This window comes from Salarias fasciatus (assembly GCF_902148845.1).
Source record: "Salarias fasciatus chromosome 23 unlocalized genomic scaffold, fSalaFa1.1 super_scaffold_20, whole genome shotgun sequence".
Classification (NCBI taxonomy): domain Eukaryota; kingdom Metazoa; phylum Chordata; class Actinopteri; order Blenniiformes; family Blenniidae; genus Salarias; species Salarias fasciatus.
Window position 1 is genome coordinate 7,502,909 of NW_021941230.1, and position 70,639 is coordinate 7,573,547.

At 44.9% G+C, this 70,639-nt stretch overlaps 1 protein-coding gene and 1 pseudogene across 1 annotated transcript; both read right to left on the reverse strand.

Moving 5' to 3' along the window:
- Positions 1–893: 893 nt before the first annotated feature.
- Positions 894–43,713, reverse strand: LOC115383663 (complement C3-like). Its single transcript, XM_030085799.1, has 43 exons — positions 43,637–43,713; positions 37,758–37,953; positions 37,521–37,683; positions 37,092–37,186; positions 36,717–36,805; positions 35,830–35,912; positions 35,662–35,749; positions 35,373–35,475; positions 34,977–35,097; positions 34,761–34,876; positions 26,603–26,749; positions 25,995–26,094; positions 25,812–25,906; positions 25,547–25,735; positions 25,294–25,449; positions 15,542–15,671; positions 15,214–15,288; positions 14,882–15,082; positions 14,704–14,821; positions 14,520–14,608; positions 14,287–14,426; positions 13,642–13,854; positions 13,243–13,294; positions 13,070–13,159; positions 6,901–7,107; positions 6,695–6,770; positions 5,713–5,872; positions 5,489–5,584; positions 5,054–5,204; positions 4,618–4,703; positions 4,306–4,383; positions 4,052–4,207; positions 3,827–3,889; positions 3,657–3,738; positions 3,523–3,571; positions 3,328–3,418; positions 2,375–2,464; positions 2,186–2,288; positions 2,017–2,109; positions 1,805–1,897; positions 1,616–1,699; positions 1,135–1,279; positions 894–1,035 (listed from the first exon to the last, which is right to left on the reverse strand). The coding sequence occupies exons 1-43, from the start codon at positions 43,711–43,713 to the stop codon at positions 894–896; spliced, it is 4,971 nt and encodes a 1,656-aa protein (XP_029941659.1).
- Positions 43,714–48,413: 4,700 nt separating this feature from the next.
- LOC115383620 (complement C3-like) lies at positions 48,414–58,486 on the reverse strand (annotated as a pseudogene).
- Between the last annotated feature and the right edge of the window lie 12,153 nt (positions 58,487–70,639).

Below are 70,639 nucleotides of genomic sequence, written 5' to 3' on the forward strand. Positions count from 1 at the left end.
TTGAATAAATGTTCAAACGGCCCTACTGCTGGCGATGTTTCCACGACTCCCCTCCTGGAATATTGTCTGAACTTCCCGTAACACTCCAAAAACTCACCTTGGCCCCGCCCTTCTTCCTCCTGTCTGCTCCTTCAGAAAGGTGCGCGCCCACCGCTGTTTCACCTGTCTGACCTCAGACGGCGCAGTCCATTGTTCGGACCCTGTAGGGGTGTGCTGTTTATGTATGTGGTTCTATACATACTTTTGGGGAACTATTAAAAGGTTATACAAAAAAAAGGCGTTGTATATATTTATGAACTGTTCTTATTTATTTTATCTACATCTAGTTATGTCCTTCGTGAATGTAATATTCTTCGTTTCAAACACCCCTCGGGTTTTGGTTTAGCCCAGCCAGTAACGATGGCCCAATTGAGGCACAGGTGCTGATCCTGTGCATTTTGGGGGGGATTTTTCGTATTTTATATAAATTAATCTATAAGACAGCCACATCCTTAGTTGAGGTGACTTTTCAGTCCTTCACAAATACAAATATAACAATATAATTTTTAAAAAAAATCTAAAATAAAGGAACATTTAATCAAGATTCACAAAACAATGGAAAAATATTGAAAAGAAAAATATTAAATGAGGATATAAACAAATGTTCTTGAAAAGGGGAAGAGAATTACAAAAACACCAAGAATTTTTTGGAAGTTGACACAAGGTCAGATTGGACCTCCAGAACCTCAATGAGGGCCGGCCGGCCAAATTATGAAGTTTACAAGGACTGGCAAAGAGAATTGAAATGAAAAACACCAAATTTTAAGGACAACATACTTTATTCTCCCATGCAATGTTGCATAGAAAACACATTAGATGGATGAAAAATAAAGATTACAGTTCCTTGGACTTCGTCATTGTCGACATGAAAAGACTTGAAACTGATCCACCATGTGTTCCAAGCCCGAACAGGACGGTCGGTGTTCATCTGTCTGACACTCTTCTGTTGTGGGCCAGTACTCAACCCAGGTCTTCTCATCAAGCATGTACCAAAACCTGAAGAGTGGAAAACAACGAGCCAGAAACACAGGAGCTCATGATGAACTGATGTGAGAATAGATTATATATAGAGCAGAAAAGTCTGACTGCACGTACGTCTGTTCTTGGTCATCTCTGCGGATGTCTTGGGACGAGCCCATGATGAGATACGTTTTACCCTTTTGAAGACCTACAGCCCCTCTGCAGTGCTGATGGCTGAGGAACGAGCGCAGTTTACCCATAGGACCAACATCAGTGTTTCCTGCCATGATGACAGCACAGACCACTTCTTTTAATTCCATTTTAGAGACACGTAATGCCTTCCTGTTGGCACTACAGTCAATCGTTTGAGGAACTGCAGTTATGTCACCATAAGTCAACGGCTTTTTGCTTGACTAACTTAACAAAGGCTCGTGTGATGAGCTGCAAGAAGTGACTCGTGGAGAGATTTTAGGATTACTAACAGGAGATTTATTAAGATCCTCTCTCTTACACATGTAAAATAGATCCGTGGATAAAACTGGAGGTATAAAGACTGTTTGGCCTTTAAAAGACTAAAAATGTAAATAAAAAGGTATTGAAAGTTAAAGATACTCACCTTCTTTGATGACGTCCAGTATCCTCATAGCGTAAGTGTCTGTGGACAGATCAGCTACTGTCTCCTCCAGTTGTACTTTGTATGCTGTGTAAAAAGTGAGAGACTGATTTGTTGTGATATGTTCTTTCCCACATAGAGAGACACTTTCATAATTGGAGAGAAACAATTTTTTTTTGTTTGTTTTTTTACCAAACTCTGTTTTGTTGGTCAGTGTAGCCTCACAAATCTTAGCGCTTCGCTCATCATTGCTGATTTTGCCCTTCTTCTGCAGACTGCAGCTCCCTGGAAGCAAAAACATGAAGACGACGTGTGAATGTTCAGGTCTTCTGAGGTCAAAAAAGACAACCAGACAATGTTTTACTCTTCAGCTCACATCATCCAAACTGCTGAATCTCATTCACCTTTGGCGACGCATGTGCATTCACCACCTCTGCAGAACCACAGAGGCTGTCCGGCTCTCCTGTCTGGATGGTACAACTTCACGCATTTTGTTTCTGCTTCAAGAAAGAAAGCTCATAAGGGATAGCTTTGCGCTACTGAACCATGGCGACTCGTGACCCGGAGACTCACCATTATAGTATTCATAGACAGACACAGCCGCCGGCTGTAAGACGCCCACTTTGAGTGTCTGTCTGACCCTAAAACTGATTTCCTCCGGTCGTATGTGAGAAACCTGTGGAGCGACGGGGGAACCGGATGTTATTGAAGCAACACCGTGGTGAGGAGGGGAGATGAGGACGGTGACAAAGATGGCCGCACCTTGTCAAGATAGATGATGAGCGAGCCTCTTTCTGACAGCACGGTGTTCATCTCATATTTTGCAATGGTGTAGGCTCGTCCTTGAGACAACTGTGTGCACACACACATTTCTGCAGTTTTTATCTTGCGTCTATAAGATTATATGTCCTACATCCATTAAAGTAACACTAAGGAACTTTCAGTTTCCGTTGATTTTGGCGGCGCCAGTGGACAAAAGCGGTAGTGTTTTGCCTAAAGGAATACTACAGTTCCCATGAGGACTAGTGCGTGACGTCGTAAAATGCTGCTCCCGTGGCATGCTGTCAGACTGAACTCGCCTACATTTGTTTCCAATGGCTGTGTGAAGGACGGACAGCGACGAGGTAATGAATCTAATGGTGGCTAAACAATATTATATCATAATTTGACGCATGCCGTGTGCTGGGTTCCTACCACCCTCCTCACAGTTTCTTAGTCCAATTGAAAGCAATACTGACGCCCTCAGCCCGTGACAGAGGGGTCATTCAACCCGTTGTAAGTCGATGTATCATCACAAAAGATATTAAAATGTTTTATTAAGGTTGAAAAGTTCCTTAGTGTCGCTTTAACGCTCACAAACCTATACAAATTATGATTGCTCTGAATGTAAGCTGCAGAGTGAATCCACGTAGCGTAAAGCAGTGTGAGGCAGCCCTGCAGAGGACCTCTTTGGGGACGTGATCACAAATGGGGTCCAAGAGTTGGTCTGAGATTATAAAAACTTAGCAAGTACAATCTGGAGTTTGATTGGAGAAACTGGCTGAGAGAGTGGAGGGTCTGCAGTGTTTGGCTTCACTATAAACTTTTGACCATTCCACAGGCAATCTGGGGGGGAAGCAGATACTGACAGATATCCCAACAGTGTTGCACAGTGCAGCATTCAATACGCCAACTTTTAAACTTTACTCAATGTGGATGTTTTTGAAATTTCTCACCAGGTTCAAGTCGTCTGTATCCACAGTGAAGCCAGGCAATAATCCAATGTCCAAGATTGTCAAAGTGGAATCGCGCTCTTTGTCATTGTGCCTGTATAAAATGAAAAATAAGAGAGGAACTACAAAAAGTCAAACATGCTCACTTATCAATAGACTGATTTCAAACAAGCAGGACAAGAGGTGAGCTTCACTTACAAGACCTCTATTCTCAGCTGGAATACCTTCTCCTCAACATCCATTTTCTCTGAGAAAGGAAAGCAACAGATAACCGAAAACATCATAAACACAGGTAGGTTAACATATAGCAGAAACGGAAAGCAGCAGGTTACCTGGGATGAGCTCCACTGACATGTTGAACCTCTGACAGTCACTCTGTTTTTCTTGAGGCAGAGCATAGTACACGGACACCATCTGAAACAGATGGAAGAATAATGTAAATATTAACAACGTTCACAAAAGCTGGAAATTATATTGAGGAAACACAAAGCTGATATCTCACTTTTACTATAGCTGCTCCTGATCCTGTGGCTCTCACTGTCATGTTGTGGTTTATACCATTACTCTGTTGAGAATTTTAGATGTACACACACACACACACACACACACACACACACACACACACACACACACACACACACACACACACACACACACACACACAAAGAAAGGTTAGACGGCATCACAGGCATGTTTTCTGAGTGTGAATGGAGGAGTGTCCTTCCACCTTCAATGTTCTTGTGAGGTGGTGGTTTTCTCTGTTCACGTTGAACTTGTAAGGCTTCGGCTTGCCCGGCATAAAAATGTCCACGTTCAGGTGGTACTCTGGTTTTTCAGCATTGATCCAGTACTCTGATAGAGCCTGGTACACCATGAGTGTCGCCTGGAGAGAAAACAAGGAGGAAGAAAATGTGAGGCGAAGGCGATGAGTAAACAAAGAAAGTCCACTGAGGACAAAGAGTAGAGGAAGTTTTGTTGTACCTGGGTTGATCCATAGCCTCCGCCCACAAACTGCTGCTGGGTGAACCATCTCACTACAGGCCTGGCATCTTCAAAAGCCTTCATGAACAGAAGAGTAAAATTCAGGTTCCTCAGGTTTGGAACCACTGGTATAGAAGACAAATGAACAAGTGCAGCATTCATTTTGAACCGCGGCTCTGCCTGGCTCTCTGGGACTTTCTCCCGGTACTCTTCACCCTCGAGCGTGACAAAAACTCCAATATCCCCAAAAACCATTCACCATCAAACTCTGAGCTCAGGTTCGTTGCCTTCTCAGCCTATTGGTTTGCTTACCCGGGTCTTGACCAGAGCCAGGAGAGCGTACGCTGTGGCCTCCAGTGTGTATTGATGTCCCTTAGGTACAGGCCAGTGAGACAAATCTGAAAGACAAAAACACTGTAAACACTGTGCTCGACATGAAAGACGCCTCATCCAGCAGACTGATACACACTGTTCATGCATCAGTCTTTAAAAATGTTTTACCAAATTTAGCTATGATTTTAGGTCTAAAGTGGTGCGCTGATGTTTCATGCTTTTGTATTTGCTTATATTTAATACATCTGCAGCACTTACTGTGTTAATCCATTCACTAAATGATATTCTTGAAGAATTTCTATCCGACATGAAATCATCATTGAGAAATCATTGAGAACACAAAGAATACTATGACAAAGAAATGTTTGCAGGTTGTGTGTGAATATCTGCTTGGTACATTCCACTGTGAACACACCTGGGGAAACAAAACTGTAGAGCACCTCCCGGTTGAGTTTGCCTTCGTTGGCCAGCGCGTAGGAAGTCATGGCGACGGCGTAAGGATTGGTGAGGCTGTCCAGGCGCCTCTCCAGGTAACTCACTGCTTTGTCTATACTGCCTGACAGACTCTGGAAAGATGGAGAAAGCAGTATAGACACGAGGTATTAAACACAAGCGTAGGGAAACAGGCAACAGGGTTGCGGGTTTGACCTCTTTCTCTCGTTTTGTCCATCTGAGAAGCGTAGCTGAGATTTATCATGAAATATTTGGGGTGGGGGATTTTATGTGTCTGTTTTCATCATATCTAAAAATGCATAAATAACTGCAATTTACAAGTTTAATGGAAATAGATGAAGTAAGTTAATAAAATAAAAATATAAGAGAAGAGAGCGCATGCTGGTGGCATCCTCACGTTGACGGTGGCAGCACATAGCGGCCGTGATTCCTGCATGGCGATCAGTTTGAAGGCCGTCATGGAGGCTTCTGTATCACTTCCCTTTACGTCTCCCTACGCAGACAGAATCCCAGTCATATTTACGATGCCCACATCAATGTGACTTTAAAAGATGAATCTGTTCTAGCTTTGTTATTCATCTCAGAGGGAAAATTTAAAGGATTCACAATAATTTCACTCACAGTCATTTCTGCGTGGAGCACGGTTCCAACTTCTCTAAACATGCCGTCGGGCTGCTGCGTGTTGAGGATTAAATACTTGATGGCATCACAGATCACTTCTTCCTGCACCGCCACCAGACTATGGGCCATGGTAAACACCTTAGCAACATAGGCTGTCAGCCTTAAAGAGGAGAGAATGTCTTATTTTATTTAATTTGGAATTACGTGTGTTCAGTATATTTGTGTAATGGAGGTGCACAGGTCAAGGTTTTGAATGAAAGATGGAGATATGGAAGTCTCACTGTGGTGTGTTTAAGTCACATCGAGATGACGTCATGCCGTCAGTTTTGAAGGCGCTGTTCTTGCTTTATGTATGCCAAATAAAATGGGTGATCATCGGCTTCCTCTCCTCCCTGTTTGCCTGCTGGGGTGTACCTGACACCAACACCATGGATAACAGCTGATTTTGCAGCTTTCATGGCAGGGAGGGGGATAAAACACATCAGAACTGTGATGTACCACGCTCCAATCTGCACTGCTGCAGGTCACATCACATCTAAGACCGGTCACTTTTCGCCTGAACGACGGTTCACGCTGGCATGCCAGTTGCCTCCGACGGGTGGCGTCACCATCACCGTCTGATCAGCTGACTGTCTCGGATTCCCTCAACACCGATAAGGTCTGGGACCCTCCATGAGCACAGGTGGAGACTTCAGTGAGGCAATCCTGTGAGTTGGCCGTGCCGCCTGAGCCTGTGCATCCAGGACCTCAATGACTATATCACTGACTTTTAAACCTAAGCTTAGTTTAATGGCCAGTGAATAGGAACCAGAATAATCCACAGGGTAACCGGAAGGTAAATCGGTAGTCTGGTCCCGTTTTTTTTTTTTTTTTGTTCATGCACCAAATTGTTATTGCACTTTATTGTTCATATGTGTGTTCAGACATTTTCAAAGGGGGAGGGTAAACGTGGTGTGATCACTATTCTGGATATAATTCTCACCAGGAGCTGCTCGGACGATTCGCCCAGGAGACAAAAGACCCATCCTTTTTACGGTAAGTCAACTCCCGATAGTAGCCTGGACAAAAAGAAATGCAGCTTTTTCAATATCTCTTATCAAATGTGTGTAGTTTTACTTCTACGGCGGCATAGTTACAGTCATTTGCATGCTGCGTGATTTATAATGTATGTGTGCTAGACTGAGTTACCAGTTTTGATGTATTTGAGGGCTTCATCACGTTTGTGAAAGCCGACAGCTTCCCACTGGTTAGTTCTGTCCAGATATATGGTTGCACTGACAGGATAAGTCATGTGGATCATGTTTGGCTCTCCAGGGCCCGAGGGCTGGTAGATCAGTGCGCCCATTTGCTTCCCACTGACGACGCTCTCCACAAGAGCTGAAACATCTTCTCTTCCTGCACAAACACATTAGCCACCTTTTATCAATGTTGCACAGACATGAGAGGAGATCAGACTGCCAATCTCACCGCATGACAGAACACAAGTACGATTTAGGAAACCTTCGTATCTGACCGGTATCAGCATACGAATGAGCGGCTATGATAAATACTTTGGCTGAAATGGATCAACATTGACATGCCACACCCTGATACATTCATGGTTCAGAGGCCCACTGAGGTCAAGCAGAGAGGAGACGGAACGAGTGAGCACTGTCCCGGCTGCTACCCCCACCCCCGCCCCCACGTGCAGAGAGCGTCCCACTCCCGTTTATTTTTTTTATGCTCGTCACACAAAGGTTTTTTTCTGTCTTTTTGCTTCTGCCATCCATGAGCACCTAGGCGTTGCTAAAGGCCTATTCATACTCCACAAGAACAAGAACAAAGTTCGGCAAGGGAGGCGGTGCGAGAACAAAATGACGTCATTTTGTTCTCGCACCGCCTCCTTGCCGAACAAATTTCGGCAGCCTCGCGCCCTCCTCCTGTCAGAACTTTGTTCGGCTGGGTGAACGAGAAGTCTTCTCTGATTGGTCAGATTTTCCTGCTTCACCTCGACACTCCCACTTATTGTCACAGCGGAGCTGAATGAAGAGACGGTATTGAACGGAGCAGAAAGCTCCAAGTTTTTCAACAATCCCTCATAAAGTCAGCTGATTTCGTCTTTAGAATGATTTAACTGTCCAGGTATATGATTACATTACTTGTACCTCTTTCTGTTTAACAAAATGTTACCACTGTTCAACGGAGAACTACATTGAAAATTATTCTGGACTCAGATCATGTTTAAACTGATTTTATTTAATGACTGAAGTGAACACATTTCCAAAAGATGGATTTCACGACTCTGATAATCTTCAACCATAATGGCTTTATTATATATTGCCAATTAAGAACCACAAACACATTTCTCCGGGAAAAAAAATAAACACAACTTGCATAGTCCTCACATCTCTCCCAAAAAAATTTGAACCAGAATTTAAAAAACCGATATATTTCTGAATGAAACATTTTTAAAAGACATGTCAGAAATTATTCACATCGATTGCTGTATTTTTTTGTGTTTATTGTAATTAAAAAAATAACACAAAAATATACATAAAAGAAAATAATACAATACAAGAATGAATGAAAAAGGAGCAGAAAGAAGAAAAACTTGTAATGTCTGCCCCTTCTTTCATCATATCATATTTTCCCAATATTTACAAACACCGTCATCTTTTTCACCTGATTTTACACTAGTTACATTTATTTAAATATTTTTGTTGGATTCTTGATTTTAAAATGAATTAATAACAGCCCCTATAATTCCCTCCTGCCAGGCTCCCGTCCTGGAGGAGTCTGGAAAACTCCAGAAAGTCATTTCTTGAGATGATCAGAGTCCCGACAGTTTCTCTCTGGTCCTGGAGGTTGCTGGTTCCTCCACCCTCTGATTCCTACACCTTGTACACTGCCACAGGAGCAGCAGTGCAGGTGGAGTTGGTGGATGTATCTCATGGGTGGTGCAGCAGCTGCATCTGTACAGATCATGAAAAAAATCATTTTCAATGCCTTGTCTGTTAAAGAGCCTTTTCTTCAGCGTGCCACTGGATCTAGAGGATCAATAAAACACAAGTTGTCTTAATACCTGATGATTTGATGGTCAAAGCAGGAGCAAAAAATCTTGTAGAAATTGAAATATAGTCAGAATTATTTTTATAATGATGTATAAATGACATGATGTAAATATATATATATATATATATATATATATATATATATATATATATATATATATATATATATATATATATATATATATATATATATATATATATACAGGACTGTCTCAGAAAATTAGAATATTGTGATAAAGTTCTTTATTTTCTGAAATGCAATTAAAAAAACAAAAATGTCATACATTCTGGATTCATTACAAATCAACTGAAATATTTCAAGCCTTTTTTTATTTTAATATTGCTGATTATGATGATGTAAAAATAAAATGATACAAAAATTCATATATATATATATATATATATATATATATATATATATATATATATATATATATATGTATATATATGTGTATGTGTGTGTGTATATATGTGTATATATATATATATATATATATATATATATATATATATATATATATATATATATATATATATGAGTATAAATTAATATTGGTGGAGCAGCGCGTATGTGTCCGCTATTGTAACAAGTGTGGCTCCTCAACAGACTCTGAAAAACAGTTTAGACACTTATTACTTCTATTAAGTTTTTTTTTTTTTTTTTTTTTTTGGGGGGGGGCAAAATTATTACTGGCAAAATAGATGAAAATTGAAATATTTAATGATGAAAGAACAACAGAGAAACTGATGAAGCTCTCACGATCAAATCTGCAGCTCTCTGATCTGTTTACCATCCAACAACCTGCCTTGCCTGCAGCCAAAAATAAATAAATAAACTTTTACAGCTTTTGCAGAACAAAATGGGCTTATTTCTATTTATTTTATGTACAAACAAGGGAGTAATTGATCAACAATACCTGAATGAGGACGGTGAAGTGGTGAATTCTGTTGAACCAGGAGTCTGGAGTCCTCTTTTCTTCATCTGCTCATGGAAGGCAAGCTTCAATAAGTAATCCTTCACCAATTCTTCCATAAAAACGCCACTGTTACACTATCCAGCCATGGAGAGTTGCTGGAAAAAGTTGCTGGAGAAGCAGAGCCAGCACTGAGGGGGGCGTGGCCTCAGAGGGGCGTGGCCTTTGAGTTCTTGCTTCTGCTGGAGTATGAAATGTCACCAGGCAGCCGAACTTTCTTCGGCAGCTTGATGACGTCATCCTGCCGAACTTTGTTCTTGTTCTTGTGGAGTATGTAGGGGCCTTAACGCTAGCGAGGGTTTCATGTTTATTTTACGCGCTTTTATACTTGTACTCTCATATGAGTGCCGTAAAGCAGGTTTGTTCTCGAGAGAGGTACTCGGGTCCGCTCCTCTGAAAGTTGCAAGTGCTGTTTTCAGAACACAAACACCGGGGGGAGTGGAGGCACCGGTGAATCACCATGCCAAGAGCGATCAAAGAGGCCTTTCCCAGACATAGATCTGTGGAGACTGTTGTACCAGGTAATGATCAGCAGTTTTCAAAACAACTGTTCAGTTTGCCAAGCACAGTCAGTTCACTCACACCATGAACAGCCCATGTTACCCACAAGCCAACGAGGAAGCTGAACGTGCGGTTCATACCATTAAAGATTTGTGGAAAAAAGACAAGGGCCACAGCTGAGCGCTGCTTGCATACAGAGCCACTCCACTGGAGCACGAGTTCTCTCTAGGGAGAAACCCACGCAGCTCCCGTCCCCAAATAACATCCAAACTGGATCCGAAATGGTCAGATCTTCAGTTTTTTCACAAGAAGGATGAGGAAGGAAGGCGTCAGCAGGCAAAACACGACAATGGGAGACACCGCTACAGACCCCTCCCAGAACTCACATCTGAACAGAAAGTTTGGATTACCACAGACAGATCTGTAGGGTCAGTCATCGAGCCTGCAAATGCTCCAAGATCATATGTGGTGGAGACTGAAAGAGTTCTTCTTCGGAGAAACAGGAATCATCTTCGGCCTACAGGGACTGTTACCGGCTCCTGTGCACCAGCTAACTGAGTTCTCTGCTCTGAGTTCTCCGACCCACTCATGACGCCAACCCCGGACTGCTTCCTCAAGGATACTGATCTGATCTCAGCCTCTCTCACTCCTCGAGGCTATCGACGAGCTCTCAAAGGATCCAAGGAACACTGTTCTCGCTCCACTCATCTTGGATCAAAATAAATCTGCCAATCAATACCACTTCCATCTCCTCTTTGCTGCCTGCTCCTGAGTCTCTCACCTAGCCATAATGGAGAGAAGAAAAAGTATGTCTTGAGCTAAAAGGAGGAGGTGTAGCAGTAGGACTACTATTCCCCCTGATGCTTAGTTCCCAGAATGCTTTGCGTAAGGTAACGTGTTGGTAGAGGCTATTGATAATGGAGTAAAGAACTATTTACATCCGAGATGACCTTTCCTGTGGAGTCACTATACAGCTAGTGCCATACCTGGCCCAGGCATAGATCTTAACCATGACAAACATCAAAAATATATATTTACATATGAAGGCTGTCAAAAGATTAATTACGCAATGCACGAGCAGTGGGGAAGCATGGCCAGCTATGGGCCGTCCCGGGGCGCATGAAATTCGGGTTGGCAACGCAGATATAAAATACGAAATGCTAACATCCCTGTAGGAGCCATAATATAGTGAATGAATGTGTCATCTGATGTTTGGGGTTACTATGGCAACGCACGGGGGCTTGAGTCACGTGATGCATGCAGTTATTGACAGGTAGCTACAAAAAGGACGTGTTTGCCTGCAGTCAGCTGGAGAGAGGAGAGCGGGTTGTTCACCGCATGTTGTTTTGTTAGCGTATGTTCGTATGTAACGCATTAGTTAGCGCATGTCGCTTCCTTTGTGCAGCTACCCTAAGCGCCACACTGCTTCAGTCTGCATGTTTTATGTTGAGTTGCAACATTGTACCAGAACCCATCGAGTGTGAGCGTAATCAAACCACCAAACTGCATCCCGAGTATTGGTGTGCTTCCTGGATGAGTCGGCAGCGCGTCAGATAAATACTGGACCCTAAACTTTCCTTTCAGGTGACAAGGTTGGTCTTTCAAGTCGTCACAATCCCCATGAGATCAGAACATGTCAACCTGATAACATCATTCAGACTGGAGCCTTCGACCATGTTGACTAGTCTGCAGTCAGTTTCCAACCATTTAGTGATCGCTTTATCCAGCTTATTCCACGTACTTCCATCCACGCAACTGCAGCGACTCTAACAATCGAAAATGGTACTCCCTCGACTGTGGTATGTCGGCTGCACCTGGGTGTTTACTGTGGCGGCGGTTGCTCAAAGTCGACGTACTTCACTGGTAGTTAAACTCCTCTTGACCAAGTTTTCATTTTGTCTTGCAAACTGAACCATTTTTTAAAGCGCAACAAATCCCTCAGAAGTCCATGAGCACCCTTTGAGATTGAAGTGGTGCGCAGTTACAGGTACCCGGGAGTCCATTTGGACGGTAAACTGGACTGGTCCGTACAGGCAGACGCCGTGTACAAGAAAGGACAGACTCGGCCTTGCGTTCTGCGTAGGCTAAGATCTTTGACCTGTGCAGTGAGATGCTTTACATCTGTTATCAGTCTGTGGTGGCTAGTGCGTTGTTCTTTGGGGTTGTTTGTTGGGGGTGCAATATGACCCAGAGGGACAGTTACCGGCTGGATAAGCTGATTAAGAAGGTTGTGTCTGTGTTGGGGAGGAAGGTGGACTCAGTGGGAGTGATGCTCAAAAGGAGAATGAGGGCTGTAAAGCAGAGCATCCTAGGAAACACAAAACACCCACTGCATGCGACACTATCCGCTCAGGAAAGTCAGCGCAGTAAAAGGTTTCTTTGTATGAGCAGCAGGATGGAGCGTTTTAGAAAATCACTTGTTCCCTCTGCTATAAGACTGCATAACAACTCTGAACATGTGCATTTTACTACCATTGCTGGTGACTTTTAATCTGTCCCTTTTATATGTTTGTCTGTATGAGTCTTTTATGTGTATAAAATGTGTCACTAATGTGTCACACCTGAATTTCTCCTATGGGGCATTACTAAAGTATTCATCTATCTAACTCTATCATCTTCTTTTCATCATCACACTAAGTTTACTGCAGAAAGCGCTTCAAAATATAGCGCTACAGTCAGAGGAGCCGACTACGGATATGGCGCTGGTGTCGCTCAAAAAACAGTCACTGACACGCACCGGTGTACTACAGAAAATAAGGGTGGGGGCTTTGGTGAAAGGTCAATTGGAATATATATTATAAATATTATATATATAATATTGATTTGTCTTACCTGTGATAAAGATGTGTGTGCTCTCAATTGAGTGTGGAATCATATCCTTTCTGGGAATTTGACTGTTGAGAATTTCTTCTTGTATTCCACCTGAATGGAAAAGTAGTGGTTGGATAGGGAAAATGACAAGTGAAAATAAATGGTTTCAGTGAATTTAATTAACTCAACCACACCTTCAGGGTCCAGAGTGATGATCTTAGAACTCCTAACAAGTACACCTCCAGGCTAGAAAAACAACAAGGACATTAAAGAGCACCATGGATGTTATGGGTCAAATCAAGGCCAACCTGCCCCGTAATGGATAACCTCAAGGTGTTGTGTGAATTTTAACAAATGAGCTGCTGCACACAGAGCTGTGCTGTTGTGAACATCCTTGTAAAAACACATCTTTCTTTCCCTCGAAATAATAACTTGCAAATTGCTCTTTGCAGCTGTAGCTTCTTCGTTGTTGTTAAAGAAAGCATGAGATCAACTTCCCAACTTTCAAAAATAACTTTCTGAAAGAATAAATGTCCTGAGTTCTGTGGAGGACTCTGTGGAGATGAGAAAGAACTTGTGTCGGTGTCTCTCACCACCACCCGTAGCCACTTCATGATACCGTCACTGAGCGAGGAGTCCTTGACAGCTGCTTTGACCTCAATCTGGACCTCTCCCTCCCTCATGGGGACAATGATGAACGGCACCGATAGTGTGGTTTGGGGTCCAACGTTGACCTCCTGTCGATATGGCCCATGTTTGAACGCTGCACTGCACACGTGCTGCGTCTCCATCAGATCCACTCGCACCTGGAAAGCAACACAAAGACAAACATGAGTGTGAAAATCCCCACAAGTGGATCAGGCCGCTGATCTGACCTGTGCACGGAAAAGGCTGAGGACACTAAAACTGTATGTAGCCGGTTCAGGTCCCATCACTGGTATTTTAAGATGCTTTAAATAATTATGTCTTCAGTATATTGAGAGTGTTGAGGTGCATGTGTTTACCTTTAACTTGATTTGTGTCTCTGTAAAGTTACTTGTAACATATCATATATATCACATATGCAAAAAAAAAAAAATTTTTTTAGTGACTGAAAAGCAATTGTGACAGAAATGATGACAGTTTTGTACCAAAATCAGCAAAATAATTGATTTCTTTTAAAGTCTCACTGGAAAAATAAATATACCTTATGAAATAATAGTAACGCTTTTGTTTTAGAAAATCGAGCTGAAACATACAGTGATAGCATCGGGAGAGTAGTTGTGGAGGATGGCCTTGATCTCCAGCAGCTCTCCTCGGACAGCGGAATAAGGCAGCCTGAGGTCGATGAAGAACTCTTTCTGGACAATAACCTCCAACGGCTCTCCAACACAGATTCCTATAGGAGCGTGGAAGGAGGACAGCATGAAGGGTGTGAAAAGGAGGAGAGGCAAAGGTGAAACACGCTGCATTGTGAGTTGGGATTGTTCACCGTGAGTCCGCGACAGGCTGATCCCGGTGAACTGCCAGGTCGTGAAGGAGTCTGGCAGGGGAAAACTTTTCTCAACTGAAGTAAGTTTGCTGTGACACAGAGAACATGAAGCACTGCAGATTTAAGCGTGCGACTTTGGAAGTGAAAACTCTGGATGTGCATCGATTAGCTGCAGCGAACTCACCACGGTCCTCCAGCAGGACAGGCGGGCAGGTCGACATCAGTCCACAGCCAACTTTCAGGGAAGCTGCTGCGAGTAAAGATGTCAATATTGTCCACGTAACTGTCGTCGTCCTCCTCTCCTGAAGGGTTAACAAAATCCACGTCAGACAATGACCTCCTGCTGAGAAGTCGTCTCTCACTGTGAGCCAGTTTGAGACTGTCCTCCTGGTGGTCAGCTCGCTGTGTGGTCATCTCTCTGCAGCAGTCCAGAAAAGCCTCCACACAGGCGGGGCCGTCGACAATGTACTCGCTGCGTCTCTCACAGCTGTATGAAGGAGATGTTTCCCTCATACCATCCACGCAGCAGTCCTTCTGCTGCTCGCTCGATTTATATTTATCAACTGCAAATGAACAGTTTGTGCCAGTTAATATCTCTTCACCAATAATACAAAGACAGCAAAATTACAAGTGTGACTTCAAAAGAAAAGACTGAATTTGTAATAATTGAGTTATCATGAGCTGTGATTCTCACCTAAAGTGGTGGGACCCTCCATGAGAGGAGACGCTCGCTTCCGTCTCGCTGCCTGAGGTTCTGCACATTTCAGTTCTGAAAAGACACAAAGAAAAGAGAATCTTGAACACATGAGTGAGCAGTCAACAAAGGCCAATTCTAAAAAATACAATAAAATAAAAATACAAAATAAAGAGCCATGCTTTGTGGTTATTCATGTCTTGTGTTTAGGGTTGGGTTTTTTTTTTCAATTTGCTGTTTGTTAGGATATAATGCATATAATTCCAATGTCTTTTTAGAATGAGGGGGCACATCTACATCAGAGGGTTGGGGGGGTATGCATTGTTACCTAGTCTATGAGGAGTTTCTGAACCAGTGTTTGTCACAAACAGCAGCCCCGCATCGTAGAAAACTCCCATGCTGTCCTTCCCTCCGCCTGGTGTGCAGCCCGTGTCGTGGTTCTCCACTTTGTCCCACACCTGTGAGGAAAACACAAACTTTAGGCTTACAAAGAACAGAAGTAAGGTCTCAATCTACTGGAGGCTGCATTTTTTTATTTTTTTATTTACAAAATGAATGATTGAGATATTTCAAAACTTGTGCAAAACTTAATTATCCTGTCATGTCCAGCATGGAAGCAGTAGAATGGTGCTGCTGTTACATGCAGACAGAGTTGTTCTTCCAAGAGGAGCTCATAAGCATAAAGAGAGAACTTTAATGTTTCCCCATTTTAATGTTTCTGATTTTTAGTTTGACAAAGAATCGCATATGTTTAAAGGAGTTAAGCTCCTATTCTGAAACATTTTGTCCATCCATGGTAAGGTCCCAGTTAGCAGAAAGAATATTTATGGTCAGGAATTGTACAGTTACAGTGAGATATTTGTTCCTAAGTCCCAGGTGAATTGTGTTCAGATACTGCCCCCTGGTGACCGGACTTGATTTAGGTTTCATTTTTTGGGGGGTTTTCTTTTTATTTCTACATAAAGCACAGTCACAACGCAGCGCGATGGAAAGACAATTTCATCAGTGGTTTAGCCTGAAAGGATCTTTGTCCGTAAGTTATTGCATGTGATGGTGCTGTTATAATGTTTTACTAAGTGATGTTAAGTTGTATTTGTCAGCAGTTCAAGAGATGTTTTGGATAAGTGGTGAGTTAGCATGTATGTTGTTAGCTGCTAGCATGTGTGGCTGTCTGGTACATTATTACAGATATATTTTCCAATGGCTGTTAAAGAAATGCTGTTCTGTAAGGTCAAACCAATGCGATGCTTGAGATGTGTATAATTTTTTTATATGCAAGTGGCGCGGCAGGCGGGTTGCCGCTGCTGCCAGCTCGCGTCGCGGAAGTGCATTTGCACTTCATGGTACTAGGTGTGCTGCTTGCATGTTCAACCTTATTTTACACAGACACCACAGAAGAAGAAGGGTGCTGCAGCCGCTGCAGAAAAAGAGTGTGAGCCGGCAAGACGTGGTAATATGTTCAATGATGCGATGCACCATTTTTTCAGTAAAAGAGAAGAACTTAACGATCGTTTCCGCACATTTTATTTACGTCATATCAATTAAACTGTATCCAAGGAGCTTGTGTACTCAGAAGACCAATTTTCCTTGCGGATGGAACATGCGCAGAACAGTATTTCATGTCCGTTTCAACCCGGTTTTTAAAGATGAATATGAGCATATTCAGGGTTTTGCACGTGTTTACATGGCTGTGCACCATGCAATGTATTATTCCGGCAATATTCCAGTTAAGAAGGGTTTATTGCCTGCATGTACAGGTACTCAATATTGTTCAACGCATGGATGAGAAATCATTTTGATCTCGCGAGATCTCGTGACACGAGATCCCGTCCCATCCCTAATATATATATATATGTAAAACTGTGTTCTCACCACCCTGGCGGTATTGTGTCTGTCTCCTTCAAGCTCGGGTCCTCTACCAGAGGCCTGGGAGCCTGAGGGTTCTGCGCAGGATCTTAGTTGTTCCTAGGATTGCGCTCTTTTGAACAGAGATCTCAGATGTTGTTCTTGGTATCTGCTGGAGCCATCCTCCCAACTTGGGGGTTACTGCTCCCAGTGTCCCACTCACTACTGGTATCACTGTTGCCCTCACACCCCACACGCTCTCTATCTCTTCCCTCAAACCTTGGTATCTCTCCAGCTTCTCGTGCTCCTTTTTCCTGATGTTGCCATCACTTGGGATTGCTACATCTATCACCACAGCTGTCTTCTGCTGTTTATCCACCACCACTTTGTCTGGTTGATTGGCCATCACCTGCTTGTCAGTCTCGATCTGGAAGTCCCACAGGATCTTGGCTCAATTGTTCTCGACCACCTTTGGAGGTGTCTCCCATCTTGACCCTGGGTTCTCCAGTCCATAATCGGTACATATGTTCCTGTACACTATGCCCGCTACCTGGTTGTGCCATTCCACGTATGCCTTGCCTGCCAGCATCTTATACCCTGCTGTGATCTGCTGTACTGTCTCTGGGGCTTCTTTGCACAGTCTGCACCTGGGTTCTTGTTTGGTGTGGTAGATCCCAGCCTCTACTGATCTTGTGTTAAGGGCCTGCTTTTGTGCAGTCATGATTAGTGCCTCTGTGCTGTCCTTCAGTCCGACCTTTTCCAGCCACTGGTATGTTTTCCCAATGTCAGCCACTTCTTCAATCTGTCGGTGGTCCATGCCATGCAGGGCTATGTCTGTCCATGATAGCTCCTCTGGTTCCTCCTTACTGGGCTTTTGATGTCTGAGGCATTCACTTAGCAGATCATCACTGGGGGCCATCTTCTTGGTATACTCATGGAGGCTCTTGGTTTCCTCCTGGATCGTGGCTATGACAATCACTAGCCCTCGGCCCCCTTCCTTTCTCTTGGTGTATAGCCTCAGTATGCTGGACTTCGGGTGGAACCCTCCATGCATTGTAAGGAGCTTTCTTGTCTTGATATCAGTGGCTTGCATTTCTTCCAGTGGCCAGGATATTATGCCAGCAGGGTATCTGATTACTGGTATGGCCTGGATCTTAGTTTTGCCATTCAGCTGGCTCTTCAGGACTTGTCTTACTCTCTGTAGGTATTTGGCTGTGGCTGACTTTTGAGCTGCTGCCTCATGCTTACCATTTACCTGTGGGATCCCCAGGTACTTGTAGCTGTCCTGCACATCTGCTATGTTACCTTCACGTAATTCAACTTGTTCAGTTGTGATCACCTTCCCTCTTTTCGATACCATTTGTCCACACTTATCCAGTCCGAATGACATCCCAATGTCATTGTTGTATATCCTGCTGAGGTGAATCAGGGAGTCGATGTCACGCTCATTCTTGGCATACAGTTTGATGTCATCCATGTAGAGGAGGTGGCCGACAGTTGTTCCACTCTTGAACTGATATCCAAAGCCGCTGAGGGCTGAGGGGGTTCAGGCCTATGCAGAACAGCAGGGGGGACAGGGCATCACCTTGGTATATGCAGCATTTGATCCTCACCTGTGCCACTGGCTTTGAGTTGGCCTCTAGACTTGTCTTCCACAGCCCCATTGAGTTCTGAATGAAGCTCCTTGGAGTCCTGTTGATGTTGTACAGTTTCAAGCACTCCAGTATCCACGTGTGTGGCATTGAGTCATAGGCTTTCTTGTAATCAATCCAGGCAGTGCACAGGTTGGTCTTGCAGGCTCAGGCGATTGCCCTGTCAACCAGTAGCTGGTGTTTGGGCCCCCTGGTGTTATTGCCAATCCCTTTTTGTGCTTTACTCATGTACTGATCCATGTACCTACTTATCTTGGCCGCTATGATGCCTGACAGGAGTTTCCATGTGGTGCTGAGGCAGGTTATAGGCCGGTAGTTTGATGGTATTGATCCCTTCTGGGTGTCCTTCATGATGAGGACTGTCTGACCTTGGGTTAGCCACTCTGGGTGGGTCCCTGATATTAGCAGCTGGGTCATTTGTGCTGCAAGGCATTCATGGAGTGCAGTTAGCTTCTTAAGCCAGAAGGTGTCTTGCCTTTACATCTGCTGTTGTAATTACTACTGGCTCTTGTTCTGGGAGGTTGCTGTGCTCTGCCTGCAAGCCTGCCAGCCATTGGGCATTGGTTTTGTGTGGCACCTCTTTCTCCCAGATACTCTTCCAGTTTTGCTCAGTCTTACTACCCTGCCACTGAGAGTAGACCTTAGCTGGATTGTTGGAGAACACCCTGTTTATTCTCCTGGTCTCCACTTCTCTCGTGTATCTCTTTGGGCGGGTAGCTCGGGCTGTGAGTCTTTGCTTAGCAGTCTCCAGTGCCTCAGTTATTGACAGCTTTCTGTATTTCTTGGGCAGTTCTTTCTTGAGATTCACCCCTCTGCTTAGTTCTGTGAGAAAGCTGACTCCTCTCCATGTTGCCATGATTTTTGCTTCTGGCCTTCTTTTCCATGGAGGTTCTTGGTCACTCCAGCTACTCATGCTGTTCATTTTGTAGATCAGGGGTCGGCAACCTTTTGTCATGGAGTGCCAGTTTAAAATGTTCTCATCAATGTGTGTGCCATTATCAACCAAAATGCAAATTACAAAATCCAAAAAGATTTCCAACATACCTGGAAATTTATTCCATTCAGGTAAAGCACATACAATCATATCTTTAAAGATATTTTTTCTGTTGTTACCTCCAAAAAGTGCTTTCATAAACGTTGTGTTTTGTGCTCTGCATGCCGATGTTTCGAATTAACTGGTGCCCGTGTTAACTTGTGACCATTAGATGAATGAGACTTGAAGTCGATACAGCGAACGTCGGTTTTCTACAGTTACAGTGAATGTATAAGTTTAAAGTGTTTTTTGAGTCTTACTTTAACAGCTGCTGTTATCAGCATGTGTTTACACAGAAGTCTGCCATCACTCATTAACACGGGAACTAGTTAATCCATAACACCGGCGGGGCGATCGCTCTTATTTTGCTATAGATTTTTTTAAACAACTCGCTGTAGCATGATTTGCTTCCATCTTTCCTCCTCTCCAGTTTCTTTTTCTCTCTGGGTTTTTATTAAAAAAATGTTTTTCTTCTTGTTTTTGACTGTCCTGTTTCCCGTTTACTGCGCACGTCGTCACGTCACTACGTACGGGGGCGTGCATGCGGAACAAATAATCCCCCGTTTTTTTCCGCTCTGCTGTCAGGCAGCTTTTATATGAGACACGAGCGGATTATCGATAGGTGTACACCACCTCGTACAATCAGCTCCGAAATACAATCTGGTCAGAGTGAAGCGGATCCACTCGGCGTTCACATGACACATCCGTTCTGCCCTATAAGCCATTATATGGGTTGCATGCAAACGTGCCCAGTGTTAGTGCCACGTGTGCCACGGGGTTGCCGACCCCTGTTGTAGATGAACTTAGCCTTGGCAACCAGGCTAAGTAAGGTTGAGTTCCCCCAGGACGTCGTGATCTTCTCTCTCAGGTCAGCTGCTCTCGTGTTCAGCTCTGTTATTTGGGCTTGGTACCCAATCTCGTATGACCTGTCGTCCTGGCTCCCCCTTGATGTCGCATCTTGAGGTACCCATTATCAATCTCTAACTGTGACAGTAAGTTCCTTTTGCGGATATTCGAGAACTGAAGCTGTTTCTTAGTCAGCTTGGATGTTGGGTTTTGAAGTAACCATTGTTCCCACATTCTCTGCAAAAACACTGCTGTAGTAGCATTCCATTAATGCTCCGACCTGCTCCAGCAGCCAATTTGTCATCGGTATGCCCTGGTTCCACAACAACTGACGCGGACCTTGTTGACCCAGGTGACGTCCGAGCCGGTATGACTCTTCCATTTATGGTTTCGCTCATGCTGAGGTGACGTGTAAGTTTCAAGGGCCTTGTCCGAGGGCCCAACTGGATTACCATACGCCCTGACCGGGATTCGAACCCCCAACCTACTGCTCCAAAGTCCATGTCCCTAACCACTAGACTATCCAGCCATATATATAAATGATAGTCAAATCAGAGGTGGAGTGCAGGGGACCCTTGACAAAATCAGGAGTTAGCCCCCTGTAAAAGCCTTCATGGATGATCTGTCACCACCACATCCATCCCAGGAAGCAGATGGATCCTCCAAGGCCGAGAGAAGCTCATCACTTGGGCCAAGGATGAGTTTTAAGCCAGCAAAATCTAGGTCTCTGGTACTCAAGACGGGCAAAGTGACGGATAAGTTCCGGTTCACTTTGGCTGGAACCAACATTCCATCCATCACGGAGCAGCCAGTTAAGAGCCTGGGGAATCACTTTGACTGCAGCCTCAAAGACTTAACATCTATCCTCAGAACCAACAAAGGGCTGGAGGACTGGCTGAGGCTCATTGATAGATCAGGCCTGCCTGGGAGGTTCAAGGCTTGGATTTACCAGCATTCCATCTTGCCCAGGGTCCTTTGCCCTCTGCTCGTGTATGCTGTGCCCATCACAGCCGTTGAGGCCATGGAGAGGAAGATCAGCAGCTTCCTGCGAAGATGGCTTGGCCTACCCCGCAGTCTGAGCAGTTCTGCCCTGTATGGCAGCAGTAACATCTTGCAGCTCCCGTTTAGTGGACTCACTGAAGAGTTCAAGGTATCCAGAACACGGGAAATCCTGCAGTACAGGGAATCCAGGGATGAGAAAGTGCATTGGCTGGTATCCAGGTACAAACAGGTAGGAAATTGAGGGCAGACAAAGCTCCGGAGGTGGCAGAGTCATGGCTGAGGCAGAAAGCACTAACGGGGCCCATAGCCTCAGGCCGCGCAGGTGTGGGCTACTTCCCGGCAACCAGGGCAGATAAGGCCCAGGGTAAAAAACGACAGCATTCAAGAGGAGGTGCGGGTCGGCGTGAAAGAAGAACGAACTAGCAGGATTGTGGGAATGGGGCAACAAGGAGCGTGGACTAGGTGGGAGAATGTTCTGCAACAGAAGGTCACCTGGTCCAACCTCTGGAGAGCAGACGTTCATAACATCCGATTCCTAGTCCAGGCTGTGTATGATGTCCTACCAAGCCCAAGTAACCTCCACGTCTGGGGAAAAACAGAAACACCATCCTGTCCCCAGTGTCCAGGACGGGGATCCCTGGAACACCTCCTCAGCAGCTGCCCAAAAGCACTAGGGGAAGGGCACTACCGCTGGCGCCACGACCAAGTCCTTAAGGCAGTTGCTGACAGCATAGCCACAGCCATCAGCACCACAAACAGCCACAGCAGGGTACAGACCATCAAGTTCCACAGAGCTGGAGAGAAGCCGGAAAAACAGCCAAGGGTGAAATTAGGTCCCCTCACCACCGCGGCTGACTGGCAACTACAGGTAGACCTGGGCAAACAGCTAAACTTTCCAGCCATGATAACATCTACGCGGCTCCAACCAGATATGATCCTATTGTCAGAATCCACCAAGCAATTGGTCATGCTGGAACTCACAGTTGCCTGGGAAGAGCTAATGGATGAGGCCAAAGAAAGGAAATGCGCCAAGTACCAGGAACTGGTAGACGAGTGCAGGAGGCAGGGCTGGAAAACCTCTTGTGAACCTCTGGAGGTAGGCTGCCGAGGATTTGCAGGGCGATCCCTCTGCAAAGTTCTATCACTGCTGGGCCTCACAGGGGAGGTGAAGCGGAAGGTCATAAGATCCACGACTGAAGAGTACCCTCTTCTGACAGCAGTATCCAAATCTTGCCTCTTTTAATGCATAGTGCAGGACACCAATAAGTTGGTCTTTTTTTTTTTCGGCACATTTTGAAACTGATTTAATCTGTTTAATCCACATACACATATGTTTGGTTGTACGAACGGGGTATGGTATGAAGGGAATTGAAGTGGCGGTGCCTGGTGTCAATAATACAATGCAGCATTGTAACACAAGTTAATAATTTCACAGAAGTTCTAATTCGATTCACAGTGCGCATCAGCTTGGCAGTAAAGAATTTTATACATCCTTTTCAACAAGGATGTATGCACGTTTAAGCTTATGATTTTAAACTCAGCTTATTTTGTTCTTTTTCTGTTGGTAGAAGCGGCAGTGATTGTGATTGAGAAATGTGGATTAGGGGTGGGGTTAACAAAAGTTTTTTCTTCTCCCCACTCCCTTTCAGGCAGCCTGATTTAGTGTACAGGACATTTTTTTTTTTTTTCTGTTTTCGCCCATTTTGTTTTTGTTTGAAAATGGCTTGTCCTGTGTGACTATGGTAACATTTCGCCTGAAATAAATAAATAAATAAATAAATAAAGCTTAAGAGAAAGCCACAAGATGGCTATGAATTAAGAGGGCAGACCCGTGGGCGAGCGCTGTTGGGATACAGGCCAGAGTCTGATCACCTCTGTTCGGGTCGCCTGGGCGAGGATGTCTGATGCTGAAAGACCCGAAACACCCAATGACCCCAGGTTACATCACTGATGATGTGTACCAGCGCATCCGTCAGATGTATCTTTCAACTATGTGTGTGTATATGTATATGTTTATATATATATATATATATATATATATATATATATATATATATATATATATATATATATATATACACACACACACACACACACACACACATATATAAATATATATATATATATATATATATATATATATATATATATATATATATATTAGGGCTGTCAAAAATAACGCGTTAATTGCGTTAATTAATTTATGTAAATAATCTGATTAAAATTTTTAACGCAGTTTAACGCATGCGCATCATGACAAGCCTCACCTCTACCAGCGGGTGGCGGTAGTGCACCCGCGTGGAATGCAAGCTGCCTGCAAGCTGCCAGCAAACGAAGAAGAAGAAGAAGCCTCACCTCAGCTCGGCTCATCCATGCTTCACATGTACGCGTTTCCGCATCTGCTTTGGAGTGTCCGCGCACCACCGATGCGCACGTGCTTTCTCCCACACTGCAATCTGGCAGCTGCACGGACATCCGCGGTTCGGTCCGCGTGGACCCTAGCGGACAGGAATTCATGACGATTTTTACGTCACGCAGACCAACGTGCAACGCGCACCCACGTGGACATGTGAAGCATGGACGGGCAGCAGACAGGAGGCAAAGGAGGCCTGGTCAACTCATTTATCAAAACAGAAGAAGAAAGCAATATGGAGGGAGATAAGCCGGCTGGCCCCATGGATTCTACTTGTTTGATTAAAAAAATGTTGAAGCAGTTTTCTGTTTTCCACACAAAAAGGAACACTGGCTAAGAGTGCCCTGTTTAATTGTGTAAGAAAAAAGTGTGGTATCTCTTAGTTTTACTTTTCTTGTGATACCACATTTGTTACAGACCTTAAAATGTAACTCCTGCCAAAAGCCAACTTTAGAGGGACTGCAGAGGGAGAACTGCACACACACAGACAATATGTTATGGTGTGCGTGTTTTAGTTTTTTGAATATTTATTTTAATTGGAGCCTTAAATATAAAACACATCATGTGTTAAATATATATAATCATATCCTTTCGTTTTTTTGTTAATGCAATACAGAAGAAAAGGGTGTATTTCAGATATGGTTGTAAATTGGAAAAAAGGAGCGTCCGATGGGCGGGACCAGCCCAGCATTTATCCAATGAGCGTCCAGTTTCACTGCAGCAGAACAACCCACTCTAGCTTCCGCATGGACGCTCAGCGTCCGGCTGTTTAAAGCGCCGTGCCGCTGCGAGGAGGAGTGAGAAAAAAGCCGAGTCAACTACCTGAGATAAGTAGCTCACACAACAGTAAATATTGGACCACTTATTTTTTTTTTGACATTTTAGGGGAAGTTGAGCTTCCCTTGCAGTCTTAGAGCAATCACCACTGGTATATGTATATAAGTACTTTCCCATGCCATGTTTTTGTTGTGCCCAGTCAGTTAACAAAGGGCTGGGCTGATTTGAATCACCTGCAAAAAACAGTTCTGGGCCCAGGTGATCACAATCAGCCCAGCTCTTCAAGAACTGACTGGGTACATGGAAAACATAGCATGGGAAAGTACTTTCTTGCCACCTCTGTATATATATACATATACATATATATATATATATATATATATATATATATATATATATATATATATATGTATATATATATATATATATATAGACACACACACACACACACACACACAAAATGCACACACGCTCTCTTTTTTTTGCATTCCTGTTGAAGAGTGACAGGTTGCCTTTTTCTGTGTGAGCCAGTGCTTGTTGTTCAGGACGGAGACAGCTTTGTCCACTGCCACCAGTCCCACTGTGGCTCTGGGGTCTCCGGTGACCTTCAGACGCAACGTCCTGCGAGGGAGATATGATGCTGCAGGTCTCTCCAGTTCCAGTTTCAACTAAAAGTGGAGCAAACAAGTGAGAAATGAAGATAAATTGATATTTTCTTTCTTTAACATCATATAAACTCTGTTGTAGAAAATATGCACATCTTACCGAGCCCATACAGGAGTCTTTAGCATCCACCCAAACGGAGTCTGATACCACTTCATCGTCTGTATGGTAGTAAGCAACGACGCGGAAGGACGGCAGAATTTCTTTGGTGATGGGAATATTTCGCGCAATCAACACTTGTCCTTGTGTCTTGAAACGTTTAAATTTCACGAGTTGACCCCTGCTCACGATCTGCAGAGACAGTCGACACAGTCAGTCCGCCCGAGTGAGCATGTGAGTATATTTGCAGGAATGAAAGAGAACTCACCAGATAAGTGATGTCTTGTTCTCTATTGGGCAAACTGTTTAAGGACAGGTGGACTATCAGGTTGTTTCCTATTTGTATATCTACTAAATCCACACCTAAAAAAAAAAAAAAAGCAGTAAATCACCACTGTATAAAACCATCACATTAATAAAGGACCATCGGATGTCATTGTATGTTTTTTACCAATATGGATGAATCTGGCAGAGCTGCTGGCGTATGAATGTGCTGTCATTTTGGCCTCTGCCTGCCTTGTCGGTGTGAGTCCAGGATCATTGGTTCTGGCCTGGAATCAATATGCACAAAGACATTTTAAGTCATTTGTACAGGAAGGAGGACCCTTGCAAATTCTGATTATTGAATACTGGAGAAGGGATAGGATTAAACAAGTTTTACACCTATTTTCAGACATGTTGAGCCAGATATATATTTGTATTTCCATCTGTACTGTATGTTCTCTGATTTTGTACTGATTAACATTTTTTCTCCTTGTGAAAAATTGAAAGCTGCATTTTATGATAAAGTTCTCATTGATATTATTTTACAATACATGTTTTTTGTGCTTACACTATGTGACACATTAGATTATTAAGGACGTCGAGGGGATTATCCACCAAAGGTCATGTAAAAATGAGAATATTGGGAGCATTTAGAAAAATGTCTTAAATTGTGGAGCACACAGGATGTTTTTCATTTGGAGATACATCAGTTATAAAACAACCAATAAAAAGTTGTGTTTGTACTCTTTTCTGCTTCCATTTGCAAAGTTTATAAGAAAACCTTCTTGGACTCACTTGGATGTCGAGACTTTGACTGTTTCCTTCTGTATTGACGAAGAGCCTTGCAATGCCATTGCTGGCAGTGACACCTTGAACTTCACCAGGAAAAACCAACACTGGAACGTTTCCAGCTGGACTCTCATCGGGGTTCAAAACTTCAACCTGCCATCAGTGGAGAAACAGTAAGACTTTATATAGCTGCAACTCTAGGTATTTTTCTTTACTTTAGTGCAATATATTATATTAATGTTATAATATCAACAAGTTCTCTTTCAACATTCGTTTCGGTATCTCACTATGGGACACGCCCCCAGTGCTGTTCCCCAGAAACAATATTACACTACGCCAGTCCTGACTGGCAGACTGAGGTGACGTCGGCTCCGCAGGGGGGGGACCTCTCCCTGCTATAAGAGCCCGACGTCGACGTCAGTTCCTCAGTCTTTCACGTCTTCTCGCTCCCAGAAGCACGTCTCAGACGCTTTTGTGGCTAACAGGCTAGCTTACTGTTCACAGAGCAAGCTAACATCTTGGTCCCCGAACGGTACCTGCTCTCCACATTAGCAGCTTGGGACGGCGTGTCTCCAAACAGCGGCTACTATAGCTAGTTGCAAAACTCGCTAGCTAACGGAGCTAAATGGCGGGAGATTTTTACTAAGGATCGACCGATATGGCTTTTTTAGGGCCGATGCCGATGCCGATTACTGGTACTTCTGGAAACCGATGACCGATATGTCGAACTGATATTCATTTGCAGTAAAAATTGACATTTTGGTGTCAAAATTTAGAATAACGTACCTGGGATTTGACTGAGTACAGTGTACCATTTCTTTTTGTACAGAACATCCTTGAATTTTGTAGAATAAACACAAAATACTGCAAGTCTTGGTTAGAAATTCTTAAACAACAGCTTTATTAAATCGAAACAAAAAGTGCATCCAAAAGCACAATAAATGATTTAACTTTGGCTCTTGGGATCTTTTGATGTGAAATTCTGCCGACAACAGTTTCTCTTTTCAGGCCAATGTCAGAAAAGTCCTGCCTCTTCTCACAGGCAGGACTTGTAATGTTGTAATGTTCATGTCTGATACATGTCATTATATTTATCACACACACACACACGCACGCACACACACATACACTCACTCACTCACTCACAATAATAGTCATATCTCATCCATAACTTCCCCAAAACTCCAATATTCAACTATCTGTCACTGCTGATAGCACAACTCTGTCCTTCATTTTCTTGTATTTTGTCCCCTGTATGTCCGTGTACTGTAGGAAAAAAAAAAAAGAATAAAATAAACAATGAAGAATCCTGGTTGAACTAAAGTTGTAGGCTACTGTAACGCAAAAAATACATTACAATCAATGTTATCATTAATCGATGCGCGTTCCCGTCGGGGACAGTCATTTTATGGCAGGCAGTCTGTTTTCGGCGCAACACCGGCGGCCAGCTGGCTCCCGGGGGGCAGGCTATCGGCCGCCCGCTCTCCGCGTCCTGGCGAGCGGGCTGCCGGCCGGCGTCCGGCCACTCCTCGCGTTGGACTGTAGCTGTGCAGCCACGCGCCATGCTCTCCGGTTGGGAGACTGGAGGACAAACTGTGTAATTATGGTGACTGACAGATTAGAGGTGGATAATGTGCCTAAAGCTTCATGTTTGCCTTTCTGTTTGAACTGGCTAGCTTAGCTACAAGAAGTTGTTCGCTCATGTGATCACGTTGCAAAGGATAATGGGAACCGTTGTCAAGACAATGGACTGACAACCGGGTGGTCTTTATTACCGTATTTTACGCAAAAAAGGTGCACCGAAATATAAGGCCCACTGTTGGGTTGTGAGAACGTGAGAGGTTTTTTAGGTGCGCATTATAGTGCGGAAAATACGGTAAAAAAAAAATTTTAATCGGATTTTGGTGGAAAAAAAGGCCGATGTCAATTATTAGAAAAATGCCCAATATCGGCCGATATTATCGGCCAGGCCGATAATTGGTCGATCCTTAATTTTTACCGCTTCCTCACCATGGACAGGACAAAACCTCCAACCAAGACCTGCACATGCGGAAAGAAGATTTCGGAGGCAGACACCCATGCTGCCTGCAACGCTTGCCTCGGGCTGCAACATGCCCAGGAAGTGCTTGCACTCCCAGCTTCTTGTGAGCATTGTGCACGTCTCTCGCTCAAGACCCACCGACGCAGGCTAGCTTGCCAGGCTAGCCTGTCGCAGGTGGACCCTATGTTGCGGGCAACCATTCCCTCAACACAGGTGTCACTGTGCCCCCAAGGGAACACCATTCCCACGGGAACGAGCTGGGGCAAACAGCTGGACGCTGTAGCCCCACTCACCGACCCCGATGACGACGCTATCAGCATAATAGCTGAGCAGTGCAACTTTGGGGCGGTGGACTACGAGTCCGGGGACGAGCCCGTCAGCTCCGACAGGGATGAGGAGGACGGCGGGCCGTTAAACCCCTCTCCGGCTGTAAAGCCGATGGCGGAAGACAGCATGCGTAGCGGGTTCCCAAACACGGCCGCCTGCATGGATCTACACACCATCTGCCGCAGAGCAGCTGCAAAGCTCGGCATCGCGTGGCCTGAAACCCCCGCCGAGACCACAGAGTCTCGCTGTGAGGGAAAAAGGCTCCCAAAAGCCAAAGCCATGGCCAGACAACTTTTGTCAGTCTTCCCTGAGTGCCTGGAGGAGGCTACCCGGTCGTGGAGCAATCCACTTACCGCCAAGAACCCCGTCCAGGGAGGGTTGGCGTTAGACTGGGAAAACATGGAGGAGAAAGGTTTTTCCCACCTTGAACCTCTTGTGGCATCTCACCTCCACCCCAGTCTGAAGTCCACCATGACAGCAGTGGGACCCTCCCTGCCTTCCAACGCCGAGTCTTTTCAGTCCTCCCTGAATGAAAAGGGCTACAAAATGGTGGCGACATCGGTGAGAGCACTGAACGCTTCTTCCCTGCTTCTAGCCTACCAGGCTGAATTGCCGGACGAGATGATGTCCTCACCTGCGCCAGACCTGTGGGACGAGCTATGCGTGGTCACCGACCTCTGCCTCCGTCTGCACAGGAGCGCTGTTCAGGCTTCGGGATGAGCCATGGCCCTCATGGTTGCCCGGGAGAGAGCCAGGTGGCTGAACCTGTCCAGCCTCTCCCAAAAAGAGAAGGCGAACCTCCTCGACGTCCAGGTGGATCCAAAGGGCCTGTTTGGCCCAGCCATGGCCGCCATGCAGAGACAATGTGAGGAGAAGGAGGGAGAAGCAACTGCGTCTTCCCAGAAAGATGCCTTCCCCTCCTCTTACTGCACCCAGACAGACTTTTGCGCAGGCTGTGGCCAGATCGGCCTACCGGACCCCAAGACGTCAGTCTCAGCCAGCAGGTCGTGTTTCCCATAAGCCTCCAGAGCTCTAAGGTGCTTGGCTGAAGAAGCCTGCTGCCACCAGTGTGTCGCCAGGGGACCAAGCTGGCCCTCCTGCCACTCTGGGGGCCAAAAAGAAGCGTCGCACCACCTAGAGCGCAGCCATCGAGGAGGGAAGACGGGCTCTGCTAGACGCCAACGTCATCCCCCCCGAGTCATGTTCTGGTCACATGTTCAAGGCATGTTCCAGCCCACAGAAGAGGTGTGCAGAGGCCGTGGAGGCACTCACAGTTCACAGCCCAGTGAAGAGGAGAATACTCAGACGTGCAGAGGGCTCGGTGGAACCACAGCAGCACGCTCACACAGAATCCCCGCTCGGCCCACTAGCAGCCCAAGCCCAGCAGCGGCGGGCATGTGGAGCAGCAGATTGGGTAATAAAGACTGTAATCAGAGGTTGCAGGCTCCAGTTTGCGTCCGCTCCTCCCCAGTTCAATGGGATACTGCAGTCGCTGGCTCGGGGAGACAGGGCTCGTGTTCTGCAGGAAGAAATTACTTCTCTGCTGATCAAAGGAGCTATTCGAATAGTGCCGCTGGATCAGAGCCAGAACAGTTTCTATTCGAGATATTTTCTGGTTCCGAAGAAGGATGGGGGGTTACGGCCGATTCTGGATCTGCGCTCTCTGAACAAGTACATGAGAAGGTACAAGTTAAGGATGCTGACGCATGCAGTCCTGATCCACCTCGTGTGTCCAAGCGACTGGTTTGCATCCATAGACCTGAAGGACACTTACTTTCACATCCCTATTTGCCCCCCTCACAGAAAGTATCTCAGGTTCGCCTTTCAGAGCACAACATACGAATATCAGGTGCTCCCATTTGGGCTTTCTTTAAGCCCGCGGGTGTTTGTGAAATGCACCAAGGCGGTCATCGCACCTCTGCGGGACAGGGGCATGCATGTGGCAACTTACATCGACGACTGTATTCTCATGGTGCAGTCGTCACACCAGGCCCAGGAGCACGTGAGGCTGCTCACGTCACATCTGACTGGCCTGGATTTCACAATAACCCGGGAAAAGAGTGTTTTGACCCCCACTCAGAACATCTCATTCATTGGCCTATCACTGGACTCAGTTGCGTTCACGGCTCACCTGTCGGTGGAGAGAGTGAAAGCCTTTCAGGCTTGTCTGGCACTGTTCCACAGTGGCGCACTTCTGAGATTCAGGACGTGTCTCAGACTGCTAGGACTGATGGCATCAGCACTAGAAGTTCTTCCACTTGGCCACTTGTACATGAGACCGTGTCAGAGATGGGTTACGTCACTGCGGATGAAACCAGCGCTCCACGGTCACCGTCATGTTCATGTTTCCTCTGCATGCGCTTTTGCGCTGCACCCGTGGAAACATGAAGGTTTTCTCACTGCAGGCGTTACTATGGGAACGGTCCTGCTGAGGGAAGTGATCACTACAGATGCCTCTCTGTCGGGCTGGGGAGCCACGCACGAGGGCAGGATAGTGAATGGTCCATGGGGTGCGCAGGTGCATGGGATGCACATGAACTGCTTGGAGCTCCTGGCTGTCTCACTGGCACTGAAACATTTTCTGCCTTTCCTGAGAGGACAGCGTGTGCTGGTCAAAACAGACAATACCACGGTGGTGGCATATATCAACAGACAAGGGGGGCTGCGCTCGCATCACCTTCGAACTCTGGCACACAGACTGATCGTGTGGAGCAGTTCTCACCTGTTATCGCTGAGGGCGACGCACATCCCCGGCATCCTGAACCGGGGGATGGATCTGCTCTCCAGAGGGAATCCTCGCTATAGGGAGGGGAGACTCCACAGCGAGGTAGTGGCCCAGATATGGCAGAAATATGGACGGGCTGAGTTGGACCTCTTCACCTCGGAGGAAAACGCGCAGTGCCCTTGTATTTTTCCCTATTGGACCAGAGTGCTCCCCTGAGTCTGGACGCTTCGGCGCACGAGTGGCCGCGTGCCCTCCTGTACACGTTTCCCCCGTTAGAGCTGATCACTCCTACGCTCGCCAGGGTGCGGCAGAAGGAGCTGGCTCTGATTCTGATAGCTCTGCGCTGGCCAGGGAAACACTGGCTGGCAGAGATATTTCAGATGTTGTGCGGTCAACCTTGGCCCCTGCGACTCTGCAGGGACGTTTTGACGCAGGCACGCGGAGAAATCTTTCATCCTCACCCACGCATGGCGCTGTGGGCTTGGCCCGTGAAAGGTTGAACCTGCTGATGGGTGGACTCCCGCATAACGTCATCACAACTATTCAGAGCGCCAGAGCCTCATCCACACACCGTGCATTTGAGGGAAAATGGCAAGCTTTTGAAAAATGGTGCGTAAAGGCAGGTTTGGTCGCTTTTCAGAGCCCCGTCCCTGCTATCCTGATGTTTCTGCAAGAGCTTCTGGATAAAGGTCTGGCTTTCTCCACCGTTAAAGTGTATTTAGCTGCTATATCGGCTTGTCACGTCGGTGTTGGAGATAAAACGGCTGGCCAGCATCCTCTTTCGCCCAGTATCCAGGAGCTTAACTGCGCCCTGGGATTTATCCTTGGTGCTCGAAGCTGTGTCACGCCCACCTTTTGAGCCATTTCAACAGGTGGAGCTGCGAATGCTCTTCCTGAAAACGGCTTTATTACTCGCGCTGGCATCTGTGAAGCATGTGGGTGACATCCATGCGTTATTGGTGAACCCGTCCTGCATGCAGTTTTTCATGGGGGGCCATAAAGTTTTATTGAAACCTAACCCCGCCTTTGTGCCTAAGGTTTTTAACCAGGCTTCTTCGTATCGCCCTATCGAGTTATCGGCATTTTATCCCCCTCCTTTCGCGACGCAGGAGCATGAGATGGTAAACGCGCTCTGCCCTGTGCGTGTGCTGAGGGCATATGTTGACAGGACAGCCAGACTCAGGAAGTCCGAGCAGCTGTTTGTGTCATGGGCCGTATCACATCTGGGAGAACCGCTCACAAAGCAGCGTTTATCTCACGGGTTTGTGGACACTATTAGCGTGGTTTATAACAGCAGGGGAATGCAGCCCCCTGCGGGGTTACGCGCACATTCTACATGTGGGATGGCTGTGTCTTGGGTGCTTTTCCGGGGTGTTTCTGTGGAAGACATATGTGCGGCTGCCAGCTGGGCGATGCCTCACACTTTCACCAGATTCTATAACCTGGATGTTACTGCGCCATCATTGTCTCATGCTGTGTTGGGTGTGGGTTCTGTACCCACTAAGTCTGCCTGACCGGCTGGACATATGTGTCTGGTCTTCGAGGTAAGCTTGTCTGGCAATACAGGAGTCTCTATATCCCATAGTGAGATACCGAAACGAATGTTGAAAGAGAACTTAAAGCAGAACTATGCAAAATTTGCTTTAGCGCTCCCCCTACTGGTCTCCTGTGAAAGCTCACTGTCGTAAACGTCCTCCGCATCACCCCCCCCACCCCCGCCGCCCACGTGCAAAGAGCGTCCCACTCCCGTTTCATTTTTTTCCGCTCGTTAGACAAAGTTCTTTTCTGTCTTTTTGGTTCTGCCATCCGTGAACACCTAAAGGCCTCAGTATACTCCCCCGTCGCCGCTACGTCGTTCCTACGAAGTAGACGTCGTAGCCCTACGACGGGCTACGTCGGGGCTTGACGTGCGCCTCCCGAAAATTGTGACTTCGCGTCGTTTCGACGCGTGGTGACGTGAACGTCGAGGGCTGTGATTGGTCCACTTTCGTGTTGTTTATATAATAAAGTAGAACTCATCCTGAATGCTTTTCTGATCTGAACAGTGCTTCGGGAGAAATTTAGATCCAAAATTGAGCGGCGCACATCCCTATACTGTTAGCAGTGTTAGCACTGTTAGCAGACGGGGCTATGTGTATAGCCGCTTCTCAATTGGCTTTAATCGTCCAAAAGCTCATTAGTTTCACCAATACTTCATCACGGTCCGCTCAGCCTCTCCTCCACCACAGCCCGGTCTCACCAGATGTGTTATAAATACAGATATATGTAAGGTAAATGCACGCGTGTCTAGATACGTACGTCTAGAAATCTATGACTACAGGTCTATGTCTAGGTAAAGCCGGAGCTACGGAAGCCGCATTGTTGTTGTGACTGCTCGCGGCTTGGCAGAGGAGGGCGTTCCCTTGACGCAGGAGCAAGATATGTTCAGTAGCGGCGTAGGGCTGCCGGCGTAGGAACACCGTGGCGGCGACGGGGGAGCATACTGAGGCCTTAAGGGTGGCGTTGCTAACACTAGCAAGGGTTTCATGTTTGTATTACGTGCTTCTGTTAAATCTTCTGCAGTGGCAGTTCCTCGCGCTGCCTGGGAACTTCCCCCAGTTGCTCCCTCTGTCGTAGACATGCCTGCCTCGCACACTCAAACTTATTGGAAAACAAACACACTCGGAGATGCTCAGTGCAGCGAACTGATTCGCGCTCATTTCGACGAGAGGAGGTGCCACTCCTCTTTATTTTCCAGTTACCAAACTGAAATTAGAACCAATCAACACATCATGCAAAGATCGTCTATTGCAACACAACGACAGATATCACACTCCAACAGCTTTCCACCAGACCACCCTCCTTACCTGGAGCGAGGAAGAGGTGTGCTTACTATGACTGAGTCTGCCAGTCAGGACTGGCGTGGTGTAATATTGCTTCTGGGGAACAGCGTTGGGGGCGTGTCCCATAGTGAGATACCTCACTCATGTTTAAGAGAACCGGGGTTAACTTCTTAACCTAAAGATCACATTTATCGAACTATCCTAATTTTTGCAGTTAAATTTTATGTACACACAAGTGAAGCTCCTCACCGTGAGATCAAATGGCATTCCTGGTTTGAAGTATCTGGGAGTTTTCTTGAAGTGGATAGTGTAGGGTGAAGTGACAATCTGAATTCCTCCGACTTCTGCCTCCACCATTTCAGTACCTGCGACAGGAAGGAAGCCACAAAACAAGCAGGAGGTGAAGAGCTGAGGGTCATCTGTTAGTTTCATTCAGCTGCATCAGCAGACGTCCTGGTCTCTTACCGTTCTCGGTCAACACACTGACAGAGACAAAAATGGAGTCTCCGACAAGTTCCTGGATGTTGGGAAAGGTCTGAGTGATGTGCTCCCTCTTCAGTACGGCCCTCCCCTCCCCCAGCTGGACCTAATACCACAACAAACAATGTTCAGCATTTCAAATCTTTGCAGCTTCATAAACAATTATAACTAAGAGTTTAACAATCCAGTTTTGGAAGTTATTTAAACATCCTGAACTGGATTTGTTGATGTTGTCAAAATACAGACTGTATTTGTGATTGCATCAATACAAGTGCAGGGCAGAAGACCAGGCATTTTCTCTTCCTGCCATGGAGGGTGCCATCAGTTGAATTTGCTTTGTGTCCCTTTGCAACATTTGAAGTAGGATGAATATGTACTTACTGGGAGCCTCTGAATAGAGGCCGGGAAGCCCTTCTTCTGTCCATCCTGCATAAGCCCAAACACCACATAACCTGTCCCGTCCACCGCTTCACCTAACAGATACCTGAAACCACAAGAATGAGCCAGAACAAGCCTCCACAGGGACTGAAACAGGACTTAAAAAAAAGGTGGTTCAATTTAGAAGCAACAGAAGCCATCCAGATTATACAGTGCTTCAATGTTTTTCCCATCTCTCACAGTTACACCAACAACCCAGCCTGAACTCAAACTCCTCTAAAGTTTGACTCACGTTGCTCTGATTTCCACAGTCAGGTCGCTGCTGTCCACGTAGAAGACGGGGACCTGAGGCTTGAGTTTCACCTCAAAACTGGGAAGCACTGGGAAAAAGAAAACATTTTTTATATGCTATTCCTTTCAAGTAAAATATGTTAAACAGTGACATTAAGAAGAGACTCACCGTATTCTTTAACCTCAAAATCTGCTGAAAATCTTTGTTGCTGATTATTGTAAAACCTGGCCACAACCTTCCACAGGCCAGGACTGCACACACACACACACACACACACACACACACACACACACACACACACACACACACACACACACAGAGTCAATTATCAATAATGTAACCGTTACAGCAATTTTAAAATGTAATAAAGCCAACCGTGTTGGTTATCTAATCATTTTATTAGCTAGACCCATTTTCTGAATATTTTTTTCCATCTTTAAATCTAAAGCTTGTCGGTTCAATTCTCCACCTCTCCTTGTCCACTTTTAAAAGTGTTCTTGAGCAAGACTCTGAATCCCAAACTGATCCCATTGGATGGAGGCAAGAAATGCAAGGAAGTCACATCTAGCAGCTTTTGCTTTTTTTAAGGATTTGGATTCTATTCCATTTCTTCATAAATGACAATTCTACATAGTTTTTATCCTCATCAATGATTCAATATTGACATCTACTGTTTATATTCAATAAGCAAACTCTACAATAATCCCCCTACAGCCACCCTACCACCCCCCATTTTCAAGAAATACAGTCCATCCTTCCATTTTATAAATTACATTTGAAGCCACGTCACTCATGTAAAAATAAGCCAGTGATATAATTACTCCAAAAGATATTGGCTGAAATATGTTATCACACTATTTGGAAGTTATTGTTTTCCTTTAAGCTTGAATACATTCGAAATAGTCCAATATTTGACTTGGGTGGCAGGTTACAAAACTGTTATGTTTTGGTTCAGTATGCATTCTTTACTGTAATAAATCTTTTAATTGTTGTGGGTGTCATGGCACCCACCTCCTGCAATTGTTCAGGATAAGAATGTAAATATAGAAACTCGCCTTGCGATTTTGGGGAGTTGATAAGAGTCAGAGTGAATCCCTGATCTCAGAGAGACTGGACCAAGTGGTAAAATGATGCCATCAGGGGTCTGAAGGAAAGAAAATCTTTTATTATTTAAACATATCTTTTGTGAGTAACAATGTGTATACATGTGTGTGAATACATATATATATATATATATATAATATTCATTTATTTATTTACTTCATATATTTTATGAAAAAAATGTTCTGATTCCAAACTTCAAACAAAAAGAATCAAAGAGCACAAAGTTCAAATGTTCCAGCTTATGTGAAATTCAATTCGAAGCGTGTCTGCATGCTCTTCATGTTTTCAGCTGCATGTTTGTGTTTACTAAAAACGAGACACATTACCACAATCTCAATGTCAATGGTGTTTTCAAATCTGGTTCGTGGATCCCTCTCCACAGGCTCCATCTGGGGCGTCACAGCAAACATCCTGTAGACAACTGTGAAAAGAGTTAAAAAATGGGAGAGCTCATTTGTGGAAGGAACAGCTGGTGAATCTGTCGTTTGGGATTACTTTAATTAGCCCTGTCTTAAAAAGTACGGAGCTCTAGAGCTGTGAAATAAGCTTCACTGCAAAACCTTGAGTGCAACAACAGCTGCTGACTATATTTAAAAGATCTCTTTCGATCTAAAAGCTATTAAAATCTTTTTTAAAAAATCCTGTATTCATACAAAAACACCATTGTAATTGTTACTGTTTCTATAATTCACACTGTAGAGATTGACTTCTCTATTAGGACAGGTGTTGTCAGGCTTCAACAGCAGCAGACTCACCTCTGCTGTCAGGGGTATAGAGGGTCTTGTCTGTCTGGATGAAGATGTGTCCAGACTGGAAGGAAACTAAGACGACCTTCTCCAGCAACTGATCATCAAACTGAGCTTGCAGGTAAACGTGCTGCTTCACCCTGGGATCCTTGCTGAATGTTGCAGCCGAGATCTAAAACAACAGACAGTGAGAGGAACGAGGAACGTTCAACAGAACCATTTCTGCATTAGGATTGTTTCACGCACCTTGACTTGTCCAAACATTTGGTAGTTATTCTGCCTGGTGAGAGTCACAGACGTGGAATCGAGGACTTCAATTTTGGTTGGGTGATTCATCACGTTGATTTGGACCCTGATGTCTCCCCCGGTGCAGTCCTGACACTCCACAAAGATGTTTTCTGTTGTTTCCACTCTCAGCAGGTTGGGGGCCGACATGACTTTGCTGCAGAGAGGAGAGAAGACAGAGAACTGGGATGTAGAAAGGCTTCAGAATAAAGCTTCGTGGCCTCTTTTCTGTGCCAACAGGAGTTTGTGAAAAGACGCATAATATGAAAACTGAAAATAATATAATTGATTTTCTCTTTAGGTCCAGTTTAACCAGAATTACAAAGCTTGTGCACCAAAAGCATGTATTTGCTCAGATGAGGGTGATGAGCTGCTGTTGCCTGGACTTTACACACAATGAGTGATCTATTGATGAGCTTGACAAACATCCAGTCGGGATCAAATCAAACTTCTCCTCTCAGACTGGACTGAGTTTTGCTTTTGATACGTTTTTTGATACATTTTGATACAAACGAGTATCTCGTATGTATACACACACACACACACACACACACACACACACACACACACACACACACACACGTATATATATATATATATATATATATATATATATATATATATATATATATATATATATATATATATATATATATATATATATATAAGGGGTGGGACTCGATTAAAAAAATTAATCAAATTAATTAGGGCCTTTGTAATTAATTAATCTCAATTACTCGCATATCGATATTTGACCCGAGATCAGTGAGAACCTTCTTTTTCTAATGGATTTTGGTATAGTGAATCAATATAGTGATACATAAGCTTAAGCAACAAAACACTGTTCATTTTTTCAGCAAGGAAGGAGGAATTTAACCAAGACAAATAAACCAATACACATTGATTAGTGCAACTTTTGTTGGGCTGGGCGAGGGTCCTTGAAGTAGTCGGAGTGACGTCCTCTTCAACTCTAGCTATATGCGAGGCTTGCGTGTTGGCCGCTGCTGCGACAGGCTTAGCATTCAGGTGATATAGCAGGCTCGATGTGCTGCGATGGTATGCAAATTCTTTGCTGCACAATGTGCATATAGCTTTGGTTTTATCCATGCTGCCATCCGCTGGCTTTTTAAATATAAACTTTCTGTGCACGAGACCAAGTAGTGCGCTGTCGTCAGGAGCAGTGTTGCCAACTCCCCAGTAAGGAAAGTCACTATTGGCTGTCCGAAAAGTCGCCAGAAGTCGCTAGATGAGGTTGTTACCTAATTTGCAATTTGCATGTAATTGTAATGGACGCTGTAGGAGAGAGGAATAACGTCATGGGAGAAGCAAAATGTGAGTTAAAAAAACACCCTAAATATGTTTAGAACTACAAATGAAATTTCTTCTTTTGATTCTTGGTTTGTCAGCAAGTGAGCAGTGGCGTATTTGCGCACACGCGATTCATTTGAAGTGTGGCAGAGTGCTGTTGGTCTCCTCTCTGCTCTGCAGCGGGGAGCGCTGCGTGAGACTGACCGCTTGTGAGTGCTTTGGGACGGGGGAGGGGCTCACGCAGCACCTGCAGCTCATTGAGGACAGCAGCTGCAGAATGAGACGTCCTGTCACGTCTCCAGAGCACCAGAAAAAGTCGCTAAATTTGTTGCTCGTCGCCAGGAGGCTTTGGAAAGTCGCCAGATTTAAAGAGAAAGTCACCAAGTTGGGAGCTGTTTCGTTGTTGTGTCACAGCAAAAAATGTCTGGGTGAAACTTGTCCGGTGACAAACGTCCCGCGACAATTTGCGATAATTTTTTTATCGCGTTAAAATTTCTGTAATTAATTAATCGTAACTAACGCGTTAAAGACAAAGCCTTAATATATATATATATATGTATATATATATATATATATATATATATATATATATATATATATATATATACATACACATATATATATATATATATATACATACATACATATATATATATACATATCGTAACTAACTATCGTAACTAACGCGTTAAAGACAAAGCCTTAATATATATATACACATATACATATATATACATATATATATATACATACATACATACATATATATATATATATATATATATATATATATATATATATATATATATATATATATATATATATATATATATATATATATATATGGCTACTGGAACAAGACGCTCGTGGAGCAGGTCGGAGAACAGAGCGTTAATGAAATGCTACTACAGCAGTAATCCCAGCGAAAGGGGATACATGCAGAGAATGTGGGAACAATGGTTACGTCGAAACCCAACATCCAAGCTGACTTACAAACAGCTACTAAGTCAGTGCTCGAATATCCGCAAGAGGAACTTACTGTCACAGTTGGAGATTGATGAGGTGGAACAGGAATGGGTACCAAGACCCAGCACCTCACCCATGGTACAAGATGTTACATCAAGGGGGAGCCAGGATGACAGGTCATACGAGATTAGGTACCAAGCCCCAATAACAGAGCTGAACACGAGAGCAGCTGACCTGAGAGAGAGGATCATGACGTCCTGGGGGAACTCAACACCCTCCTGGCTGCCAAGGCTAAGTAATGATAAAGTACCATCGGAATCTCTACTGGAAGAAGTGAACACAGCACTGCTAACAATCCCTACCAATACCATCACTGAGACCAATCAGCTGATATATGCAACAGCGACAGTCATCCCAGAGATGCTTGGCTACAAGATGAACAGCATGAGTAGCCAAGACCAAGAACCTCCATGGAAAAGAAGGCTAGAGGCAAAAATCATGGCAACACGGAGAGAAGTCAGCTTCCTCGCAGAACTAAGCAGAGGGGTGAATCTCAGGAAAGAACTGCCCAAGAAATACAGAAAGCTGTCAATAACTGAGGCACTGGAAACTGCTAAGCAAAGACTCACAGCCCCAGCTACTCGCCTAAAGAGATACATGAGAGAAGTGGAGACCAGGAGGATAAACAGGGTGTTCTCCAACAATCCAGCTAAGGTGTACTCTCAGTGGCAGGGTAGTAAGACCACAGCAGACCCACCCAGGGCTGAGACTGAGCAAAACTGGAAGAGTATCTGGGAGAAAGAGGTGCCACACAAAACCAATGCCCAATGGCTGGCAGGCTTGCAGGCAGAGCACAGCAACCTCCCAGAACAAGAGCCACTAGTAATTACAACAGCAGATGTACAGGCAAGAGTGGCCAAAATGAAGAGCTGGACAGCTCCAGGGCCTGACAAGATTCACACCTACTGGCTTAAGAAGCTAACTGCACTCCATGAATGCCTTGCAGCACAAATGAACCAGCTGCTAATGTCAGGGAACTACCCAAGGTCGGACAGTCCTCATCATGAAGGACACCCAGAAGGGAACAATACCATCAAACTACCGGCCTATAACCTGCCTCAGCACCACATGGAAACTCCTATCAGGCATCATAGCGGCCAAGATAAGTAGGCACATGAATCAGTACATGAATAAAGCACAAAAAGGGATTGCCAATAATACCAGGGGGGCAAAACACCAGCTACTGGTTGACAGGGCAACCGCCCAAGACTGCAAGGCCCGCAGCACCAACCTGTGCACTGCCTGGATTGATTACAAGAAAGCTTGTGACTCAATGCCACACACGTGGATACTGGAGTGCTTGAAACTGTACAACATCAACAGGACTCTAAGGACTTTCATTCAGAACTCAATGGGGCTGTGGAAGACAAGTCTGGAGGCCAACTCAAAGCCAGTGGCACAGGTGAGCATCAAATGTGGCATATACCAAGGTGATGCCCTGTCCCCCCTGCTGTTCTGCATAGGCCTGAACCCCCTCAGCCAGATCATTACCAAGAGCAGCCTTGGATACCAGTTCAAGAGCAGAACAACTGTCAGCCACCTCCTCTACATGGATGACATTAAACTGTATGCCAAGAATGAGCGTGACATCGACTCCCTGATTCACCTCACCAGGATATACAGCAATGACATTGGGATGTCATTCGGACTAGATAAGTATGGACGAATGGTATCTAAAAGAGGGAAGGTGATCACAACTGAAAGAGTTGAATTACCTTAAGGGAACATAACAGATGTGCAGGACAGCTACAAGTATCTGGGGATCCCACAGGTAAATGGTAACCATGAGGAGGCAGCTCGAAAGTCAGCCACAGCCAAATACCTACAGAGAGTAAGACAAGTCCTGAAGAGTCAGCTGAATGGCAAAAATAAGATCCAGGCCATAAACACCTATGCCCTACCAGGAATCAGATACCCTGCTGGCATAATACCCTGGCCACTGGAAGAAATGCAAGCCACTGATATCAAGACAAGAAAGCTCCTTACAATGCATGGAGGGTTCCACCCGAAGTCCAGCGTACTGAGGCTATACACAAAGAGAAAGGAGGGAGGCCGAGGAATAGTGAGCATCAGAGCCACTATCCAGGAAGGAACCAAGAGCCTCCATGAGTATACCAAGAAGATGGCCCCCAGTGATGATCTGCTAAGTGAATGCCTCAGACATCAAAAGCCCAGTAAGGAGGAACCAGAGGAGCCATCGTGGAAAGACAAAGCCCTGCATGGCATGTACCACCGACAAACTGAAGAAGTGCCTGACATTGGGAAAACATACCAGTGGCTGGAAAAGGCTGGACTGAGGGACAGCACAGAGGCACTAATCATGGCTGCACAAGAACAGGCCCTTAACACAAGATCAATAGAGGCCGGGGTTCTACCACACCAAACAAGGCCCCAGGTGCAGACTGTGCAAAGAAGCCCCAGAGATAGTACAGCACATCACAGCAGGGCGTAAGATGCTTGCAGGCAAGGCATACATGGAACGGCACAACCAGGTAGCGGGCATAGTGTACAGGAACAAATGTACCGAGTATGGACTGGAGATTCCAGGGTCAAGATGGGAGACACCTCCAAAGGTGGTCGAGAACAATTGAGCCAAGATCCTGTGGGACTTCCAGATCCAGACTGACAAGCAGGTGATGGCCAATCAACCAGGCATAGTGGTGGTGGATAAACAGCAGAAGACAGCTGTGGTGATACATGTAGCAATCCCAAGTGATAGCAACATCAGGAAAAAGGAGCACGAGAAGCTGGAGAAACACCAAGGGTTGAGGGAAGAGATAGAGAGAGAGTGGGACATGAAGACAACAGTGATACCAGTGGTGATCGGGACACTGGGAGCAGTCACCTCCAAGCTGGGAGGATGGCTCCAGCAGATACCAGGAACAACATCTGAGATCTCTGTTCAAAAGAGCGCAATCCTAGGAACAGCTAAGATCCTGTGCAGAACCCTCAAGCTCCCAGGCCTCTGGTAGAGGACCCGAGCTTGAAGGAGACAAACACAATACCGCCGGGGTGGCGAGAACAGTTTTTTTTTTTCTTTTTTCTTTTTTTTTTAATTTAAACTTTGAAAATCAAATCATCAAACTGGGGGCAAGAGAATACAAACACTCAAATTGCTGAATTTAAGTCAGGTTTTTGATGCATACATGCAGAAGTACAGTAATATTGCTCGGACTTACAAATGTTATTGAGCTTGCACGTAATTTGAATTATTACTCGAACCATGGATTGTGCAACTCTGACGTTGACAACTCTAACTTTTAGAAAAGTGGAAAATCTGTACTTGTTTAAGAAAGATGTAGAAAAAGAAGCACTTCCTTACGACAATTTACAATGAAAATGAACCAACTTTGAGAAGAATTCCTTGCTCTGTGCTTTTCCTGAGTGTTTGTTGACAGTACATCACCTCGGAACTATAGCAGTAATGGCACTTCAGTACATTTTGAGCCCTCTGCCCAGTCTACTGTCTAACAGAAAGTTGAAGAAGCCTCAGCAGGTCTACTCACAGCGGAGCTCCATCAGCCGAAGTCATGAGAGACACAAAGGCCAGAGAGGCCAGCAGCGGCAGCAGAGTCTTCCTCATCCTCCGTCTCCTGGTCCTGGTGCAGCTCCTTCTCATTATTCACCCAGCAATCTCCTCCTGCTACATCCGTATTCCTCCCAACAGCAACTCTCAGTGAAAACACAGACACCTGACCTCCCAGCAGCTGTTGTGAAACATTATTGGCACTCAGAGGAAAGAGATCAACATGAGAAAATCAATAAGATGGCACAGGAACGTGTGTTTAGTTATATCCAGCAGAGTTACGAGTCCAACGATTAGGGTTAGGACAGAAAACTTCCAATTTAAAAAAACAGACAATGGTAATAGTGGTTCTTCTCTTATTTACCTCTTTTTTTTCTAATTGAGATTTTTTTTCTCGTAATTTTCATTTCACCAAAGTCTTACCATTGCAACAACACATCGTGTGTGTGTGTGTGTGTGTGTGTGTGTGTGTGTGTGTCTGTCCTTCATGCGATGTAGCAACTGTATTAAGCTGACACTTCAAAACCATGGACAGTGACATGTTTACTCTGCGCATTTGTGTTGGAATGTCTTTCACAAAGGTTTCCAATAACTCTATTAAGCTGATATTTCAGGACCATAGACAGCACAGTATTGACTCTGTGTATTTTTGTGTGACTTTTTTTTTTTTTTTTGTCAGTGTGTGTGTGTGTTTCTTTCACGCAATGCACCTCGTAATTGTATTTAGTAGCACTTCAGCACCATGCACAGCACTATGTTTAATCTATGCATTTGTGTCTGAATGTGAGTGTACGTTTTACCAAAAGTCCTCACAGATGTATGAAGATGATATTTCAGGACTATGGACTATTTACTCTCTATGCATTTGTGCATGAGATTTTGTTGGGGTTTTTTTTGTGTGTGAGTGTGTGTGTGTGTCTTTCATGCAATGTGGCAACTGTATTAAGGTGATACTTCAGCACCATGGACAGCGGCATGATTACTCTATGTATTTGTGTGTGTGTCTTTTTCACACAATGTGTAAAAAAGACCTAGTAGTTCTTTTGGAAGAATTTCCATTGGCATTTCAACACAATGGGTAGCACTATGACTAATTTATGTATTTGTGTTTGAGTGTATCTTTCACAAATTGTTCCTAATAGTTGTATAAAGTTGATATTTCAGTACCATGGACAGCACAGTATTTACTCTCCATGTATTTGTGTTTTTGTGAGTTTTTTTTTTTTTTGTCAGTGTGTGTGTGCATTCATGCATGTGTGCATGTGTATGGAGGGTGTTTCCACATGCTGTATCAAGAAACTGTAATAAGTTGAAACTACAGCACAATGTTTATGCATTCGTGTCTTAGTGTTCATATCTTTCACAAAATTTACCAAATAACTGCATTAATTTGAAACTTCAGGACAATGGAGGGCACAGTATTAACTCTCTATGGATTTGTGCATGAGTGTGTGTGTGTGTGTGTTTTCACACAATGTATCTATTAAAAGACTTAAGTTTGATACTTCAGCACCAGAGACAGCACTGTGTTTCCTCCATGTATGTGTTCAGAAGTGTATATGTGTGTATGGGTCCAGAAAGAATAATAGGAGCTGACCTGCATTCCATCCAACACCTGTACCTGTCCAGGGCCATCTCTGCAGACCCGTCACACCCCACACACAAACTATTCAGACTCCTGCCATCCGGTAGGCATTACAGAGCACTACAAGCCAAAACCAGCACACATAGAGCCAGATTCTTCCCACAGGATGTCAATGAATGTCCTCACAATAATCAAGGGTGAGGCATAAGTAAAAGGAAAATGTACGTCTCCATCATCTCACCCGCAGAAGCTGCCACATGTTTGTCCACGCTGAGCAGGAGTTCCCACGCCGCCGGCTGGATGTCTCCGTACGTGTCGTCTGTGAGGATCGTTGCCGTCTTGATCAGCAGTGAAAGAGGAGCTGGAGATAAGCTCATCTTCTGAGTAGTGGAGGAAGTCTGGTCAGAACCTGCAGTTTTTTTCAGTCCTGAAAAATCTACACAGCATCCAATCCCCAAAACAAGACACAGTTGTCCTTTGTAACTTGAAAGTGTTGGTTAAACGGAGATGCTATTACAAAATGACCGTTTAACTTACACCAATACACAAATAACCCCCCCCCCCCCCACACACACACACACACACACACACAAAACACACACACAAAGTCACTAGCAATTACCACTTAATAGCCTTATTAAAATGTAATGAAATGTACACTATTGATTGTAATGACAATCAATAGTGAAAAATTATCTGAACCTTTTGGAATTTCTCACATTTCTGCATAAAATCACCATCAAATGTTTAACATTTATAACAAACATTTATAGGTTTTTATATTTTAATGAGGATAGCATGCAAACAATGACAGAAGGGGGAGAAATAAGTAACTGAACCATCACATGTAATATTTTGTGCATGTAAGATCAGATCACATTTGATGGTGATTTTATGCAGAAATGTGAGAAATTCCAAAAGGTTCAGATACTTTTTCATACCACTGTACTTCACGAAGCCATAGCCAAGGGAGCGGCAGGTGACACGGTGTCTGCACACCCGGACAGAGATGATGGGCCCAACCTGGCTGAATTAATCATAAACCATCATCTCTGGTCCATCATCAATACCTCTTATATTCCAGAAACTTGACAACTGTAAATACATTGGGTCAAAACATCATTTTCATAAATGTCCAACATACATCTGTCACACACACATATCACCTAAATCTAACTATAATGAGCAAGATGAAACAGTAAAAGCTAGTAAAATTTGGTATAAAGTAATCATAGTAAACAAGAAAAATATTAAAAGACAATCTCATGTCAAATGTAGTAATTTCCAATTTACACATCTGCTACATCAACAAAAGCAATGCAGTTAGCAGCCTGACAAACACACAGTTACATAAATATGTCAATTACGAAGCTTTTATGACAACAAAACGAGTTTAAAATCACAAACGACAGTATTCTGAAATCAAACTCGGACTACTTCAAAATAAAACCTCTAATTAGTCAGAGAATATGTTCCTGTAAGTTTCACACTTAAGTACAGCACAACAGTCACTTGAATTACGGTAAATATTTACACTGAGAACATCTTAAAACAGGATACTATTGGCTGGATTTGCTCAACCGTGCAAACTGAACAACTGACATGAATTCATTAGCCGTGTTAATTTTGAAAAATAAAACCACAAACTGTCCAGAAGTGTCCAACAACAAACATGACAACATCTGTGGTTCACCCACTTATAGGGGACGTGAGCTGGGTTTAGACCGTCGTGAGACAGGTTGGTTTTACTGATGAGTCATCAACGACCATATGGAGCAGAGAAATCCCTTTTGATTAGTTTTCTTTCATTTAATGATCACAGGTTTTATTCAGTGATATAATTCGAACACAAGATGCAGAGGCCACTGTCTTTCAGTCTGACAGGATTAAAAACTGATTAAAAAACCATTTCAAGTGGTCAAATGTGGAGTATTGATGTTGTATTGTTGATTTGACTATTTCAGGTGTGATTTTCTCCTTCTCAATGTCAATCACTGTTGATCAAGGGTCATTTGTTTTTCTCTCTGTGCCAGGAGAGAGAGAGAGAGAGAGAGAGAGAGATAGAGAGAGAGAGAGAGAACCTCCAACATAAATCAGACTGGTTTTAACTGAAACTTTACTCAGTTTGATTTCCTTCTTTGAAATTTGATTTCCAGGGAATTATCTTAAGAAAACTTCTCGTCATTATTAGAAAAGATTAAACAAGATCATAAAAAAAATGGAGAATAGGCTAATTAATGTGACATTGGGAGGAAAAACTCATTCTATTTGTGTTCTGCTCTTGGCTTCAGACCAGTTTCAGGACTGACTTCTGGCTAGGTTAAGGATGGAACTTAAATTAATTTCAGTCTTTGTTTTTGATTTACAAGAACAGAAAAATGTAGTTACAGCCAATTATCTTTACCAGTAATAATTGACATTTACAACAAGTATACAGTGTGTAGAGATTCACCTTCAAATCTCTGAGTAACTTAAGTCATCGTCAGTGAGCAGGTGGAGCAGACCAATCACTTTTATCGATTAGTTTTGCCATTTTTAATGATAACTGGTGTGGAGGCAGTACAACCATCCTTTTTGGTTCAAAATCTATTTACTGAGAAACATAAATAATGAACATTATAACAGCGAAGGAAAAATAATTCAGACATTTCCATAGTGCATACACATAAAACAAGAATATTCACACCCCCACCCAATCTGTCACAGAGCGATCAATGTCTCAATAAATCAAACTGAATTGATTATTTGTATTTTATCAAGTCTTGGAGCAGAAACACATTCAATTAGGAAGCAAGTGCAAACATTTGAAATAAGAAATAAATTAATGTCATTTGTGGGGAAAAAAAGAACTTGTTAGTAAAACTGCTGACAGGATTAAATATTGTTAAGATTTCAAATAAATAACGAACGTCTTACAAAAAAGAACGGAAGCATCGCGAGAGAAGCAAGACTTTTGAGAAAGCAGAGTAGGATTACTGGGACATGGACAAGGAATGGAAATGTATGGATAAGAGAAAACGATGGAGCAGCAAGGATGATTAGAGACATGAAGGAACTTGGGAGATACAAGACTGGACATTGATGGAAGACTGGACAATGAAGGAGGAAGGCTACGTCTGAGAAGATCTGAAAACGCTGAAAGCAAACAGGTTGGGTACACATCATCATGGACTTACACACTGATGTGGTTATGGACACAAACGTTGACACAAACAGTGATAAAATTTATGAATTGGAAACTGAGTTAGCACATAAGATTATAACACTTGAAGATTGTAATTATTATACAGCAAAACAGTTTAATACTAGAACGGATGATGTTTCTGATAAAGCATTTTCGATCATACATCTTAATAGTCAAAGTCTGACATGTAAATTTGAAAAAATTAGGGAGTTTTTCAGTGATCTTAAACGCACCTTCAAAGTAATAGCCATTACAGAAACATGGTTAAAGGACATACATATTAACAAGGTACACATTGACGGTTACAACATGTTTTATTTAAATAGGTTAAAGAAGAAAGGAGGAGGTGTTGCCCTCTATGTTGATGCAAATCTAAAATGTAAGATTGTGGAGCAGAAAACAACTGTGAGTGACTTAATGGAAATATTAACTATAGAAATCATTAATGACAAGGGTAAAAATATATTAGTAAGTTGTGTGTATAGACCGCCGGGGGCAGGTATTGACTCATTCACAGATAAAATCATTGAATTGTTTGAAAATGTTAATAAATCTGTAATCGTGTGTGGGGATTTCAATATAGATATTGGAAACCCTGCAGTAACCAACAATTTTAAAAATTATATGGAAATGGCTGGCCTATGCCCTATGATAACTAAACCAACCAGGATCACTAGTCACAGCGCTTCTATCATAGACAACATATATACAAATATATACGGTGAAATAATTAGTGGCATCTTCATAGTAGATGTAAGTGATCATCTCCCTGTGTTTCTAATCTATGAAAAATTGTGTTTTGATTTTGTGCAAGACAATACTCCAATTGTTATAAGAGATAAATCAAGTAAGGCTTTAGAGGCCTTTAAAGAAGACCTCAAAAAGCAAAATTGGGATCATGTATATGTAAGTAATTTAAATGATGCCTATAATTCATTTATGACTACATTCATAACCTTATATAATAAAAATTGCAAAATGATTAAAATTCGTGGTCAGGATAAGAGAAATACTCATTGTCCATGGATGACAAACGGATTGAAGAATGCATGTAAGAAAAAAAATTACTTATACAAGTTGTTTCTTAAATTGAGAACAAAAGATGCAGAGGTTAAGTATAAAAAATATAAAAATAAACTTGTATCAATTATAAGAATACAAAAAAAGGACTATTATACCAAATTATTGGACAAAAATAAAAATAGCATTAGAAATACATGGAGTATAATAAACACAGTCTTGCATAAAAACAAAGCTAAATCATATATCCCAAACTATTTCACAAAGAATAATGTAGATATCTTTGGTAAAGAGGAAATAGTGAATGAATTTAATGACTTCTTTGTGAATACTGGACCAACTTTATCACAGCATATTCCTAAGGTAAACACAGACAATGATTGTAATATAGCAGAAAATGTAAACAGTATTTTTCTGGAGAGAGTGCATGGGAACGAAATTTTGTCAATTGTGAATAAATTAGCGAACAAAAAATCCAACGATTATACAGACATGAATATGCTGCTGATAAAGAACATTATAGATGCTGTTATTGAACCTTTTACGTATATATGTAATCTGTCATTCACCACCGGACTGTTTCCTGACCATATGAAAGTAGCTAAAATAATACCACTATTTAAAAAAGGTAATAAAAATGATTTTTCAAATTACAGACCCGTGGCTTTGCTATCACAATTTTCAAAGGTATTAGAGAAATTGTTTGTGATTAGACTGAATAAATTTATTGAAACATACAAAATTTTAAGTCCCAGCCAGTATGGTTTTCGTGCAAATCATTCAACTGCAACAGCATTAATGGAGCTGACTGAAGAAATCACCAATGCTATGGACAATAAGCAATTTTTAGTAAGCATCTTTGTCGATCTTCAGAAAGCATTTGATACATTAGACCATGAGATACTTCTGCAAAAATTATACAAATATGGTATCAGAGGAGTCGCACATCAATGGGTCGCAAGTTACCTAAAAGATCGAAGTCAGTTTGTGGAAGTTAATGACACAAAATCCAACTTTTGCAATATAACTTGTGGGGTACCCCAGGGCTCAGTCCTTGGACCAATTCTTTTTCTCCTCTATGTGAATGATATTGTGTCTGCTTCAAATGTACTAAAATGTATTTTATTTGCAGATGATACCACATTGTTTTACACGGGAAAAAACATAAATGAGGTGTTACAAACAGTGGAAAATGAGTTTCAGAAAGTATTACATTGGTTTAATGCTAACAAACTATCTATAAACATTAACAAGACAAAATTTATGGTCTTTACTTGTAAAGAAAAAGATATTGGTGCAAGACTTTCCATTCAAGGGTTAGAGATCGAACGAGTGCACGAAGTAAAGTTCTTGGGTGTTTTAATTGATGAACATTTAACATGGAAATCACACACAGAACGTGTTAAAACAAAATTATCCCAAACTGTTGCTGTGTTACACAAGGTTAAAGAGTCTCTCAATAAGAATGCTTTATTACTGTTGTATAATTCCTTAATTATTCCACATTTGACTTACTGTATAGAAGTGTGGGGAAATGCATGTAAAACCTACCTTGATCCAATTTGCATTTTACAGAAACGTGCTCTTCGTGTTGTAAATGGCAGTGGATACAGAGCTCACACAAATCCAATTTCTTTACAATTAGGAACATTAAAATTTAATGAATTGGTTGAACTTAACGTTCTCAAATGTATGTATAAAGCTCACCAGAAAACATTACCAGAAAACCTGCAAAATAGATTCAAAAAGAAAGAAAGTAAGTATAATTTAAGAGGATCAGATTTTTTTTGTAAACCTAAGTTTAGAACTAAACCAAAGGAAAGGTGTATCTCAGTCCACGGTGTAAATCTATGGAACAGCCTTGAGTGTGAAATCAAAACCTCAAAATCCATCCATTGTTTCAAAAAGAGTGTGAAACTAATTCTGATGGATAGATACAAAGACGCCATGTAGGACATCTTTGAAATTTGTGTTGTATGATGACAACTTGTTTTTTTGTTATGTATTGTTTCTTTGTTATGTATTGAATGTAGCGCGCACATCGGAAGTTTAAAGGATTTCTGAATTGACAAGGGGCAGATATTATAAGCTTTTGCTTCTTTCTGTACCTTTTCATTCATATCTGTGCTGAAGTATGCAGATGCAAGTATGTTGCATTCACTTTTTGTTTTATTTAAATGAATGAAATAATAAATCAAATCAAATCAAATCAAATATTTGTCTTTACAGTGAAATAATTCTGCCACAATATGGAGACAGAGTCGACAGTCTTTAGTCTGAGAGGATTAAAACAATAAACAACACTTTAAAGCTGGGGTGGGCGATGTTGTCCAAAAGCACTTTTTGTCATACTGAGTGAAATGCTCCTTGCCCCCTGGGAGAAGTCAATACATTATGTGGACGGAAAAAGGTGCGGAAAAAATCTGACGACTGTAGCGGCCAAAGGACAGTAAAAACTCCGACAGCTCGAGACAGCAGTCAATCTGAAATATGTAATATTCCGCTCAAAAATGCAATAACTGAACACGGAATGAAAGTATCCAAAAATCCCAGACAATCTCTTGAGCAAAATATGCTGCCAGTCATTCATTCCAACAAAACTGAGTTTAACTGTTGGTCTGCCAGAGATCTGCCCATTCAAGGCAGGGTTTTGTTAAGCAAAGCAGCAGAGATGTGAAGAGAGCATCTGGTTTCTCTTCTCTAGATGTCTCCACACCCGCTTGTTCTCAACTCCATAGAACTCAAATTCAACTTAAAGAATAAACTTCATCAGAGTAAAAGATCAGTCCTCATCTGAAGGAGGTCTCAATCCACTGACTTCAACATCATTTCACCAAATTATGAACATTAACTGGGTTAAAAGATTTCTTACGTGTCCAAATGACATGTGGAATATTCTCCCAAATAACCCACTGAAGTCTCTTGGTGGTCTTAACTTCCTATTCTATTTCGTAGATGCTTAGCCCACCTACGGGCTAAGCACTGCGTGTTTGTCAAACAGCGTGTGTTTGTCTTTCAGTGGCTGTGAGTAGCAGGTCCTGGCCGGCTGAACACCATTGTTGGGAAGTCATTTTACACTGCGAGGACATTTTTGCCCAGTCCTCACAACGTACGTGATGTTAGATTTTTGGGTTAGGGTTAGAATTAGGCTTAGGTTAGGTTTAGGATATGGTTTTGGGTTAGCTGTGTGGGTATACAAGTGTGCGAGAGAGAAACAGAGATGAAGACGGAGAGAGATCGAGACAGAGAGTCATGCAATGTACCTTGTAACTGTATTCAGTTGACCAGTCAGCACCATGGACAGCACCATGCATACTTGATGCATGGGTGTGTGTTCGTGGCTGTCTTTCACACAACATACCTGATAACAGTGGTATTTCAGCACCATGGACAGCACTGTGTTTACTCTATGCGTTTGTGTTAGGGTGCGTCTTTCACAAATGTACCAAAAAACTGTATTTTACTTGAAACTTCAGGACCATGCACAGCACTATATTTACTCCATGCATGAGTTTCTAAGCGTGTGTGTTTGTCTTTCACACAATGTATCTTATGACTGGATTAAGTTGATAATTCAGCACCAAGGACAGCACTATGTTGACAATATGCGAACAGGGGTGTCAAACAGCAGGCCCGTGGGCCAAAACGGACTCAAGAACAATGGACTCAATACATCACTGAGATCCGAGCATCGGCGATGCTGCCATAAAAGCTGACAACCAACATTTCATTGCATTTTGCACCAGAAGCAGCATGAACACTAACTTCCAACTCCCCCATGATGCACCACTCAGCAGTATCTATGAGTCCGAATGTCTACTTGTCCCCAAGGATGGTGAAGCCACGACAGGCCCTTCTCTGTCTCCAATCAGCAAGTACTCGCTGCATTGTACATTGTTGTCATTTTCTGCAATAACTGTTTGGTTTTTTTGTGAAAATGTCAATATCTTCAAACATATCAACAAAGAAAAGTTTAAATTCAAAGGTTATTGTGAATTAAAATGGTTTTGTGAGAATCCCGAAATTCTCATCATCAGCACCATAATTCAAATTTTTAACCCACAGGTGTCAAAAACAGTCATGTGAACAGCTACTCTCGACTGAATGGTGACATCTGTGGAGCATTTAATAATATAGAATGACTGGACAACACATTAATGCTCCTCAGATTTTCCAGTGGCTGATAAGCGCACTGCTCAAGGGCCAGGAGGGAACTGTGATCATGACTGCAACACAGATTGTCCTCTCAGTCATAGTCATTGAACTGAACAAAAAGAAGTCATCCAATACGAAGATAATTACTATTATCTTACTATCGTAACAGCAGAATAACTATTGCAACAACACATCATAAGAGTAAAAACTCATCTGTTTCACAACGGTCTAAACCAGCTCATGTTCCCTATTAGTGGATGAACAATCCAACACTTTGTGAATTCTGCTTCACAATGATAGGAAGAGTCGACATCAAAGGATCATCAAACAACGTCGCTATGAACGCTTGGCCGCCACAGGCGAGTCGTCTTCCACCATTTGATGAAACTAAATTTCAACTTTTAAAAAATGTCAAGGTTTGTGTGGCTCAAGATGTAGGTGAATCATTTTGCTTCCAAATTGAAGCTAATGAAGTAAAACAATCCACCAAAAATCTTAATTTTTAAATTTCACACCCATTCTAACTAACTTTACCATGAATGTGTCAAACAACTGTTCTTCGTACAATAATGAACAGCAGACATTCCACACATGTCAGGATCAATGTATTGAGATTTCTTTGTGAGGCAACATCGCCAATACAAATCATGAAGTTTACAAGGACTGGCAAAGAGAATTGAAATGAAAAACACCAAATTTTAAGGACAACATACTTTATTCTCCCATGCAATGTTGCATAGAAAACACATTAGATGGATGAAAAATAAAGGTTACAGTTCCTTGGACTTCGTCATTGTCGACATTAGGGATGTGCGAGTACCGATACCAGGTATCGGTATCGGGCCGATACTGGCCTTATTTCAAGGTATCGGGTACTCGTGAAGGCTACCGATGCCAGCCGCCGATACTCACGGCAAGAAAACCCCACGCGTAGTAAGCCCTCCTCACCAGCAGTTGGCGGTAGTGCAACCAAATGGGATGCAAGCTGCCGACAAACATGAAAGAGGAAGAAGCTCCTCTCTGGAGCGCTGACAGGCGCAGGGCTTCACTGCAGCGGGCTGACTTCTCCATGAGTCTCATCCAGAGCAGAGACAACAGGATGAATCCAGAACGGCTGCTCGTCTCACCAAAACTCCGCCGGTGTGGAAATTCTGTTATATAAGTGAAAACGAGCCGAGCTTTGCAGAATGCTAACTCTGCAATGCTAAAATTGCTAAAGGAGGTGCGCGATGTTGTTCATGTACCACTAGTAATTTGTTTAAACACCTCAGGGCGAAGCTTGTGGACGAGAGTCTGACGCTGTTGTGCTGGAAAAAAGAAAACCCGGCAGCAACTCGACGGCAAACTCTGCAGAAGACCGAGAAACTGAAGAGCAGAGATCCGAGAGCAGCACAGAGAACACGAGCAACTCTTTAAACTTCTATCTTTGACTTTAGTTCATAAAAACATCATTAAAATTAGTACATTTAAAAACCTTAGTTTATGTAAAGTGTAAAACTCAGAGAAATTGTTTTATCTTGCACTTAATTTCATTTAAATAAGTGCAAACTCAGAGTTGCTTGTTTTATTTTTCAGACTATTATTTTGGACTTAAACGTAGTGGCTGGGCTGCCTTTTTATTGGAAATAAAATTCATTTTCAAAAATAATCTCATTGCATTATTTTACATTTTATGTATATAAAGTATCGGTATGCAAGTATCGGTATCGGTGAGTACTGAAGATGAAGTACTCGTACTTGGTATCGGTCTGAAAAAAAGTGGTATCGCACATCCCTAGTCGACATGAAAAGACTTGAAACTGATCCACCATGTGTTCCAAGCCCGAACAGGACGGTCGGTGTTCATCTGACACTCTTCTGTTGTGGGCCAGTACTCAACCCAGGTCTTCTCATCAAGCATGTACCAAAACCTGAAGAGTGGAAAACAACGAGCCAGATACACAGGAGCTCATGATGAACTGATGTGAGAATAGATTATATATATAGCAGAAAAGTCTGACGGCACGTACGTCTGTTCTTGGTCATCTCTGCGGATGTCTTGGGACGAGCCCATGATGAGATACGTTTTACCCTTTTGAAGACCTACAGCCCCTCTGCAGTGCTGATGGCTGAGGAACGAGCGCAGTTTACCCATAAGACCAACATCAGTGTTTCCTGCCATGATGACAGCACAGACCACTTCTTTTAATTCCATGTAAGAGACACGTAATGCCTTCCTGTTGGCACTACAGTCAATCGTTTGAGGAACTGCAGTTATATCACCATAAGTCAACTGCTTTTAGCTTGACTAACTTAACAAAGGCTCGTGTGATGAGCTGCAAGCAGTGACGAGTGGAGAGATTTTAGGATTACTAACAGGAGATTTATTAAGATCCTCTCTCTTACACATGTAAAATAGATCCGTGGATAAAACTGGAGGTATAAAGACTGTTTGGCCTTTAACAGACTAAAAATGTAAATAAAAAGGTATTGAAAGTTAAAGATACTCACCTTCTTTGATGACGTCCAGTATCCTCATAGCGTAAGTGTCTGTGGACAGATCAGCTACTGTCTCCTCCAGCTGTACTTTGTATGCTGTGTAAAAAGTGAGAGACTGATTTGTTGTGATATGTCCTTTCCCACATAGAGAGACACTTTCATAATTGGAGAGAAACTTTTTTTTTTTTTTTTTTTTACCAAACTCTCTTTTGTTGGTCAGTGTAGCCTCACAAATCTTAGTGCTTCGCTCATCATTGCTGATTTTGCCCTTCTTCTGCAGACTGCAGCTCCCTGGAAGCAAAAACATGAAGACGACGTGTGAATGTTCCGGTCTTCTGAGGTCAAGAAAGACAACCAGACAATGTTTTACTTTTCAGGGCACATCATCCAAATGGGTGAATCTCATTCACCTTCGGCGACGCATGTGCATTCACCACCTCTGCAGAACCACAGAGGCTGTCTGGCTCTCCTGTCTGGATGGTACAACTTCACGCATTTTGTTTCTGCTTCAACAAAGAAAGTTCATGAGGAACAGTTTTGCGCTACTGAACCATGGCGACTCGTGACCCAGAGACTCACCTTTATAGTATTCATAGACAGACACAGCCACCGGCTGTAAGACGCCCACTTTGAGTGTCTGTCTGACCCTAAAACTGATTTCCTCCGGTCGCATGTGAGAAACCTGTGGAGCGACGGGGGAACCTGATGTTATTGAAGCAACACCGTGGCGAGGAGGGGAGATGAGGACGGTGATAGAGATGGCCGCACCTTGTCAAGATAGATGATGAGCGAGCCTCTTTCTGGCAGCACGGTGTTCATCTCATGTTTTGCAATGGTGCGGGCTCGTCCCTGAGACAACTGTGTGCAAAAACACACACACACTCACATTGTAACTACAAGGTTGTTTTTACAGAAAGATGATAAAAAGAGAAAATATCTTTTGTTGGAGTTTTAAGACCACATGAAATGAAAACATTTCTGCAGTTTTTATCTTGCGTCTATAAGATTACATGTCCTACATCCAATAGTGCTCACAAACCTATATAAATTATGATTGCTCTGAATGTAAGCTGCAGGAGTGAATCCACATAGTGTTAAAGCAGTGTGATGCAGCCCTGCAGAGGACCTCTTTGGGGACGTGATCACAAACGGGGGTCCAAGTGTTGGTCTGAGATTATAAAAACCTAACAAGTACAATCTGGAGTTTGATTGGAGAAACTGGCTGAGAGAGTGGAGGGTCTGCAGTGTTTGGCTTCACTATAAACTTTTGACCATTCCACAGGCAATCTGGGGGGGAAGCAGATACTGACAGATATCCCAACAGGGTTGCACAGTGTAGCATTCAATACGCCAACTTTTAAACTTTACTCAATGTGGATGTTTTTGAAATTTCTCACCAGGTTCAAGTCGTCTGTATCCACAGTGAAGCCAGGCAATAATCCAATGTCCAAGATTGTCAAAGTGGAATCGCGCTCTTTGTCATTGTGCCTGTATAAAATGAAAAATAAGAGAGGAACTACAAAAAGTCAAACATGCTCACTTATCAAAAGACTGATTTCAAACAAGCAGGACCAGAGGTGAGCTTCACGTACAAGACACCTATTCTCAGCCGGAATACCTTCTCCTCAACATCCATTTTCTCTGAGAAAGGAAAGCATCAGATTACCGAAAACATCATAAACACAGGTAGGTTAACATATAGCAGAAACGGAAAGCAGCAGGTTACCTGGGATGAGCTCCACTGACATGTTGAACCTCTGACAGTCACTCTGTTTTTCTTGAGGCAGAGCATAGTACACGGACACCATCTGAAACAGATGGAAGAATAATGTAAATATAACAACGTTCACAAAAGCTTGAAATTATATTGAGGAAACACAAAGCTGATATTTCACTTTTACTATAGCTGCTCCTGATCCTGTGGCTCTCACTGTCATGTTGTGGTTTATACCATTACTCTGTTGAGAATTTTAGATGTACACACACACACACACACACACACACACAAAGAAAGGTTAGAAGGCATCACAGGCGTGTTTTCTGAGTGTGAATGGAGGAGTGTGCTTCCACCTTCAATGTTCTTGTGAGGCGGTGGTTTCTTCTGTTCACGTTGAACTTGTAAGGCTTCGGCTTGCCCGGCATCAAAATGTCCACATTCAGGTCGTACTCTGGTTTTACAGCACTGAACCAGCACTCTGATAGAGCCTGGTACACCATGAGTGTCGCCTGGAGAGAAAACAAGGAGGAAGAAAATGTGAGGCGAAGGCGATGAGTAAACAAAGAAAGTCCACGGAGGACAAAGAGTGGAGGAAGTTTTGTTGTACCTGGGTTGATCCATAGCCTCCGCCCACAAGCTGCTGCTGGGTGAACCATCTCACTACAGGCCTGGCATCTTCAAAAGCCTTCATGAACAGAAGAGTAAAATTCAGGTTCCTCAGGTTTGGAACCACTGGTATAGAAGACAAATGAACGAGTGTCGATGGTCAAAGTTTATTTCCGTAATCGGAGATACAAAAAGCAACAACGCTGATTGCCGAGGGCCTGCGGGAGGGGGGCTCAGGGGAGCCATCTTCACCCTGTGACGTAAACATGGGAAACAGAGCGTTTTCATGGGTGCGGGAGGGGCTGCCTCTCTGAGCAGCATAAACACGAAGAAAGCTCAAACGCACAGGCACTAAGGGAAAAAAAACGCTTTGGGGGTGTTTTTGGTGAGTACATAACTATATAACAAGGTTAAAACCCTTTTAGCTCGGGGCCATTTTCGCCTGAAAGTTCAACTTAAGACGTACCCAAAGTAAACTGAATGCTGTTCTTGAACTGTTTGGAGTACATGCATGGTTGGGGTCTCATTTGAAAGCTGACAACCTGTATTTTCACCCAGTGCAGTCAGAATTACTCTAGGTGCTACTGGCACAGATTTATTTATGTTGCAGCACACTGAATTAGGATGAATTTCATTCTCGCCTGAATTTTTTCCCTCTTAAAACACCTGGAAATAAGTGTGGCAGCACTGAAATAGCTTGAAAACACAATTTTACTAAAGCCTGGGGTCTTACATAGTTCAGGTGAAAATGTCAGAGCAGTACTACAGGAAATGAGTGTTTCACACATGTATTTGTACTGCTATGCCCCGGCGGGGTCAATTTTGGACATCCTCTGTATACCCTCTGGATGCCCTCTGTACAATGGTATATGTTGGTTTTTGGCCCGTTTTTACATTATTTTCACTCCAAAAACTCATAAAGTACTCAAAAAATCACTTCAGATAGGCTTCAGTGTGGGATAAGGCACTCGGATTGAGAGGAGCAGGGACAGACAGCAGGTGCATCCCTCAGCAGATGTCTGAGAAGTCACAAAACCCCGCTCGCGGGCCAACCAGCCATTCAGCAAGCTCATTGGCTACCAGCCCTGTCAGTCAAACGTTTCTACCGACGTGATTGGCTCAGAATTCATTGACGACGAGTGATGACGACCGATGACGTGGGCCCATCAGTTTCGGCAGCGGTTGGCTGGTTAGCCATCGGAGGCAGGGATGAGTCACTTCATTGGTTGAAATATGATGAATAAGCAACGGAAACCGATCAGTCGCCATATTGGATATCCTCAGCGCGAGTGAGAGACGTCTGGATGTTTTTATCTGATAAAAAAATGGATTATTATCGGATGCGCACGCGGAGAGACGCGCCGCGTCTAATTCTGGATTATTTGCTTATTTCAAGACATGTTTTGGACAAAAGGCTATACTTTCTAGCTTTGCCTGGATGCATACATTTGGACTGTGGCAGTTTTTGCTGGATTATCTGGATTATGGATCATCTGTGATCAGTTATGAGCCTCCAAAGGTGAGTTGCGCTGTTCTACATCATTTGTTTGATGCATTTAAATGTTTATTTCATTAACATGTTTGTAAGAGAGATATCAATTGATTCTTTCAGAGGATTTTTCGTTTTTCAACGTTTCCTTTCCTTTTTCTCTTTCCCACCTCCCTTCCTTTCCTCTGTGTTCGGAATGATATCAGTTTTTCCAATGTTCTCAAAGGTTTGTTTTGCTTTTTCAATGCTTCATCTTTCCTTCCATCCTTCCCTCTGTGATGGGTAATGATGATATCCCTTATTTCAGAATTATTCAGTATGTCGGCATTTAACTTCCACAGGAGGTTTCTAACCCTTTTTCTCTAAGTTGATTGACACTTAACTAGGGCTGTGATCCGATACTCCGAATTGTCTTTATTTTACATTCTCTTAGTCTGAAACGTTCACTACTGAACATAAAAAATAGTCTATTCTTGAATAGATTCTGTGTGGGCATGAGTCGTACGTGTAATCTCTGCTTTTGGGATGTGGTTCTCTCCAGACATCGACGATTCCAACTTCTTTTATAAATGAATTAACTTTGTTCGATAATGAATTTTCTTGATTAATGGATTTTGATACAACTAATTGGTGGTTTACTCGAATATTAAAGTCTCCACAGATTACTACTCCTTGAGAGTTTACCATTATGTCAAATACCTGTCTATAAATGTTAGATTTCTCCTTTTTGGTTGGGACACCTCTCTCTAAGCTGTCATCCCCTGAGACCCGGAAACCATCTTTCTTTGCTTCCGTCCTTCCCTCTTTGGTCATAATGATATCATTCACTTTTTTCAGTGGTTTTCCTTCTTCAATGCTTAATTTATTTTTTCTTTCTCTGCTTCCATCCTTCCCTCTGTGGTCTGGGTCCGGGTCGCGGGAGCAGCAGTCTCAGCAGAGATGCCCAGACTTCCCTGTCCCCAGCACTTCCTTCCTCCAGCTCCTCTGGGAGGATCCCATGGCGTTCCCAGGCCAGCCGAGAGACATAGGCCCAATCCCAATTCTCTGCTTAATCCTCACTCCTCAACCTTGATCCTCAATATCAAATTAAGTGCCTCCTAAAAACAAGTGTTAAGAAATGTAATGTCACTTGGAAATGGGACAACCCTTAAAGACAGTTACGTCCTTGGACCACAGGGGGCAGCACTGCGCAAGAGGGTAGAAGAAAGCCAGAAGTGCAGTGTTTCCTGCAGGAAGAAAGTTTGGCCAGGGGGGAGCACGCGCGGCGGGGAGTTTTTGGACCGTCGGGAGGGGGCTAGCGGCTAGCGCGACGCTTCTTTAGACCGTCCGAAGGAGAGAGAGAGCGCACACGCGTGGAGAGCTTTTTTTTTTTTTTTTTTAGCGTGGGGGGGGGGGGGGGGGCTAAAGTACAAGAGCAGCAGTAATAATTTCGGTCAATGATCAATAACAACACCCTTTATAACTGTAAGTAATGCGCCCTGCATTAGAAATGTTTAACATTTTGCATGTGTGACCTTGTTAATAATTGCATTCAAATGAATTTATCTTGATTTCTTTCTAATAGCCTTTGTAAATACTATCTGTGATAGAAAGTTAATACAATTACTCCCAAACTAATATACAAAATGGTTTATTAATAAAATAACAGCAAAACAAATTATTTAACAAGCATTCTGGGTCATCCTTAACTCCAAGGTAGGTCTCGTAGAATCTCAAAATTAAGGGAGATAACGTCCCTTAGTCTCGCTCCTTTCCTCAACTTCTTTAGGAATGGGACAGCACTTAACTTCACGGGAGCGCGCATTTTCAGGAATGAGGAGTAAGATTGAGGATTAAGCAGAGAATTGGGATTCGCCCATAATCTCTCCAGCGTGTCCTGGGTCTTCCCCGGGGTCTCCTCCCAGTGGGACATGGCCGGAACACCTCCCTAGGGAGGCGTCCAGGAGGCGTCCTGAACAGATGCCCGAGTCACCTCAGCTGGCCCCTCTCGATGTGGAGGAGAAGCGGCTCCACTCCGAGCTCCTCTCTGGTGACTGAGCTCCTCACCCTATCTCTAATGAAGCGCCCAGCCACCATACAAATGAAGCTTGTTTCAGCCGCTTGTATCCGGGATCTTGTCCTTTCGGTCAGGACCCAAAGCTCATGACCATAGATGAGGGTGGGAACGTAGACTGACCGGTAAATCAAGAGCTTCTCCTTTCGGCTCAGCTCCCTCTTCACCACAACAGACCGATACGACTGCATCACTGCAGCCGCTGCACCGATCTGCCTGTCAATTTCACGCTCCATCCGTCCCCCACTCGTGAACAAGACCCCAGGATACTTAAACTCCTCCACTTGGGCCAGAGTCTCTAAACTGACCTGGAGAGGGCAAGCCACCTTCTTCCGGTCGAGGACCATGACCTCGGATTTGGAGCTGCTGATCCTCGTCTCTGTCGCTTCACACACGGCTGCGAACCGCCCCAGTGCAAGCTGTAGGTCCATGTTCGATGAAGCCAACAGGACAACATCATCTGCAAAAAGCACAGATGAAACCCTGTGGTTCCCGAACCGGACCCCCTCCAGCCCCTGGCTGCACCTAGAAATTCTGTCCATAAAGATTATGAACAGAACCGGTGACAAAGGGCAGCACTGCCGGAGTCCAACACGCACCGGGAACAGCTCCAACTTACTGCTGGCAATGCGGACCAGACTCCTACTCCGGTCATACAGAGACCGGACAGCCCTGAACAAGGGGCTCCGGACTCCATTTTACCGAAGCACCCCCCACAAAACACCACGAGGGACGCGGTCGAACGCCTTCTCCGAGTCCACAAAACACATGTGGACTGGTTGGGCGAACTCCCACGAGCCCTGGAGCACCCTGTGGATGGTATAGAGCTGGTCCACTGTTCCACGACCAGGACGAAAACCGCATCAGTCCTCCTGAATCCGAGGTTCGACTATCGGTCGAATCTTCCTCTCCAGTACCCTGGAATAGACTTTCCCGGGGAGGCTGAGGAGTGTGATCCCTCTATAGTTGGAGCACACCCTCCGGTCCCCCTGGACTGCCAATCCAGAGACACCGTGGATTGGGTGCCAGCCGACGGCAGGGTGCCCGGCGACCGGATCCTCAGACACAGAGATGTAATGATGATATCAATCATTTTTTTCCAGCAGTTTTCCTTCTTCAATGCTTAATTTCTTTTTTCTTTCTTTGCTTCCATCATTCCCTCTTTTGTTGTGATGATGATATCACTTCTTGCAGTGCTGTTGCTTCTGAAATGCCTAATTTTTTTTTTTTTTCTGTCTCTGCTTCCATCAATCCCTCTGTGGTCTGGGGCCGGGTCGCGGGGGCAGCAGTCTCAGCAGAGATGCCCAGACTTTCCTGTCCCCAGACACTTCCTCCAGCTCCTCTGGGAGGATCCCAAGGCGTTCCCAGGCCAGCCGAGAGACATAGTCTCTCCAGCGTGTCCTGGGTCTTCCCCGGGGTCTCCTCCCAGTGGGACATGGCCGTAACACCTCCCTAGGGAGGCGTCCAGGAGGCATCCTGAACAGAAGCCCGAGCCACCTCAGCCGGTCCCTCTCGATGTGGAGGAGAAGCGGCTCCACTCCGAGCTCCTCTCTGGTGACTGAGCTCCTCACCCTATCTCTAATGAAGCGCCCAGCCACCATGCAGATGAAGCTTGTTTCAGCCGCTTGTATCCGGGATCTTGTCCTTTCGATCAGGACCCAAAGCTCATGACCATAGATGAGGGTGGGAACGTAGACTGACCGGTAAATCAAGAGCTTCTCCTTTCGGCTCAGCTCCCTCTTCACCACAACAGACCGATACGACTGCATCACTGCAGCCGCTGCACCGATCCACCTGTCAATCTCACGCTCCATCCGTCCCCCACTCGTGAACAAGACCCCAGGATACTTAAACTCCTCCACTTGGGCCAGAGTCTCTAAACTGACCTGGAGAGGGCAAGCCACCTTCTTCCGGTCGAGGACCATGACCTCGGATTTGGAGCTGCTGATCCTCGTCTCTGTCGCTTCACACACGGCTGCGAACCGCCCCAGTGCAAGCTGTAGGTCCATGTTCGATGAAGCCAACAGGACAACATCATCTGCAAAAAGCACAGATGAAATCCTGTGGTTCCCGAACCGGACCCCCTCCAGCCCCTGGCTGCACCTAGAAATTCTGTCCATAAAGATTATGAACAGAACCGGTGACAAAGGGCAGCACTGCCGGAGTCCAACACGCACCGGGAACAGCTCCAACTTACAGCTGGCAATGCCGACCAGACTCCTACTCCGGTCATACAGAGGCCGGACAGCCCTGAACAAGGGGCTCCGGACTCCATTTTACCGAAGCACCCCCCACAAAACACCACAAGGGACGCGGTCGAACGCCTTCTCCAAGTCCACAAAACACATGTGGACTGGTTGGGCGAACTCCCACGAGCCCTGGAGCACCCTGTGGATGGTATAGAGCTGGTCCACTGTTCCACGACCAGGACGAAAACCGCATCAGTCCTCCTGAATCCGAGGTTCGACTATCGGTCGAATCTTCCTCTCCAGTACCCTGGAATAGACTTTCCCGGGGAGGCTGAGGAGTGTGATCCCTCTATAGTTGGAGCACACCCTCCGGTCCCCCTGGACTGCCAATCCAGAGACACCGTGGATTGGGTGGCAGCCGACGGCAGGGTGCCCGGCGACCCGATCCTCAGACACAGAGATGTAATGATGATATCAATCATTTTTTTTCCAGCAGTTTTCCTTCTTCAATGCTTAATTTCTTTTTTCTTTCTTTGCTTCCATCATTTCCTCTTTTGTTGTGATGATGATATCACTTCTTGCAGTGCTGTTGCTTCTGAAATGCCTAATTTTTTTTTTTTTCTGTCTCTGCTTCCATCAATCCCTCTGTGGTCTGGGGCCGGGTCGCGGGGGCAGCAGTCTCAGCAGAGATGCCCAGACTTTCCTGTCCCCAGACACTTCCTCCAGCTCCTCTGGGAGGATCCCAAGGCGTTCCCAGGCCAGCCGAGAGACATAGTCTCTCCAGCGTGTCCTGGGTCTTCCCCGGGGTCTCCTCCCAGTGGGACATGGCCGTAACACCTCCCTAGGGAGGCGTCCAGGAGGCATCCTGAACAGAAGCCCGAGCCACCTCAGCCGGTCCCTCTCGATGTGGAGGAGAAGCGGCTCCACTCCGAGCTCCTCTCTGGTGACTGAGCTCCTCACCCTATCTCTAATGAAGCGCCCAGCCACCATGCAGATGAAGCTTGTTTCAGCCGCTTGTATCCGGGATCTTGTCCTTTCGATCAGGACCCAAAGCTCATGACCATAGATGAGGGTGGGAACGTAGACTGACCGGTAAATCAAGAGCTTCTCCTTTCGGCTCAGCTCCCTCTTCACCACAACAGACCGATACGACTGCATCACTGCAGCCGCTGCACCGATCCACCTGTCAATCTCACGCTCCATCCGTCCCCCACTCGTGAACAAGACCCCAGGATACTTAAACTCCTCCACTTGGGCCAGAGTCTCTAAACTGACCTGGAGAGGGCAAGCCACCTTCTTCCGGTCGAGGACCATGACCTCGGATTTGGGGCTGCTGATCCTCGTCTCTGTCGCTTCACACACGGCTGCGAACCGCCCCAGTGCAAGCTGTAGGTCCATGTTCGATGAAGCCAACAGGACAACATCATCTGCAAAAAGCACAGATGAAATCCTGTGGTTCCCGAACCGGACCCCCTCCAGCCCCTGGCTGCACCTAGAAATTCTGTCCATAAAGATTATGAACAGAACCGGTGACAAAGGGCAGCACTGCCGGAGTCCAACACGCACCGGGAACAGCTCCAACTTACAGCTGGCAATGCGGACCAGACTCCTACTCCGGTCATACAGAGGCCGGACAGCCCTGAACAAGGGGCTCCGGACTCCATTTTACCGAAGCACCCCCCACAAAACACCACAAGGGACGCGGTCGAACGCCTTCTCCAAGTCCACAAAACACATGTGGACTGGTTGGGCGAACTCCCACGAGCCCTGGAGCACCCTGTGGATGGTATAGAGCTGGTCCACTGTTCCACGACCAGGACGAAAACCGCATCAGTCCTCCTGAATCCGAGGTTCGACTATCGGTCGAATCTTCCTCTCCAGTACCCTGGAATAGACTTTCCCGGGGAGGCTGAGGAGTGTGATCCCTCTATAGTTGGAGCACACCCTCCGGTCCCCCTGGACTGCCAATCCAGAGACACCGTGGATTGGGTGGCAGCCGACGGCAGGGTGCCCGGCGACCCGATCCTCAGACACAGAGATGTAATGATGATATCAATCATTTTTTTTCCAGCAGTTTTCCTTCTTCAATGCTTAATTTCTTTTTTCTTTCTTTGCTTCCATCATTTCCTCTTTTGTTGTGATGACGATATCACTTCTTTCAGTGGTGTTGCTTCTGTAATGCCTAATTTTTTTTTTTTTTTCTGTCTCTGCTTCCATCATTCCCTCTGTGGTCTGGGGCCGGGTCGCAGGGGCAGCAGTCTCAGCAGAGATGCCCAGACTTTCCTGTCCCCAGACACTTCCTCCAGCTCCTCTGGGAGGATCCCAAGGCGTTCCCAGGCCAGCCGAGAGACATAGTCTCTCCAGCGTGTCCTGGGTCTTCCCCGGGGTCTCCTCCCAGTGGGACATGGCCGTAACACCTCCCTAGGGAGGCGTCCAGGAGGCGTCCTGAACAGATGCCCGAGTCACCTCAGCCGGTCCCTCTCGATGTGGAGGAGAAGCGGCTCCACTCCGAGCTCCTCTCTGGTGACTGAGCTCCTCACCCTATCTCTAATGAAGCGCCCAGCCACCATACAAATGAAGCTTGTTTCAGCCGCTTGTATCCGGGATCTTGTCCTTTCGGTCAGGACCCAAAGCTCATTACCATAGATGAGGGTGGGAACGTAGACTGACCGGTAAATCAAGCGCTTCTCCTTTCGGCTCAGCTCCCTCTTCACCACAACAGACCGATACGACTGCATCACTGCAGCGGCTGCACCGATCCACCTGTCAATCTCACGCTCCATCCGTCCCCCACTCGTGAACAAGACCCCAGGATACTTAAACTCCTCCACTTGGGCCAGAGTCTCTAAACTGACCTGGAGAGGGCAAGCCACCTTCTTCCGGTCGAGGACCATGACCTCGGATTTGGAGCTGCTGATCCTCGTCTCTGTCGCTTCACACACGGCTGCGAACCGCCCCAGTGCAAGCTGTAGGTCCATGTTCGATGAAGCCAACAGGACAACATCATCTGCAAAAAGCACAGATGAAATCCTGTGGTTCCCGAACCGGACCCCCTCCAGCCCCTGGCTGCACCTAGAAATTCTGTCCATAAAGATTATGAACAGAACCGGTGACAAAGGGCAGCACTGCCGGAGTCCAACACGCACCGGGAACAGCTCCAACTTACAGCTGGCAATGCGGACCAGACTCCTACTCCGGTCATACAGAGGCCGGACAGCCCTGAACAAGGGGCTCCGGACTCCATTTTACCGAAGCACCCCCCACAAAACACCACGAGGGACGCGGTCGAACGCCTTCTCCAAGTCCACAAAACACATGTGGACTGGTTGGGCGAACTCCCACGAGCCCTGGAGCACCCTGTGGATGGTATAGAGCTGGTCCACTGTTCCACGACCAGGACGAAAACCGCATCAGTCCTCCTGAATCCGAGGTTCGACTATCGGTCGAATCTTCCTCTCCAGTACCCTGGAATAGACTTTCCCGGGGAGGCTGAGGAGTGTGATCCCTCTATAGTTGGAGCACACCCTCCGGTCCCCCTGGACTGCCAATCCAGAGACACCGTGGATTGGGTGGCAGCCGACGGCAGGGTGCCCGGCGACCCGATCCTCAGACACAGAGATGTAATGATGATATCAATCATTTTTTTCCAGCAGTTTTCCTTCTTCAATGCTTAATTTCTTTTTTCTTTCTTTGCTTCCATCATTTCCTCTTTTGTTGTGATGACGATATCACTTCTTTCAGTGGTGTTGCTTCTGTAATGCCTAATTTTTTTTTTTTTTTTCTGTCTCTGCTTCCATCATTCCCTCTGTGGTCTGGGGCCGGGTCGCAGGGGCAGCAGTCTCAGCAGAGATGCCCAGACTTTCCTGTCCCCAGACACTTCCTCCAGCTCCTCTGGGAGGATCCCAAGGCGTTCCCAGGCCAGCCGAGAGACATAGTCTCTCCAGCGTGTCCTGGGTCTTCCCCGGGGTCTCCTCCCAGTGGGACATGGCCGTAACACCTCCCTAGGGAGGCGTCCAGGAGGCGTCCTGAACAGATGCCCGAGTCACCTCAGCCGGTCCCTCTCGATGTGGAGGAGAAGCGGCTCCACTCCGAGCTCCTCTCTGGTGACTGAGCTCCTCACCCTATCTCTAATGAAGCGCCCAGCCACCATTCAAATGAAGCTTGTTTCAGCCGCTTGTATCCGGGATCTTGTCCTTTCGGTCAGGACCCAAAGCTCATTACCATAGATGAGGGTGGGAACGTAGACTGACCGGTAAATCAAGAGCTTCTCCTTTCGGCTCAGCTCCCTCTTCACCACAACAGACCGATACGACTGCATCACTGCAGCGGCTGCACCGATCCACCTGTCAATCTCACGCTCCATCCGTCCCCCACTCGTGAACAAGACCCCAGGATACTTAAACTCCTCCACTTGGGCCAGAGTCTCTAAACTGACCTGGAGAGGGCAAGCCACCTTCTTCCGGTCGAGGACCATGACCTCGGATTTGGAGCTGCTGATCCTCGTCTCTGTCGCTTCACACACGGCTGCGAACCGCCCCAGTGCAAGCTGTAGGTCCATGTTCGATGAAGCCAACAGGACAACATCATCTGCAAAAAGCACAGATGAAATCCTGTGGTTCCCGAACCGGACCCCCTCCAGCCCCTGGCTGCACCTAGAAATTCTGTCCATAAAGATTATGAACAGAACCGGTGACAAAGGGCAGCACTGCCGGAGTCCAACACGCACCGGGAACAGCTCCAACTTACAGCTGGCAATGCGGACCAGACTCCTACTCCGGTCATACAGAGGCCGGACAGCCCTGAACAAGGGGCTCCGGACTCCATTTTACCGAAGCACCCCCCACAAAACACCACGAGGGACGCGGTCGAACGCCTTCTCCAAGTCCACAAAACACATGTGGACTGGTTGGGCGAACTCCCACGAGCCCTGGAGCACCCTGTGGATGGTATAGAGCTGGTCCACTGTTCCACGACCAGGACGAAAACCGCATCAGTCCTCCTGAATCCGAGGTTCGACTATCGGTCGAATCTTCCTCTCCAGTACCCTGGAATAGACTTTCCCGGGGAGGCTGAGGAGTGTGATCCCTCTATAGTTGGAGCACACCCTCCGGTCCCCCTGGACTGCCAATCCAGAGACACCGTGGAATGGGTGGCAGCCGACGGCAGGGTGCCCGGCGACCCGATCCTCAGACACAGAGATGTAATGATGATATCAATCATTTTTTTCCAGCAGTTTTCCTTCTTCAATGCTTAATTTCTTTTTTCTTTCTTTGCTTCCATCATTTCCTCTTTTGTTGTGATGACGATATCACTTCTTTCAGTGGTGTTGCTTCTGTAATGCCTAATTTTTTTTTTTTTTTCTGTCTCTGCTTCCATCATTCCCTCTGTGGTCTGGGGCCGGGTCGCAGGGGCAGCAGTCTCAGCAGAGATGCCCAGACTTTCCTGTCCCCAGACACTTCCTCCAGCTCCTCTGGGAGGATCCCAAGGCGTTCCCAGGCCAGCCGAGAGACATAGTCTCTCCAGCGTGTCCTGGGTCTTCCCCGGGGTCTCCTCCCAGTGGGACATGGCCGTAACACCTCCCTAGGGAGGCGTCCAGGAGGCGTCCTGAACAGATGCCCGAGTCACCTCAGCCGGTCCCTCTCGATGTGGAGGAGAAGCGGCTCCACTCCGAGCTCCTCTCTGGTGACTGAGCTCCTCACCCTATCTCTAATGAAGCGCCCAGCCACCATACAGATGAAGCTTGTTTCAGCCGCATGTATCCGGGATCTTGTCCTTTCGGTCAGGACCCAAAGCTCATGACCATAGATGAGGGTGGGAACGTAGACTGACCGGTAAATCAAGAGCTTCTCCTTTCGGCTCAGCTCCCTCTTCACCACAACAGACCGATACGACTGCATCACTGCAGCCGCTGCACCGATCCGCCTGTCAATTTCACGCTCCATCCGTCCCCCACTCGTGAACAAGACCCCAGAATACTTAAACTCCTCCACTTGGGCCAGAGTCTCTAAACCGACCTGGAGAGGGCAAGCCACCTTCTTCCGGTCGAGGACCATGACCTCGGATTTGGAGCTGCTGATCCTCATCTCTGTCGCTTCACACACGGCTGCGAACCGCCCCAGTGCAAGCTGTAGGTCCATGTTCGATGAAGCCAACAGGAAAACATCATCTGCAAAAAGCAGAGATGAAATCCTGTGGTTCCCGAACCGGACCCCCTCCAGCCCCTGGCTGCACCTAGAAATTCTGTCCATAAAGATTATGAACAGAACCGGTGACAAAGGGCAGCACTGCCGGAGTCCAACACGCACCGGGAACAGCTCCAACTTACTGCTGGCAATGCGGACCAGACTCCTACTCCGGTCATACAGAGACCGGACAGCCCTGAACAAGGGGCTCCGGACTCCATTTTACCGAAGCACCCCCCACAAAACACCACGAGGGACGCGGTCGAACGCCTTCTCCGAGTCCACAAAACACATGTGGACTGGTTGGGCGAACTCCCACGAGCCC

Bases quoted from the DNA above. Each gene is read 5' to 3' on its own strand.
- LOC115383663 (XM_030085799.1), bottom strand. From the start codon at position 43,713: ATGAGGAAGACTCTGCTGCCGCTGCTGGCCTCTCTGGCCTTTGTGTCT. The intron at 25,450-25,546 runs GTAAGATGTGCA...CTCCACTTTTAG, and splicing joins AAGACTCCTGTATGGGCTCG to TTGAAACTGGAACTGGAGAG. The intron at 3,572-3,656 runs GTAACCTGCTGC...TTCCTTTCTCAG, and splicing joins GTCAGTGGAGCTCATCCCAG to AGAAAATGGATGTTGAGGAG.